Source organism: Balaenoptera musculus, chromosome 10 (genome assembly GCF_009873245.2).
Source record: "Balaenoptera musculus isolate JJ_BM4_2016_0621 chromosome 10, mBalMus1.pri.v3, whole genome shotgun sequence".
NCBI classification, from domain to species: domain Eukaryota; kingdom Metazoa; phylum Chordata; class Mammalia; order Artiodactyla; family Balaenopteridae; genus Balaenoptera; species Balaenoptera musculus.
The window spans coordinates 4,290,557-4,362,499 of record NC_045794.1 but is presented as its reverse complement, the minus strand read 5'-3'; the positions used below and the strand labels follow the sequence as shown (position 1 = coordinate 4,362,499).

The window sequence follows — 71,943 nt, the reverse complement described above, 5'->3', positions numbered from 1 at the left end:
ATGAAAGTTATTATGCAAATAGATTGGTGCAAGAAGAGGAGAAAATGAAGCAAAGCCAAACATCATTGCTTATCAGGCAAGCGGGGGAGGGGAGAAGCCTGTGGCTGACCTACGGCAGGCACTGTTGGTTGCCTTGCTATGGAGCCCAGTTTGGCTTGGGCCAGCAATGTGCCCAGCTCCAGGCAAAACACTCACTTGCTCAGCCTCTCTGTAGCCAGAAGTGGCCATGTGATGTGCTTCTGGCCAGTGAGACATGAGCAGAATTCTACCCAGGACTGTGGGAAGCAGCTCCTTCTCTGTTTCCCTTTTATCCCTGCCTTGAAAATGTATATGATGCCTGGAGCTGGAGTAGCCATCTTTCAACTCCAGGGTAAAGGCTGAAGAATCACAATGATGTCAGCCCTGATGTTGAGCCACTGAACCATCACCAGCAAGCACCTACCAATGCTTTCTTATTACGTGAGGAAAATACCCCTCTCTGTGTTTGAGCGCTTGTGAGTTGCGTTTTCTGTTAATTGTAATGGAATATTTAATAATTTGGAAGAAATGACCAAGATTTATCATTAAGTGGTTTAAAAAAAAAAACAGAACACACAACTATTTGTAGAGCTGTTTTGGTTATCTATTTCTACATAGCAAACCACTCTTAAACAGCAATCACTGGCTATTCCTCACAATTCTGTAAATCGAGAATGTGAGTAGGGATTAGCTGGGGGGCTCTTCTGCTCCGCATCACCAGAAGGGGTCAGGTACTTGGTTGCATTTAGCTGGTGGCTATGCTGGACCAGAAGGTCCAAGAAGGTTTCACTCACATGCCTGGCGCTGTGGCTTCTCTCTCTCTTGCTGGGTGGCTTAGACTTCTTCACAGCATGACAGTGTCATGGCATTCAGACTCTTTATAAGACAGCTGGCTTTCAAGAGGGAGCATTCCAAGCATGCCAAAGCAGAAGCCACACACTTCTTGAGGCTAAGCCTTGGAAGTTATACAATATCACTTCAGCCATAATCTACTGATCAAAATAAGTCATAGGGCCAACTCAGGTTCAAGGGGAGAGGATATAAGCTTTGCCTCTCAATACAAGGAATGGTGAAGAATTTGAGCCATATTTAATCCACCACAACAGTGTTATCACAATTTTTAAAATATGGTTATATGTATTGAAAAAAAAAAGACAGAAGGTAGAATAGCCCTGGTACAAGACATTTAACCAAATGTCAGAAGAGGAAGGATAGCTAATCTAACAAAGACCCATATAGACTTTTCAGTGCTATCCTCAGCCTCATCCCCAAACCCAGAGCAAACAGAGTGGCTCAGATGTGAATAAATAAAAAGAAATGACATGGATATTATGCAGACATTCTACAGAAGTTGAGTGAAAGAAAGAGAAAAGAAGGAGGGAAAGAAAAAGAAAGGAAAGAAAAGAAAAAACAAAGTCAAAGGAAAGAAAGAATCATGCAAAAGACAGACAACTAAGCCAGTTTGGAAGAAAACAAAACCCAAGGAAAAGAAGGAAATCCTTCATAAGTGTTACACACTAAGAAACAACCTAAAAAGAACATGTGTTCAATAAAAACAAGAACTCAAAGATGAGATGACAAAACAATAGAAGAAGAAGAAGAAGAAGAAGAAGAAGAAGAAGAAGAAGAAGAAGAAGAAGAAGAAGAAGAAGAAGAAGAAGAAGAAGAAGAAGAAGAAGAAGAAGAAGAAGAAGAAGAAGAAGAAGAAGAAGAAGAAGAAGAAGAAGAAGAGGAAGAAGAAGAAGAAGAAGAAGAAGAGGAAGAAGAAGAAGAAGAAGAAGAAGAAGAAGAAGAAGAGGAAGAAGAAGAAGAAGAAGAAGAAGAAAGAAGAGGAGAAGGAGAAGAAGGAGAAGCAGCAACATCAGTGGGGGGAGGGAGATTGTAGAGCAAGGAAACAAATAGAGAAGCAAAGCAAGATCATTACAGAATTAATAGATAAGAAACAGAATAGATATGCTGCATATGAGAATATTTGTTAATGGAAAGGCTGAGCCAGGGCCAGTGAATACAGAAGATAAAGACAAGAACTAAAAGCAATTAGAGAGAAACGAACAGATTTGAAGGACGGTGAAGACAACTCAACATAAGATATTTGGTATCCCTGAGGTAGAGAAGCCAAGAAATGAAATAGAATACTAAAGATATAATACAAGAATTTCCCCTGAAACACAAGAAGAATCAAATCTGCAGATTGAAATAAACACTCTGGTTCCATGAGAAACTGAAGCTTCGACAGCAAGAAATATCCTGTGAACTTATTAAACCTTAAGAATTCTTCATACATCCTGAAGATGATATAAAATGTTAAATCAATTAATATAACTCAGGTATTTAAAATGGTTAAACATGTAACATATGATATTGTACATCAACTATAATTTTTTGAAAAACTGAAAACAAATGGTTAAACAGTGCCTGACACTTAGTTCTTTCAAGTGTAAAATCTAGGCATAAAAAGCAATTCATCTGCAAGGAAGAAAAGTCAAACTGACCTCAGACTTCCAAGAGCATTATTTAATTGACAAATAATGGAGCAATATTTACAAAGTTTTGAGGAAAAGAAAATGGTACCCAAAATTATAATCATCAAGAAGTCATTTAGTATAAAAGCCAAAAAAACCCCCAGAAGTTATCAAACCTGAAAGAACTTAGGAAGACAGCACCCAGCAACTCTACCTGGGATGGGGGGGAAGCTACTTTAATAACATTTTATATATTAAAATATGAATCCAAATAAAAATTCAGAAAAGGAGAAACAGCTGAAAGAGTACGGGTGGTAAAACCTAATACCATTAGATACTGACTGAAGACTAAACAATTGTAGAACAATTTTTGACAATGTAAAATTAATAATATAATTAACAAAATTAGGGAGTTGTGAGGAGAGCACAGACACATGAGAGATACTGATTACCTTATTTTTCATAGCATTTACCCAATCGAAACCGCCAAATTTAAATCAGTATACAAAAAATAGATAGGTGATGATTCTAACCTCTTAATTTTTTTCATAATATTTTCATCATCTATTTTCTTAAATGTGGAAGGATTTTATCAAAACAATATCTCTTGTGCAAATAACACATTTAACTGAAGTTCACCAATTCCCTCACCACTTTCACTTCCATTAAATCCAAGTAATAACGAATTAAAACATTTTTATGTGAAAAGTAGAACACGTAGTATGATCCCATTTTTGTAAATATACTTCTGTTAACATTTCTACCTATCCTTCTGTCTATAAAGATACACATGGAGATAACTACTATAATGTTCATTCAAGGGTGGATATCCATGGGCGGCAGGGTTTTTTTTTAACTTTGTTCTTTTAGCTTTATTCTTTGTTCGTTTTTTACTTTATTTTCTTAAATTATTTATGACTAACTTATTTTCACAAAACAAAAAAAAATGTTCAAGAAAGGAAGATCAGAAGAAAATACACTGAATTGTTATCAAATAATTATTCACGTTCAGAGAGAGTATGGGTATTTTTTTTACCTCTCTACTTTTCTATAGTTTCCAAAGCTGCTCACCTTTCAGATCTCGGTTTAGCCTTCATCATTTCCTCCTGGTTATTCACTGACCCCTATGCCTGGATGGGACCCATTGCCGTACCTTCTCCTGGGTCTATGTTCCACCCTTACTGCAACATTTATCACACTTTAATGTGACTTATAAAATTGTCTTTCTTCACTGCTAGACAGTAACCACTTTGAGAGCAGAGGTCTTGTCTATCATTTTTTTCTGATAAAGTATCACATAGCAAAGCTACTCAATAAATATTTATTTGATAAATGTACATGCTGAAGTTATATCACACAGCAAATATTATAGCAGCACACAGCAATTGCTTTCTATTATATAAATTGAATCCTCTGGTTTTGCCAAACTTATCAAGCTGTAAGGACAATGGAAGGAGAAAAAAAATTTTTTTTTTAAGAATTAATTTGTTTAGAGCAGCTTTAGGTGCACAGCAAAATTGAGAGGAAGGTACAGAGATTTCCCGTACACTCTTTGACCCCAGCATGCACAGGCTTTCTCATGATCAATATCCCCCACCAGAGTGATACATTTGTTACAAATGATGAATCTACATTGACACATCATCATCACCCACGGTCCACAGATTACATTAGAGTTCACTCTTGGTGTTGTTATAGAGTCTCTGGATTTGTACAAATGTATCAAATGACATATATTCATCATTATAGTATCATACAGAGTATTTTCACTGCGTTGCCCTAAAAATCCTCTGTGCTTTGCCTATTCATCCCTCCCGCCCCTAATCCCTGGAAACCACTAATCCTTTTACTGTCTCCATAGCTTTGCCTTTTCCAGAATGTCATATAGTTGGAATCACACAGTATGTAGCCTTTTCAGACTGGCTTCTTTCACTTAGTAATATACATAGAAAGTTCCTCCATTTCTTTTCATGGCTTGATAGCTTATTTATTTTTAGCGCTAAATAATATCCCACTATCTGGATATACCATAGTTTATTTGTCCATTCATCTACTGAAGGACATCTTGGTTGCTTCCCAGTTTGGGCAATTATAAAGTTGCTATAAACATCCATTTTCAGGTTTTTGTGTAGACATTTGTTTTCAACTTCTTTGGATAAATACCAAGGAGTGAGATTGCTGTATATCATATGGTAAGACTATGTCAGTCCTGTAAGAAACTGCCAAACTGTCTTCCAAAGTGGCTCTACATTCCCATCAGCAATGAATGAGAATTCCTGTCGCTCCACATCCTGACCAGCATTTGGCACTGTCAGTGTTCTGAATTTTGGCCAATATAGTAGGTGTGTAGTGACATCTTATTATTGTTTTAATTTGCATTTCCCTGATGACGTATGATGTGGAGCATCTTTCTGAATGCTATTTGCCATCTGTATAGCATCTTTGGGTGAGGTTCAGGTCTTACGCCCAATTTTTAATCAAGTTGTTTGTTTTCTTACTGATGAGTCTTAAGAGTTATTTGTATATTTTGGATAACAGTCCTTTATCAGATGTGTCGATGGCAAATATTTTCTCCCAGTCTGTGGCTGGTTTTCTCATTCTCTTGACTTTGTCTTTCTCAGAGCAGAAGTTTTAACTTTAATGAAGTCCAGCTCACCAATTATTTCTTTCATGAATGATGCCTCTGGTCATGTATCTAAAAAGTTATCACCAAACCCAAGGTCATCTAGGTTTTCTCCTCTATTATATTTTAGGAGTTTTATAGTTTTAAAGAGAAAATCATTTTTAAATTCAAAATGTAGCCCTTGATTTCCCATTTCCCTGATTGGAGAAGACAGTCAGTCACACATTAGCCCTGTAAGTCCTCCCAAAGTGAAAGCCTTATGATTGGAACAAATGCCAAAACCGGCAGTGATGTCCTTTTAAATTTTTTCTTTTTGTGGTCCGATAAACACATCATTTTGCTCTTGAGTTTCTTAATTAATCAGCTTAAAATGGCCCTTCTTATTAATGTCTCTCCAAACTTTAAAGGAGTGTCCACACTCTCTACTTTCATCCCCTCATTTCTTGTTTTGCCCTCAGTCCACACAATCTGGTCTCCAATCCTACCCTGTTGAAGCAATTCTTTGCAAAATCATGAATGAAAAATCGCAAAGTCTGGTCCCTGAACTTGTGTGTCCCCTCTGCAGCATTTGGCATGGTTCTTCATGCCCTCTTTCTGGAAATCTTGCTTCCTCGGACCTTTCGCAAGACCCCACTCTCCTTTTTTTTCCTCTCCTCATTCCTGATAATTAAGAACACACACTGATCTTGACAGGGAGCTGAAGACTTCCTCTTTATTCCAGCCCTGGGAATGGAATCTCAGATGTGAGTCAATAACAAAATGGGCTTCTTCCTCTGAGGGGTATACCCTGGGGTCCTGACGCTAGCAGCTGGAGCTCTTTAGCAGAAGGAATAAACTGTAGCTGGAAGCGGCATGGGGTACATCACATCATGCTCTTCTCTGCCACTAAGATCTCTTTTGTTCCTTCCCTTCCCTCTCTGCCTCCTTAGACACCTGGTGGGCATCAGGACAGGGCTGGAGGGAGGAGAGACCAGATCAGCTCTGCTCCAGCCTCTCAGAGAGGGGTCTTCAGTTCTTCCCTTTATTTAAATGTTTTCATTCATTTCCTTCTTTGGGGATTGGAGAGGTAAGACCCCAGGGATCAAGGGCAGAATGGAAGCTTAGAGGAAAGAGGCCAAGAAGAAGCTGCCTTTGTGTCAGTCAAGATCTCAAGCTAAAGTTAGTGATGCCCTTGAAGCTCACACACCGCCTAGGCCCACTCACCGGTGTACAAGTTCTGGCTCCTAATAAAGACGGTGCATTTGCCTGTGGTGTTTTCTGCACATCTTCAATCGGGAATCCACTGCAATCAAAGGTAGTTAATCCAGGAATCAGGAACACAAGCTTCTCAGCCAAAACTCTCTGAGTAACATTTCTTGATCTCTGTGGTCAGCTTGCTAAATGTCGTCATCCCCCAGATACCCAGGGCCCCCCTTTGCCAGTCCACGTGTTCTCCCTTGGTGGCCCAACCTTAAGATTGCTTCCACTACCACCTGCATAAAAACAACTCCCATGTCTCTACCACCAGGCCTGATCTCTCTTCCCCAGAGCCACACACCTCCCAAGGCCCCCCAAACCCACCACCACCGAACTCATCATCTCTCCTACCAAACCTACTCCTTTCTGGTGTTCTCTAAACTGGGGATGATTTTTTTTTTTTCAGATAAATCTGATTCTTGTATGCACAGCGTACAGGTGTGAAAGCCCTCCAATCCTGGGCCCAGGCTAACAAATGCATGAGGAGCAAAATCCTGTGTGACCCCCTCAGTGCTGTCCTCCACTCCCATCTCCCTCTTGAATCGGCTCCATCCCACCCCCAGGCCAGGGACATAGCTGAACCTGCCCCCCGGCCTCCAGCGGTCCCAGTTCACCTTAATCCTCCCAGCCCCCGCAGGATTGCAGTTTCCTGTTGACAGAATCACCCACCAGGCTCTGCCTGCCTGCATGACTAAGTCCCCCTTCCGGGTCTTCCTCACCTGCATCTTCTGATGCTGTCCATGGGGCTCTGGGCCTAGCGTAATGTGGGCAACACCCGCGTTACCCATCTTCTCCTTCAGAGAGGGCGGAGGGGGCATCAACACCTTGGCATCTCATCACAGCAAGCTTGCCAGCACTGCCCTGCACAGTTCCAGGGACAGACAGATGCCACCGCATCTCCAGCCAACCCCCAGGGGCCCTGACGCAGCTCAGCTGAAGACACCCGACTCAGAAACACAAGGGTCACCCTTGACTTGACCCCCGTGTACAATCAATCATTTCTTCTTGTGAGTCTTCTTTCTAAAGATTTCTCATAACCCTATTTTTTTTCTAGCCCCAAATGACCCCTGTTTTAGTCCAGTCTATTAACATTTCTCATCTAGAATATAGTTGACGCTTGAACAATGTGGAAGTTAGGGGCACCGACCCCTTGCACAGTCGAAAATCTACGTATAATTTTTGACTCCCCCAAACTTAACTGCTGATAGCCCCCTGATGCCCAGAAGTCTTACTGACAACATAAACAGTCAATTAACACATACTCTGTATACATATTATGTGCTGTATTCTTGCAATAAAGTAAGCTAGAGAAAAAGAAAATGTTATTAAGAAAGTCATAAGGAAGAGAAAAGACATTTACAGTCCTGTAATGTATTTATCGGCACCATAAGTTTACAAGATGAATTGTCCGTCTGTACCTACCTCAATATTGTCTTATATGATACAAAACACTGTAGATGTTATACGTGTTACTAACATTACTAACACTGGATATCAAAAATGAAAAGATAATGTGAAAAAGAAAGTCACATTTTACAGGTATAACAATGCACGCACTGATAACGAAGAAGCAGCAATAGGATTGCTTTATAGTCTCCTAGTGTAATCAATACTGTTACAAAGTTATAAAACGGTAAGAAAACTAAGACATTAATTTCATATTAAATATCACTCAACTTATGCCTCTGTAGGAATAGACTAGTATCTACAAATATGAAAAGATATTTTATGCATTCATGGCAAGACTTTTTCTGAATTTTTTCAATATTTCTAGACTATGCAGTTCATCTGCAAGTTTTATCAAATTGTCACAAATCTCCAAAAACTTTTCCAATATATTTATTGAAAAAAATCCACGTATAAGTGGACCCACGCAGTTCAAACCCATATTGTGCAAGGGTCAACTGTATTGTGAAGTTTTTCTAACTGACCTCCCTACATACAGTCTTACCCCTCCTCAGATTTATTCACCACGCCGCTACTAGTGATCATCTTAAAACCCACGTTTATTTATTTATTTTTTTGGCCAGACCACGTGGCTTGTGGGATCTTAGTTCCCTGACGAGGGATGGAACCCGGGCCCTCGGCAGTGAAGGCAGAGTCCTAACCACTGGACCGCCAGGGAAGTCCCCTTAAAACACAACTGTAATCCTGTTGATTCCCTGCTCAAAATTTCCAGGGTGTCCCCCTAGGCTGAGGCTATAATCTAAATTCCTTAATATGTCATCCAGGTGCATGTGTAATCCGTCTCTGCCCACCTTCTCTCCTCATTTCTCACTGCTTCTCACCTCCTTTTATACTGTGGTTAGATTGAAATTCTCACAACTCTACAAAGATGCTATGTTCCTCCACAGCCCTGCATTTCCACATGTGATGTCCCCTTTTACAATAATCTCTCCTACAGCATGCCTTGCCCACGTGGCTAACGCTTCCTCCTTCAAAACTCCACTCCGCTGTTGAGTCTTCTGGAAGGCCAGCCTGATGTCCCCTGGTCAGTTTCGAGGCTCTTCCTGCTGCTTCCCAGAGCTCTCCAAACACACCTCCCTTGTGGCCCAAGTCACACTCAGGGTAGTTTTCTCTTTAGCAGGCACAGGAAGGCAAGAATAGTGTCTTCACCCACTTACCTCTGAACCTACCACAACAGCTGGTGTATATTAGGCACTCAGTATATATTCACCGAATAACTGGATAAAGATTCAGTCCACCTCACCTTGAAAGCCCTTCATGGGGGTGGGAATGGAAATATAATACAATATGCACACACTTACTAGAAACCGTTGGAGACCAGAGGAGCTATAAGGAATGGGAGGGAAGGTTGAGGACCTACTATGAATCAAGCACTTTGCATATGAGGTAGACAGTATATCCCCATTTTACAGACCTCTTCACTAAGCTCTGAGACCATGTAACTTGTCCAAGATGGCAGGCAGTAAGAGGGCAGAGGCTGGAAACCCCGGATGTATTAATCAGGGAGTCGGAACACCCACGCTCTATAGCCCATCCAAAGAACCCTGGTATGTACCACCTCACCTCAGGATTCCCCAGTTGAGGAAATGGGTACAACTCATTGGCTGTGAGACATTGGGTCAGTCACCAATTTTAGGTCTCAATTTTCTTCTCACCTATAAAATGAGGGTAATAACCCGTGTCACCTCCAACGCAGAGCTGAGAGCTGAGGTGAAGCTCTTTTTTTTTTGGAATTTTATTTTATTTATTTTTTTATACAGCAGGTTCTTATTAGTTATCTATTTTATACATGTTAGTGTATATATGTCAATCCCAATCTCCCAACTCATCCCACCCCACCCTACCACTTTCCCCCCTTGGTGTCCATATGTTTGTTCTCTACATCTGTGTCTCAATTTCTGCCCTGCAAACCAGTTCATCTGTACTATTTTTTTAGGTTCCACATATATTCATTAATATATGATATTTGTTTTTCTATTTCTGACTTACTTCACTCTGTATGACAGTCTCTAGATTCATCCACATCTCGACAAATGACCCAATTTCATTCCTTTTTATGGCTGAGTAATATTCCATTGTATATATGTACCACAACTTCTTTATCCATTCATCTGTCAATGGGCATTTAGGTTGCTTCCATGACCTGTCTATTGTAAATAGTGCTGCAATGAACATTGGGGTGCATGTATCTTTTTGAATTATGGTTTTCTCTGGGTATATGCCCAGTAGTGGGATTGCTGGATCATATGGTAATTCTATTTTTAGTTTTTTAAGGAACCTCCATACTGTTCTCCATAGTGGCTGTATCAATTTACATTCCCACCAACAGTGCAAGAGGGTTCCCTTTTCTCCACACCCTCTCCAGCATTTGTTGTTTGTAGATTTTCTGATGATACCCATTCTAGCGGGTGTGAGGTGATACCTCATTGTAGTTTTGATTTGCATTTCTCTAATAATTAGTGATGTTGAGCAGCTTTTCATGTGCTTCTTGGCCATTTGTATATCTTCTTTGGAGAAATGTCTATTTAGGTCTTCTGCCCATTTCTGGATTGGGTTGTTTGTTTCTTTAATGTTGAGCTGCATGGGCTGTTTATATATTTTGGAGATTAGTCGTTTGTCCGTTGATTCGTTTGCAAATATTTTCTCCCATTCTGAGGGTTGTGTTTTCGTCTTGTTTGTAGTTTCCTTTGCTTTGCAAACGCTTTTAAGTTTCAGTAGGTCCCATTTGTTTATTTTTGTTTTTATTTCCATTACTCTAGGAGGTGGATCAAAAAACATCTTGCTGTGATTTATGTCAAAGAGTGTTCTTCCTATGTTTCCCTCTAAGAGTTGTATAGTGTCCGGTCTTACATTTAGGTCTCTAATCCATTTTGAGTTTATTTTTGTGTATGGTGTCAGGGAGTGTTCTAATTTCATTCTTTTACATGTAGCTGTCCAGTTTTCCCAGCACCACGTATTGAAGGGGCTGTCTTTTCTCCATTGTATATCCTTGCCTCCTTTGTCATAGATTAGTTGACCATAGGTATGTGGGTTTATCTCTGGGCTTTCTATCCTGTTCCATTGATCTATATCTCTGTTTTTGTGCCAGTACCATATTGTCTTGATTACTGTAGCTTTGTAGTATAGTCTGAAGTCTGGGAGTCTGATTCCTCCAGTTCCGTTTTTTTCCCTCAAGACTGCTTTGGCTATTCGGGGTCTTTTGTGTCTCCATACAAATTTTAAGATTTTTTGTTCTAGTTCCATAAAAAATGCCATTGGTAATTTGATAGGAATTGCATTGAATTTGTAGACTGCTTTGGGTAGTATAGTCATTTTCACAATGTTGATTCTTCCAATCCAAGAACATGGTATATATCTCCATCTGTTGGTATCATCTTTAATTTCTTTCATCAGTGTCTTATAGTTTTCTGCATACAGGTCTTTTGTCTCCCTGGGTAGGTTTATTCCTAGGTGTTTTATTCTTTTTGTTGCAGTGGTAAATGGGAGTGTTTCCTTAATTTCTCTTTCAGATTTTTCATCATTAGTGTATAGGAATGCAAGAGATTTCTGTGCATTAATTTTGTATCCTGCAACTTTACCAAATTCATTGATTAGCTCTAGTAGTTTTCTGGTGGCATCTTGAGGATTCTCTATGTATAGTATCATGTCATCTGCCAAGAGTGACAGTTTTACTTCTTCTTTTCCAATTTGTATTCCTTTTATTTCTTTTTCTTCTCTGATTGCCATGGCTAGGACTTCCAAAACTATGTTGAATAATAGTGGTGAGAGTGGACATCCTTGTCTTGTTCCTGATCTTAGAGGAAATGCTTTCAGTTTTTCACCATTGAGAATGATGTTTGCTGTGGGTTTGTCATATACGGCCTTTATTATGCTGAGGTAGGTTCCCTCTATGCCCACTTCCGGAGAGTTTTTATCATAAATGGGTGCTGAATTTTGTCAAAAGTTTTTTCTGCATCTATTGAGATGATCACATGGTTTTTATTCTTCAACTTGTTAATATGGTGTATTATGAGATCAAGTGGTCTCGCCTTGAAAGGCACCATGGGCGTGACAGGTGCCTGACGGCTGCCATAAAGTCATGGTGAATGCATGAATTCCTCAAAAATATGAGAGCATGCCAAAGGAAAAGACCACGTGCTACTCAACACGTCTGCGCAGGGAGGGCTGGAGTGATGACTGGTTGACGCCCTCGGGTCTGGGGGAGGCTGGTGGGGACGGCTTCCTTTAGGAGGTGAGTGGGCTCCATTGTGAAGGGAGGGAGCCCTGTGTTTTGAGGAAGAGAAGGAAGAGGAAACAGCTCAGGCAAACCTCAGCGCTGGTTGAGAGCATGGGAATATGAAACTGGGTTCGACAGAACAGATGTGGCTTCCTGGAGTGGGAATCAGAAATCACTGGAGGTAAAGAATAATCTGCCTGGAGTTGCTTCCAAAGCAGAGCCACACCCTTCGCCCATGTGTCCCCACACCCTCAGGAGAAGACTGGGCAGGAGCCATGGTCCCACCGACAGGTAGCCAAGTGGGGGGCGCCGAGATGGGGTGCTCTCGCTGACATGGTCGGTGATGCCACTAGCCGTGGGGTAGGCTGGGACTTGAACCCAGGTTTTTGTTTTGTGTTTGTTTTCATTCCAAGTTCAGTGTCCTGCCATCACATCAAGCTCAGGGAAGAACTCATCGCTTCATTCAGTAAATACTTAATAATCTCCTAACATGTGCCAGGTATTGGAAATAACTCTGAAATGACGATGGCTCTGAAGGTCACCTGTGAGGAATTCTGAGAGCAGATGAGAGCCACGTGGGAATCATCTGAAGCTGCAATAGGAGGTTGGGGTTTGGAAAAGGAACCCTAACAACAAGAAACATTTACCATCTACCAAGCGGGGCTATGTGACCCCTTCCCATGAAATTAAGTACCACATATATCATAGTATTAAATCGGGTTGACTATCTAATGAGGCAGGTACAATTATGACCTTTTTTTAAACTTTTTATTTTATATTGGAGTAGAGTTGATGAACAATGTTGTGTTAGTTTCAGGTGTACAGCAAAGTGATTCAGTTATACATATACGTGTATCTATTCTTTTTCAAATTCTTTTCCCATTTAGGTTGTTACGTAATATTGAGCAGAGTTCCCTGTGCTATACAGTAGGTATGACCTCCTTTCTGACAGGTGAGGAAACCGAGGCTCAGAGCGGGGAAGTGGCTTGACGGGGTAGAGAGCTCGGTTTCTGGCCCGAACTGTCCAACCCCAGGACTCTGCTTACTGCAAGCCACACTGAAGACAAGTGACTCACACAGGGAGAGGGAGCAGGGGGTCTGAGCATGGAGCACGGCGGGAGGTGCGAGAAGGCTAGGTTCTCGCCTCTCCCTGTGGACTCCCACCCCCTCCCCATCATGCGGGCCGGAGCATCCTGTCTGCCCCAGCCCCACGCCTCAGCAACCGTGACGTCCAGCAGCCTGAGGGGATGCCTGCCTCCGGAAGACCCGGCTTCCTGCTTTCTGCTGAACCCACAACGTGTCAGGCCGGCTGTCCCAGCTGCAGCACGCAGACGACCTGACCTTACAGGCTGGGGCTGAATCACCGGCCCCTCAGCTAGAAATAGCCCTCGCAGAAGTGTGCGGAGGCCACGTGTACACCGGGAGGGGAGGGGGCAGGGCAGTGTGTCCAAGGAGTCCCAGGACCCCGAGATAACACGGGTCCGGATGTGCTGCGTCCCAAACACGGTAGGCTGGCCTTGGTCACAGGCTCCAAGGAGGTGAGTGGGCACCAGGATGTCTGCTCTCCGACGTGGGCTGCGTGACGAGCCCCAGGCATCCTGCGAGGGCGGGCTGGGTTCCGATGGGCAGCCCTCGAGCGCCAATCAGATCAGGCAGGCTGTGCACGCACACACACACACACACACACACACACACAGCGACTCTGCAGTCCACAGCTCCCACTGTTCTGCCCTGAGCACAATCCCAGCTTGACAAGCATCCCTGTCTTCTCTCTGGTTTTGGTCAAAGGAGCAGAGTGGGGTATTAGGAGAAGGCGGTAGCCCGGCAAAGCCCGGCAGGCAGAGCAATGGAGGGTTCTACACTTTGCTCCTTCTTCCCCACCTAGAAGAGAACAAACATCCAAAGTTCACCCTGTAGAGCTTGTTCCCAGCGTACCAAGTCCCCCCAGCTCTCCCCTGGTGTTGTTCTCTGCCTACCATGTTCCCATCCCAGCAATTCAGTCCCTGAAAACAGGAATGTTCACAGGACGGGGTGGGGGGGGGTGTCGTTGGCGGAACTCTGAATTCAAAGCAAGACGGCCGGGGTCTGACTCCCTGTTCTGCCACAGTCGAGGCGTAGAACCTCGCACAAATCCCAGATTGATCCTCAGTTTCTTCATACGTAAAATGGGATTCTTATTCTCCTACGGGGTGGTCGGGAAGATCTGATACGAGAATGCACGTGAGGTTGTTCTGTAAGAGTACTCCGTTAGGAAAGTTCTTTGTAAATGTCAGGGGGGTTTCTGTTATTACACAAGACTTGGGGCGTGGGGACCAGTCCTGGCTTCAGTTCAGATCACCATGGGAACGCCGCTGAAACGTCTCCTGCTGTGACACTGCCCTGGCCTCCTCCCTGAGGTTACACGTGGGCCCAAGTAGGTGTGAGAAAGCACTTTGGCACTGGGGTTGTTTTATACCTGGAGCAAGGTCATACCTGATGACCTTGAAATGGGGCTTCCCAATTGTCTTCACATGGTGGCCGACATAGAAGGTGACATCTGTCGGCACACTGGACGCCCATCCCCCTAGGTCCCGGCCACTGCAGCCAAGAGTCAACGGCCCTGCACACCTGCTACCCCTGGGGACTTACAGGATGCACAGCTCAGGAAAGCTCCACTTCGAATTATAAACTTCTTTAAAAAAAAGTGAGATTGGTTGGTGGAGGTGTGGGAGGTACAGATTGATAAACTTCACACTGAGAATCCTTATTCAAAAGCTGTGTCCCCTGTTCCTCCATCCCCACTCCCATGCTTCCCCAGCAAGTCTGACCTAAGTCTCTGGCTTTACTCTGAATGGAACCAGCACAGCCCTGTTCTTTTCACCCAAAGTGAACCCTCTGTGAAATCACTCCCGCAGCCTGGGACACACAGTGTCGTCTTATCTCCCCCGAGCTGTAGTGGTGGCGGCCAGGAGAGGGTTTCCAGTAAGAGGGGTGTTAGCGGAAAAGAGGCGGGGGAAGACGTAGGGAAGGAAAGGGGACTTGAGGCTGCAGCCACTGGCCATTCTATGTCCTCTGCTGTCAAGCTCTTCTGTGACCTTCCCTTACCCGGGGTCCCCAGCGAAGGCATCTGCAGGGCTTTAGCCCCTCTTTGTCCTGCAACATAAGCTTTGTTCTGGCACCAAAGGAGAGACAGCAGAGGCATGGATTCTGTGATATTACAGAAGCCCCTGTATTTTATTGGGGAATGTGTAATGAGGGTTTTATTTATATATTTGGATTTCCTTTTGAGTACATCTATTATAATAGTGACCTATAATATTAAATTATAAAAAACCACAGTCCTATGTATGATATTAAATATTAGATTAGAGGCATCTGTAGAATCTGTAATTTAAAAACTAAGTAATAAAGATCAGAGAGGAAATAAATAAAATAGAGATTTTAAAAACAATAGAAAAAATCAACAAAACCAAGAGCTGGTTCTTTGAAAGGATAAACAAGATTGACAAACCTCTGGCCAGGCTCACCGAGAAAAGAGAGAGAACCCAAATAAACAATATAAGATATGAAAAAGGAGACATAACAACTGATACCACAGATATACAAAAAACCATAAGGGAATACTATGAACAATTATATGTCAACGAATTCGACAACCTAGAAGAAATGGACAAGTTTCTAGAAACATACAGCCCACCAAATTGAATCACAAAGAGATAGATAATTTGAACAGACCAATTACTGGAAGTGAAATAGAATCTGTAATGTAAAAAACTAAATACTACAGATCAGAGAGGAAATAAATAAAATAGAGATTAAAGGCGTCTGCCTTGCTTGAGCTGATCCCTCATCCACTGTGGACATTATAAGCAAGGCAGTGGGAGAGAAACAAGGCCAGCAGCAGAGAATGTAAACATTTCCAATCACTGTCTACAGGTGGGCAACTCCCAGGCGACCAGGTCAAGTGTAGCAGGTGATAAAGCAGACAATGCAGGAGGGGGTTGGAGGACAAGACAGTGTGCAACCCTCAGAGAAACTCTCAGACTAAGACATCCGGGAGGGACTTCAGAGACTATTTCATTCACCATCCACCACCTCCCCAGTTTACAGGTGGGGAAACAGGTCAGAGGGAGGACGTGGTCCCTCAGTTTGCACGCACAGATTTCAAAAGAAACAGGTTCCCTCTGACGGGGAAGCTGATACACGTGACGGGGGGCGGGTAAGGGATCTGCTCGTGTCTTATCTAAAGGAACGAAAGGTAACTAGTGTACGCAGGGAGATAGAAGCTGTTCTGGCACATTTCATTTCTCTGACCCTGGAATGAATTGTTCCAGGTAGTGATTACATTTTGACACTGATTCAGGCAAACACCATGGCTGAGTTTTGTTCTCACTCTTTTGAATATACTTTCTTTTTTAGAGCAGTTATAAGTTAACAAAAAACTTGAGCAGACAGCAGAGAGTTCCCATATACCCCCTTTCCCACTCTACACACAGTTTCCTCTGCTACCAGCAACTTGCATTAAGCGGTACGTTTGTCACAGTCGATGAAGCAATAGTGACGTGTGATGATTAACGAAGGTCCAGAGTTTACGTGAGGGTCCACAGTGTGTCGTGAGTTCTGTGGATTTTGACAAACGCACCATATTGCGTTTCCATCATCACGGTCTCCTACAGAACAGTTTCACTGCCCTAAAATTCCCCTGCACTCCAGCTCTTGGCTCTGGGTGCCCTCCCAGTGCGCAGCTCCCCTCACTGTCTCAGACGGTGGCCAAGGACCACCAGCCACAGACAACAGGGTGCAGTGCGTGCACGGTACACTGGCAGGGCTGGTCCTGCCACTAAAGCATTTACTCCCGAGAGATGCGCTTGTCCTAGGAAGACCTCCATCTCCTGCTTCTCCTCACCTCCAGCCACTCCCCCTTCCACGTTCTCACGACAGCTTCCTCTCGGTCACCATCTAGCAGAGCCCCTCCCGCCAAGTTCATTTCTGTTATATTTGAGATTCCACGTATAAATGATATCATACGATATTTGTCTTTCTCTGTCTGACTTACTTCACTTAGTATGAGAATCTCTAGGTCCATCCACGTTGCTGCAAATGGCATTATTTCATTCTTTTCTATGGCTGAGTCGTATTCCATTGTATATATGTACCGCATCTTCTTTATCCATTCATTCAAATGTAGATGGACATTTGGGTTGCTTCCATGGCCTGGCTATTGTGAATAGTGCTGCTGTGAACATTGGGTTGCACGTATCTTTTTGAATTGTAGTTTTCTCTGGATATATGCCCAGGAGTGGGATTGCAGGATCATATGGTAGCTCTATTTTTAGTTTCTTGAGGAATCTCCATACTGTTCTCCATAGTGGCTGTATCAATTTACATTCCCACCAACAGTGCAAGAGGGTTCCCTTTTCTCCACACCCTCTCCAGCATTTACTGTTTGTAGACTTTTTAATGATGGCCATTCTGACCGGTGTGAGGTGGTACCTCATTGTAGTTTTGAGTGGTGAAGTTCTTGAAGTGACCTGCTAGCACTCCTCACAGGACTGTCAGAGCATCAGATGGGATGCTGGGGGTGTGTGTGCATCGTAGGTTGGGAAGAGCCAGACAGAAGCAAACGGTCTTCTGCCCAGAGCATCGTCAGCTCCTTGAAGAGCAGGATTGTGCTTTTTCAGTCTTAGGCTTCCCTAAAGACTTTCTGCAAATCACTAGCCATAAAACAGGCTTTCCATAAACAGTTATGTGTGGGTTGATTGGATGCATTAGAGGAAGAGAGAATAGGATTGGATATTAGGAATGGAGCTTTAATCGTCAGGAGAACACGACACAGGGTGGCATTTTCAGGAAGGCTGTAGCTCTTCCCCTATGACCATTCATCCTGGAGGCTTAGACATCCATCTGCCTGACCCCAGGGATTGGATGGGAAAGATGCCAGGGAAACCACTGCTGAAATGATGGAGCCAGAAACGTGAAGAGGTGGGAATGGGGAGCAGAGACTTCCATCTGCAGATGGAGACTTTAGACAGAGTCCAACAAAGCAAAGAAAACTGTGGCCCATCCTGAGACCACCGCCCCATCCCCTGGTCTTTCTTTTACCAAGATTCCTCGAAATTTTTTTCATCATAGTTGAACAGCAGTCAAGACAACATTTTTTTTTGGAAAATTGTTGAAAACCTTCACATGGAGAGAATAGGACCTTGGGAGAGAATTCTCTGCACCTTCTCAGAGAGGATTCTGAGAAAAAGTCAGGAGATGAGGGGAAGGAACGACCTTGTGGGAAGACAGATTCGTCTAGTCCCCAGGCCATATTCAGAGCCTCGATTCTATGACCGTACAGGCAGGCGCTGGACCGGAAGTCCTCCACAGAGCTCCCGGGGCAAATTCTCCCAACGCCAGGGCAGGTGTCCCCGCCTGCTGCATCCCAGGCAACATGGGATCCACGGACAGGGATACCCAAAAACCACAAGCCACCGGCCTCGTCCTGAGCTTCCGGTCCCCATCTGGTGCCAGGGTTTCACACCTGGCTCCCAAGGTCACACGCTCCCAGATCCTCCGACCTGTGCAGTGACAGCTGATGCCCTCCAGGGGCCAAGAAAAGGAGCACACTTACCCTGGGCTCTGTCATCCTCACCCTCGGAAGCTTCTGAGGAGAGGCCACAACTACAAGGCTCAGAGCTCTGTACGGACTTAGCATTCAGTGCTAGGACTCCCCAGAAAAGCCCATGTACATCCTAGGCTGGAATCCTGGAAGGGGATGGGCAGTGAGATGCGGCTCGGTCCCTGTGTATTGGCTCCAGGGCACAGGAGGGGTGCAAAATCTGTTCCTTGATAAGGACTGTAGAGTCAGGCTTAGGGGTTACAATCTCTCAGGGAGCTTTGGAAACAAGTGCAAAGAGTCCCACCTTCACTCAGCAGGGCGAAGGATGGTCCTGGGGGAGTTACAGTTGTTCTCCCGGGCAGCCAGGTTGGGACCCCCCGGCAGGGAGTCTAGACAGGAGCTGGAAGGTCTGCCATCCCTGCTATTGGGCAAATCCCTACCTCCAAGCTCAATGTTTCTTTATCTCAGGTGGGAAGAATTACTCTGAGATGCTTGTACCTTCCTTCACTCTCACCAAGCGGGGGATCCTTCCTCTCCCCGAAATCAGCCTACTCCTCTGGGAGGTCCTCTGCCTTCAGAGCCACCTGCCAGGCATTCAGGGTTGGTGGGGAGTCTTCGGAAGTGACGTAGGCCGGTACACCAGTTCTCTCTCCTAACAGGACATGCAGAAGTGGCCAGGGAGGTTCCAACTCCAACCAGTCTGGGACCAGAGCACGTGACCACATCCTTCTCTCAAGACACCTGCCCTGCCCCCTGCAGCACCTTGGCAGCTGCTGGGAAACCCCTCTCTGACCACCCTGCAAGTCTCCCTCAAGCCCCTTTGCCCCCGAGTCCTCCTTGACCACGGCGTCCACCCACCAAGCTCTGTCCGTCCTCTGGAGGCTCTGGCACATCGCACCCGTCCTGGTCATCCAGCGCCTCTCACATGGTGCCTTGTATGGAATAACATCTTCTCCGCTCACTTGCATCGTGGGCCCCTTAAGGATAAGTTTGCTCTGCTTTGTATTCTGTGGTGAATACAGGTACGAACCATTCTGTGACTGTTACTAAAGAAAGCTGTCTCACACATAGCATTGAAGTGTCCTAAATCTTCTCTCTAACTTGGAGGGCCAGCACCCTGTGTCTTAGAGACACATCCTGGGTCCAGGCGAGGAGCACTGTGCCCCTGGACCTGTCTCTCCTGCTCTTGTGGCTTCAGCCCCAACACGTGGGGGGCTCAGGACACCCAGATTCAAATCCAGCCTCTCCCGGCATGAGCTGCACATCTTTGGGTGTGTTATTTAAACTGTCTGCGTCAGCCTCGTCATCTATACAGAGGAAGTAACTGTACCTCTCCAAAGGGTTCTTAGGAAAAGTAAATGAGTTACTACAAGTAAAGCACATCATAAACCCAATAAGTGCCATGTGTCTCCGAGATCATTATCGGAGCAGCCGCCTAGGGATGCGGAAGACCCTGTCCCGGCTCTCCTGTTTATTTGCTTTGAGACTCTGGACGTGTAAACCCCAAGAGTTCCATTTCTTCGTGTCTAAACTTAAAATATGGATAACACCTGGTGAGTCTACCTCACAGAGTGGCAGTGAGGTTCAGATGAGCGAATACACGTGAAAATGCTTTGTAAACTATAAAAACATGTGTATGGGCAGGATAACAAATGCCACTTCTTTGTGCCTGCGTCTGTGTGACCACCCTTCCCATGGTGCCTTCTGCGATGGTTCCTGACTTTCCCCTGCCTCTGCGTTAGCTGGGAGCTCCTGGGGCAGGGATCACGTCACCCTCCTCTTCCAGCAGCCCTGATCTCTAGCCTGCCGCCCGCATGAGGTCTGCACTCAGTAGAGGGGACGTGGGAAGAGCAACAGTCCCTCGCATGTATGTTCTTCCAGAAGGCGTGCAGTGGCTTGTCCCCCAGGGGTGGCACGTGATAGGACTGTCGCCCCACATCAGAGGGCACGTCTAGTCCCAGGAGCCAGGCCCCCCACAGGGGACACCTGGCCTGTGGCTCTGCTCCTGGGACCCTCCCGGGCTCCGCTCCCTGTGCTTAGCCAGCAGACTTGCCATCTTCATGAGGTTTCCGAATTCACCTCCACGCTATTGGAGAGACCACAATACCAGTGGAGTTGCCCTTGGCAGTTCAAATCAGGGAAACCGAGCAATCGAACCTCAGCATTCCGTAAAGGAGCTGGGACTCTGGGGCCTTTCTTCTTTCTCCCCATCTCGAAACCCTCCCAAGGTTGCAACTTTGCTTTTGTGCCTCTGTCTCGGTCTCCCATATCTTCACGAGGAGGGGGTCTCAGAGGACGCCACTGCCTGGTACTGACCTGGATTCCTTCTGTATCCCTCAAAACACCCACTTAGGGCTGTGCACAGACAAAGCTCTGGGTGCTTAGTTCCTGATTGGAATTAAAAAGACTGAGAAAAACAACATGAGTGGACTTGATGGGAGATTAATTGCACAGGCATCTGTTGACTGCATGACTGAAGCTGGATTTTTTCGGAACCACTGGCTGCCTTCGCATTTCCTGGTGGAAGTGGGGCAGGTCAGCAGACAACCCAGTGTCGTAGATAACTTTTGCCCACACATCATTCACTTTTGGGAGCGTTGGCTTGAAATTGAGGGGTGTGTGTGTGTGTGTGTGTGTGTGTGTGTGTGTGTGTCTGGAACCGACGTGCCTTCCGTGAGCCTCAGAGATCCCTGTATTCTCTTCAAATGGGCTGATTACAACACAGAGGATGTGGACGGTGGAGTTTTTCCTGTTTGATGTCACACTGCTACCCTTTAAAAGTCTGAGGGAAAAAAAGGAGGGAATGCAGCCTAGGAGCCTCAGGCCAGAAACCAGCAAGGAAGAGGAGAAACAGGCCAGGGAGGCCAGGCGCAGAGCCAGGGTCGGGTTTCAGACTCCACACCAGCCATTCAGAGAGCCGCGATGCTGGGGGCCTGCCTGGGCCTCTGGGTCTGCACCCTGGGCTGTGCGGTCCACGCCTATCCCAACACCTCCCCGCTGCTGGGCTCCAGCTGGGGCGGCCTGACCCACCTGTACACGGCCACGGCCAGGAACAGCTACCACCTGCAGATCCACAGGGACGGCCACGTGGATGGCTCACCCCAGCAGACCATCTACAGTAAGTTGGGGCTCCGTCCAGGCTGGGAAGAAGGGGGACTGATCTGTGCCTCCACCTGCAGGGACTTGGGGAGGCCTTGGCTGGACCAGAGGGCTAATCCAGCCTCCTAGCTTCTCGCCCAGGAGCCGTGAGTGTATGTGGGTGTGTGCGCGCGTTTAAACCTTGGGAGAAGATTCTGCCACCTCCCCAATTAGTGTGTATTGGTTTCTCCCAACAAGAATAATTTCCGTCTTAACTAAAATCCATCTTCCCACAACAGCAGCCACTTTCTCTGTGCCCTGTCCAAAGAGTCAAAAAACGTACAAAAGACAGGCAAGGAGGCTGGGAAGAAAAGAAGTCAGATCGGTCAGTAGACACTGAGTTTTGGCTCATGAACTTTGGACTGGGTTAACGGTAGAGGTTGTGAAGACTTCTGTACCAGACCAGGGCTTGGAATAGGTAAACCCAGAGGCTCTTTCCAACTCAGAGCTTCTAGTATGCTGGCCTTACGAAAGTTCTCAGGGAAATTGTATTAAAGACTAGACTGTCCAGGAATCCTGTCTTGATGAGTCTGACCCAGTGCATCTATCCATCCATCCAACAATCATCATCCAACAAGCTTACTAGGGGCTTCAGTGGAACCCAGCATGCTATGAGCTGGGGAGTCTTCTCTGTGGAGCTGAAAGGTCCACTTTTTAGCAAATCAATCTGGCTGGGAACTCACTGAAAACATGAGACAACCAGAATGTTTTTAAAGATTAGGTTTGTGGAAAGTTGGACCACAGTCTGCAATAGTCAATCAATTAGCTGTGCTTCCGATGTCCCCAGAAGGAATAATGGGGTGGGAGGAGGACGGATATTGAAAAAGACAAGGTCTTCTATTTTAGGAGAACCTGTAAAAATTAAGGATACAGAAAAATGCCAACTGATTCAAAATAGATCCAATCAGAGGAAGGAAAGAGTAAGCACAGTCTCTGTTTAGTTAAAGACAATTTCTTATAGGAATAATGACTTGCCCTTTATTGTTGCACTAAATTATTCTGTAATTTCGCTGTGGCCTTGCTATATGCAAGACATTCATTCTGCTAAGAGTCAAAGGACCTTAAACCTGGTAGTGAGAGAGATGCATGTGCAAAGCCAAGAGTTCGGATCTCTTCAGGTGCTCAGTGGATGGTGACAGGAGGTGAAAGAAAGGAGGAAGTTCTCCCCAAATACCAAACAGGTTCCAGAACTCAGGGGAACACAGTAGGATTCAGGAGTCAACAGCTGGGAAGCCAAGTTTGAGTCCTATGGCAAAAAATCTGAAATAAATCTGGATACAGTTGATGCATCCAAAGTATCGCTCGTTTTATTCAATGGATATTTAGCAGAACCTACAACGTGTCTGACATCATGCAAAGCTCTGTGGCTTCAAAAGAAGACCAGCCCTTCAAGCACCTCCAGGTTTTCAACCCTTCGTGTCTCCCAGCTCATGATCAGCTTTGAGAAAACACAGTTTTGCCCTCTCGTGGAAGGCCGCCCTCACTTCAAGATGAGAGGTGATTTAAAATGCAGGACAGTAGATTATGGTAAATTATTTTGATTCCCCTACATGGAAAGGGCTGCAGATAATTAGAGAATGCTTATAAAATTTCTCTATAATCACAGAATCCTTTTGATGAAAGGAAGCCCCCAAAGACATGGCCTGGTGGTGGGAGGGGGAGGGCTGTGAGTGGTGCCCGGAGCGGGTAGGGCTCAGCCCACTGAGTTTGCAGCATGGATCATAGAATTTTCCCTCTTATATCCAGCGACCTCAGGCCCCGAGAAGGCACAGAGCGCTAGTTGGAATGAATTAAAATGACTGAGAGGAAGCAAAGTGAATTGAACTGATTTTAGATTTTTTTTTTTTTTAGAGAAATGTGATTTTGTTTTGTCATATAAAGAACCTACTAAGCCTTGTGTCTCTGGCAATTAAGAAACCTGGGAAGGGACTGAGTCAGGGGCGGGAGAGAGACACTTTTGCTAGTTTATATAACACTTATACTATTCAGATCAGTTATCATGAGCATTATATATATATATATATATAGATAGACAGACAGATACACACACTAAGATAAAAAGTTACCCAAAAAGGAAAGAAGAAACATTGATGCCTGTAGCTATGTAGGACAACTAAGTAACAGGCTGGAGAAGGATTTGTAATGACCTCCCCAATGAACGCAGAGCAACGGTTTTACATTGATGGAAAGGTGTGGAGTGTTTCTTCCCCTCCTAATTAATTACAGATTTCCAGTGAAATGCGGTTCACTTGATTATTGTGCTTTACTAAATTCTTGATTAATAGTTGAGTGCTCAACCCATCTTCGGTTTGTTGATCGTTGTGAAATCATCTGCCTACAAGATTCTATATCCACGTGACTTGCAGCTGGTGTCAGGGAGTGTGTCCCCAGTGTCTGTCTCCTTCCTACTACGAACAAGGCTACCCTCCCACTCTCCATGAGCCCCACTTTGTGGCAACAGCAGCAAAGAGATGCTTATTACCCCTGGTTAATATTACTCCCTGGCTCCTGGTCTTTTTACTTCCTCTGCCTTCCCCAATGTCACTTTCTTTACTTGAAGCTGAACTATCCTTGGGCTCTTTAACCCTTCAAAATGTTATCTTTCTTTTGGGGAGCTCAAAGTCCTTTACATCCATCATCTTATTTATCATTTATTGACCATGAGATTAGAATAGGGCAGATAATTTTCTACTTTTATAGCAGAGATTGAGGCAAAGTGGTAATAGTAACAATCACCAGCATTTAGGAAGTGGGTTTAGAGCAGATAAAAATATTATCTCCTTAGACGACCAAAGACGACCAAATGAAGACGACCAAATGAAGTAAATGATTCTACACCATATGAGAAAACAGAGGTTCAAGAACTCAGATAACTGGCTTGTGGTCACATAGGCGGTAAATGACCTAGGGGAGACCTGGACCCGGGTCCCATGCTTCTTCTGTATCACGTGCACAGACACGGCATCACGAAAGGAAATGTCCTTTACACCTGCCGGGCTCCAACAGGTGTGGTCACAGCAGCCAGCAGTTTGTGCCTTCTTTCTGCCAAATGCTGCCCTTGGGTCGGTGCAGACCTGCCTCAGTCACCTGCCCAGGGAGGGCAATCGGCTCTTCCGTTTGCTGGACTTTTGCATCGGCTCCTGTGGGTTTGATTCAAGCCTGTGTGTCCTCACGGCAGCAGCTCCCGGTCCCCCCGCAGGCTGTCTTCTGTCCTCACTGGCCCTGGAGACCACGCACACCGCCCACAGGGACCCAGGCATCGGCTGGCAGCTGGCAGAGTGCAGGCTTAGCGTCAGGGGCAGGCCAGCCATCCTCCACAGGGCCTTCCATCTGCTAAACGTTTTCAAGGCACTTTTCTACAGCCTCATCCCATTTGATCCTAGTTGCAACCCTGGGAAGCAGGCAGGACAGCTGTGATTCTTCTCTCTTCCCAGCTGAGGACACTGAGACGAGAGCGATGACTTGCCCAAGGCTACAGAGTTAGTACAGGGCATAACAGGGACCAGAAACCTAGCGCCCCAGTTCCAGGCTCCTGGCTCAGCACCTCTCCCCTGACCGCCTCGGGGGTACCGTGACCTGGCGGCCTCATGGCCGTGGCCTGGATTTCGGCCCTTGATTTTATCTTCTGAGGCTTGTCGTGATGTCAGCTGGAGACGAGCTCCAGGGTTGTGGGCAGAAGATGTTAGGGTCACTGACCTGAGTTTCCTGAGTTTGAATCTTGCCTTGGTTTCCTCATGATTTAAATTGGGAGGCTGCTACTTCCAATATTAATACTGGTGACATTAACAACATAGCTGGTTTTGTGGGGTTTTGGGGGGGGGGATTCTTTTCTTATTTATTTATTTATTTATTTATTTTTGGCCGCGACCCATGGCATGTGCGATCTTAGTTCCCCGACCAGGGATTGAACCTTCACCCCCTGCAGTGGAAGCGCAGAGTCTTAACCACTGGACCACCAGGGAAGTCCCCTAGCAGCTGTTTTGAGAGTTTAAAATGTGCCAAATACTCAGAGTGCAACATCTCAAAAACAGTTACGAAGTGTAATTTTTTTTCTCCCCAAGTAGACTGAAAATTCATCAGGCTAGAAACAGTTTCTTACACGTTCCTTACGTCTCTCTCAGGCCTTCTCTCAACATTAACCATAGATCTGAGACTCACAGGCAGACCCCGTTATGGAGCATTTAATATCCTCCGCACCTCCCATTCCCCACCCCACTTCCAGAAGCTTCCCTCAAGCCTAATCCTTAGCCAAACTTGGAAATCAATGACCTCTCCTCTTTGGCCCTCTGCCTGGGCTTGCTCCCAGCCTCATGGCCTCTGCCCCACATCATTCTGACTTCTCTGTGCTCAGCTAGTGTCTAGTATTGCCTGCCGCTCTCCTTGGAGGGCTTTGTTCTGAGCCTACATGGGGTAGATCTGGGCTATAAGTCACCCCATGAGGCGCCATCACTTACTGGGCACAGATGCCTGGCGTTTCCACCCTCTCCAGGCTACATTTCTAGAAGACTCGACCCCCTGCCTGGGCTACCTCCCTGGGAACTGTGAGGCCAGATGAGATGTGTGGGGAAATTCTGTGGTCGGCAAAGGGAAGAGGCCCCGAGACTTAAAGAGATGATTCTAGTAGAAAATGTCAGGTAATTAAACAGCATCTGGGGAGGAAGTCTTGCTGAATTAGCACTCATATCACACCTTTTATGGTCTCATTGTACCCTTGCTACAAAACAGAAACTTTATTTAACTCTTCACTGGTACTTGTTAGAATTGCACATCCCCACGGGGGCGGCGGAGGGGCGGTCACACTTAAAGCTGTTGTCAGTTACTCAGGACGTAGGTAGTGTGAATGGGTTTCAGGCCTTTGTCCAGGGCTAGTTTTTGAGAGGGGCTGCACCTGGGGGGCACCACCAAGTGAGAAAAGGACCAAGAATAGCGATGAAGAAGCAAGAAGTAATTCCCTGCATCCCAGGATCTGCTCGACATGGAAAGATAAACCATCTGCTTCTAAGTGGCTCACTCTAGGGTGGCACTAGACACGTGAACTTATTAAAGCAGGTGAGGAGATACACGCTCTGATAGAGGCGAGTCGGAGCGGCTGAGAAGAAAGAACAGGTCATTCTGATTAGAGAGATTAGGAAAGTCTCCATACAGTAGTGACATCTGAGCCTGGCCTTGAAGCATGAGTGACCTCGATAAGCAGAGGGGGGAGGAGAAGATCCATCCGAATACACTTCTTGACATATAAAGGGTGCTGACTGCTGTATCGCTGAGTCCTGCACGGCTACCTGGGTGGAGGATCAAGCTGGATGCTTAAAAGACATCTGGGCATAGATTTAAAAATCACAAAAGCAGAAGGCTTGGGAGGATGTGGCCACCGCCACAAACATTAAGAAGTATGAGCCAGGCAAAGGGGAAAATAAAGAGAGTCCAAGCAGAGAGAGAAACATGTCGGTACAGGTGGAAGAAAGCTGGGAGTTCAGGGTGCTCCCTATAGGCAGGAGGAGAAGCAGGAGGCAAGGCGGGGGGTGGGGGGTGGGGGCGGTGGGGGGGAGGGGGGAGGGTGTGGGGGAGGGGATGTCAGAAGAAAGAGGCTGAACAAGGACAAGAGGAGGCTTCTGTGAAATCATCACCACCCTTAAGATCAATCAAGGGAGGATCCTTGGAGGTAGGGGCTGGATGTGAAGCCAGGTTTTGACCTGAATGACTTTCTCCATAGGCGCCCTGATGATCAGATCTGAGGATGCGGGCTTCGTGGTGATAACAGGGGTGATGAGCAGGAGATATCTCTGCATGGACCTCAGAGGCAACATTTTTGGATCTGTGAGTTTCTTTTTGTGCTGGATCATTATTTGCAAATAACTATCTCATTGCTCTGGCAAAATGTAGAATTTTATAGCTTAAAGATTCCACTTGCAGATTACCTTGGTGATGTTTTCACTGAGTACTTTTTTCCATCTAAGTATCAGATGCTCAGGTTTATACAGCTGAGGTCTGAACCCAGGCCATCTGGCTTTGGAGCACCTGGGCTCTCAGTCTCTAGTCTGACCTGCCCTTTGGTCCCCATTTTTTAACTAGCACAGCACCTTGTCTGCAGCCCAGGTCCTCAAGTCACATACGTTCATGTTTGAAAGTCCATTAGAAAGAAAGGGTGAGAAGCCACTGGGGTCTCGTGATCTTGTTACTAGACATCCTTGACCTTGGGCAAGTCCCCTATTTCTCTCAACTTCAGTTTCCTCACCTGGAAAAAGTCAAGTGGGATGGACCATGTGCCCTGTGGGCCCCCCCTCTCCCAAATCAAGACCTGTAACGAACTCCCTCGGCCCCGGCTGTGATGGCTGGTCTTTTGGATTGGTGAGCAAGGGCTTTCCCAAACTACAGGGCGCAGCATATTCCAAAGCACGGGGGCATTGGACACAAGCAGGATTGTGGATCTCAGAAGCTCCTCCCACCAGAAATTCCAAGAGAGCAATTACTTTCTGTTTTACTTACTGCTGTGTCCCAGCACCTACCATAGTATCTGGCCCAAAGTAGATAAATATCCGTTGAACAAATATAGATAAATAAGTACATAAATACCTGCTGACCGTATATAGGCATATACAGAGTCCTCGTCTGTCAAATACGTACTTCGTGGACTTTTGAGGATTAAAGGACATCCTATGTAACGGTCCTAGCAGGCACTCAGCAAAACGCAGCACCAGTTAGTGGCAGAGCGAGGGCTCACGTAGGTCACCTGGTGATGAAGCTCACGTCCCTAATTCCCAAACTCTGTTCTGCCTCCGAGGGGCAGTCTCCTTACTTATACGTGGCCCTACAAACCCCAGCCCACCTTCGTCCAGGTGAGGAGACAGACCGAAGCCACCTCTGAGCCAAAAACAAAAGGCAGAGAGAGGGCAGGCCTCCATCCAGAAAGCAGACACAGAGGCGCCGGCTCCGTCCAGCCCGGCCCCAGGCAGCCAAGTGCCGGCGGCGGGTCCCCAGGCGGGGCCGCGAGGTCCCCAAGGCTGTCCCCACCTGCCAGTCGTAACCGCAGTTTGGAAATGAGTGGAAATCACTTTTGCCCAGCAGGGCACGACGGGGTTAAAGGCAAGGCCCGAGCAGAGTGGGTGGGAGGACTGGGGTCCCGGGGTGGAGCTGGTCCCATCCAGCCCCCCCCCCCCGAGGGCTTCGGCCTCACCCGGTCGCCCCGCCCCGCTTTCAGCATCACTTCAGCCCCGAGAGCTGCAGGTTCCGGCAGCGGACGCTGGAGAACGGCTACGACGTGTACCACTCTCCGCAGCACCGCTTCCTCGTCAGCCTGGGCCGGGCCAAGCGGGCCTTCCTGCCGGGCACCAACCCGCCCCCGTACGCGCAGTTCCTGTCGCGCAGGAACGAGATCCCGCTGCTGCACTTCGCCACCGCGCGGCCCCGGCGCCACACGCGCAGCGCGCACGACGGCGGGGACCCGCTGAGCGTGCTCAAGCCGCGCGCCCGCGCCACGCCCGCGCCCGCCTCCTGCTCCCAAGAGCGGCCCAGCGCCGAGGACAGCGGCCCTGCGGCCAGCGACCCGCTCGGCGTGCTCCGCGGCCTCCGGCTGGACGCGCGCGCCGGGCCGGGGGGCGCCGAGCGCTGCCGGCCCTTCCCCAGCTTCGCTTAGGGCGGCCCAACTCGGAAAGCCAAACCGTCTGGGGCGCGGGCTGGAGGTGGGGCGAACCAGCTCCCCTTCCTCCCTTGGCGGGAGGTCCCCGGGGGATTGCCCTTGGAGGCCGGAGGGATGGAGCCCCTGGCCTTCCTCCTCCCACCTGGACGCGCTGCCTTGGGAGAGAAGGGGTTCCCTCCCCCCCAGCCCTTCCTCTTCCCTCTCCTCTCCTCTCCATCAGTCTAGCATTAAGAACAGGGGCTTAGCGAGTTGACCAGCCGGGAGGTGAAGCGGGGAGCCCAAGCCACCGCCCCCTGCTTTGTGCCATCTGCCCGGACCCTATTGGCAGGCTTTGAGTTTGCAACCGTGACCTGGGGGATTAACAGCTCGACTGAGCAAAACCCATGAAAATCCTAACCTCAAGCCTTCGTTCTTCCTTAAGCATCTCTGGAGAAGGGCCGTCAACAAGACTGGGGGTAGGCTGGTCAAAACTTGGCCAGAATGACCGCCCGGAGGACGGAGGCAGGGATCAAGCTAGAGACACGAGCTCCTTACAGGATGGCCCCTTGCTCTGCTCTGTCCCTCTGTGCAGCCGAAGTCCGGCCCAGAGTGACCCTGCTCTTCCCACGTGGCCCCTGCCTCTTGGCCCTACCTTTGGCTCGAGTGAATTGGGCCTGAGGAGGAGTTTTGGTCTTGGCTCCCGAAAATCTACCCTGCTAGGATTTGTTTTTCAAAATGGAAATAAATTCAAACTCTCCCAAGAGGCCCTTCGTTAAGCCTCTGCTTCCAGGTTGGGTGGTGATCCATTCTGGATGAATTAGCCAAATGTTGCAAGCAGGGGCCTTGTCACAACGGGACTGCTCTGGGTTGGGTTTTTGTGCCAACTGTGTCCTTTTGTGAAGTGGCATTGGGGATTCCGGGGAAAGAAGTCCAACCACCAGGGATCACAGTGTAGGAGTCAGGAAAAGCCAGCACTGCCAGCTCTCTACCATGACCGCAACCCGCCCTGTAGCCGTGGCTAGAGGCTTAGCTAAACACTCCTAGGTGGGCGTGTCTGGGTCTCACTCCACTTGGACGTTCTGGGGGCACCAAATGAAGACAGCTTTCAGTCCCAGAAGCCCCAGCACTACGCTGAGGAAAACCAACCCTCACTTACAGAACAGCTGAGCGCCAGGCAGGGGGAGACTGACGACTTAGTCATCCTCAGGGGCCCCATCTCCTACCTCTATTTAAATGGCCACCTGAAGAGCAGAATACGAACAAGCAGAGTAGATGCGAACAGCAGCTCCCTCCCAGTCACCTTCTCCCCCTACTGCCATCACGCACCCAACCTGAGAAACTGATCCGTTCTTTTACTTATGAGAGAAACATTGGCCAACTGCTCTCACCTATGGTTTTAGGCTGATCTTGAAGGATGAGTTCCTATTTCAAAACACTCAGACTATGTATAATAACTATATAGCAGTGCATGGCAACTATTTTCTCTATAGTTTTCATTTTCCGTTCGAGATATTATAGTGTATAAAAGCTACTGGAAACCTAAATGGAAAGGACTTCGGCGGAAAACTGGTTCATTGGGGTTTTCTCTTTGGCAGAGCTAAGAGAGCCTCACAATGTCTTATGTCACTTAGCACGTGGCAATATTTATTTATTTATTTGGAAGATTTTTGCCTATCGCTCTATATTTATGGATATTTATAAAAATGTAACCCCACCTTTTTCCTTTCTTCTTTTAGAAAAATAAAATTTATCTCAGCTTCTCTTCGCTTTTCCTTTTTGTATGACTACACAAAAGTACATCGAAATATGAGAATAAAAGGAATTATGGGAGGAATTATGGGAGGGGAGCACTGGGAAAATCTAGAGAGAGCAAAGTTGAAAAAAATCAGAATTTTAAAATATTCAAGGTTTTTTCCATACACAGATGAACTCAGCAATTTTGACTAATTCAGACAGAATTATTGAAAACAAGGAAAAAATTTTAATCAATACTGGATTTCTGATCACTCTAGCTTATGTTTCCTTTAAAGAGAGAAATTTTTTTTTTATTTGAAAAATACCCACAGACACAGCCACATCAAGATCCCAGTAAACTTCTAAAGAAAGATGACACATTTCAGGCTCTGGAAGAAATAAGGGGAAATGGCCCACAGTCAAGAGGAAATTCAATCACTAGAAACCAACCATTAGATGACCCAGATCTTGGAATTAGCAGCAGGAACTTTAAAGCAGCTATTATAAATATATTTAAGGGTTTTAAAGGAAGGAATGGTAATAAGGAACAAATAGATCAGGAATCTCAAAAGAGAAAAAGAGATAATGAAAAGAACCAAGTAGAAATCAAAAATTGAAAGATACAATATCAGAAATAATAAACTTATTAAATGAGCTTAATAGTAGATTGAAGATGACAGCACAGTCATTGAAGATAATAAAGTTAACATGTAATCTAATCTGAAGAAAGAAAAAATATGTTAAAAAAATAATGGCCAGAGTCTCAGTGATCTGTGTGACAATATCAAACTGTCCAAAATATGTGTAAGTGGCGTCCCAAGAAAGGAGCAAAAAGAGTTGAGGAAGAATATTTGACGATACAATGGCTGAAATTTTCCCCAAATTGATGAAAAACTAATGTACTGATAAAAGAAGCTCAGCAAACCTCAAGAAAAAGAAAAACAAAGAAAATCACAGTCAAACTGTGATTTGAGTATATCACAGACTTCTGAAAGCAAGGATAAAATCTTGAAAGCTGCTGCAGAAAAATGAAACTTTAGGTATATGGGAACAACTGTGCACAACTGATTTCTCATCATAAACAAGGGAAGCCATAAGGTGTTGAAAAGGCTGAAAGAAAATAAAGCTACATACCCAGAATTACATATCCTGCAAGAACATCCTTCAAAAGTGGGGAGGGGGACATGAAGGTGAAGTAAAAACTGAGATAACTTGCTGCCAGGCTGAAAAGAAATAACACCATATGGAAAAACTATAGAAAACAAAGAAGGGCATCAGAAATAGTAAAAATGTGGGTAAATTCAAACAACTACAAATACATGATATACTTTCTTCTCTTGGTTTCTTTAAAATACCACTTAAAGCAAGAATTACAACACTGTACTGTGTGGCAGAATTTCCACACAGGATGGGAAGGGTAAATGAAGGAGACGGTTGCAAGATTGTAATCCTGTAGGTGAAAGTCATACAACAGGAATTCTAAGTAGACTGTGGTAAGAATATATGCATATTATGATTCCTAAAGTACCTCCAATAATAAAAACAATCAAAGGGGTGTTGACAAAAGCCACTAAAAGTATTAAAAGAGAATACTAAGGGGCTTCCCTGGTGGCGCAGTGGTTGAGAGTCTGCCTGCCAATGCAGGGGACACGGGTTCGAGCCCTGGTCTGGGAAGACCCCACATGCCGCGGAGCAACTGGGCCCGTGAGCCACAACTACTGAGCCTGCGCGTCTGGAGCCTGTGCTCCACAACAAGAGAGGCCGCGATAGTGAGAGGCCCACACACCGCAATGAAGAGTGGCCCCCGCTCGCCACAACTAGAGAAAGCCCTCGCACAGAAACGAAGACCCAACACAGCTAAAAATAAATTAATTAATTAAAAAAAAAAAGAGAGAATACTAAAAAAGTACTCAATTATCCCAAAAGGAGGCAGAAAAGGAAGAACAGTAGAAGAAAAATCAGAGGGGACCAATAGAAAAATGACAGACTAAATCCAACCATATCAAAAATTAGATCATATATAAATAAAACACTACAACTAAAGGCAGCAATGGTCAGACTGCATGAAATAAAAACACCCATTTACATGTTGTCTATAAAAGATGGACTTGAAAGAAAAGAAGGGAAGGATATTATATTAGTTCCCTAGGGCTGCCATAACAAAATGCCACAGACTGGGTGGCTTAAACAACAGAAATTTATCTTCACAGAGCTCTGGAGGCCGGAAGTCCAAGGTCAAGGTGCCAGCAGGTTTCATTCCTTCCGAGGCCTCTCACCTTGGCTTAGAGGCACCACCTTCTCACTGCGTCCTCACCTGGTCTTTCCTCCGTACTCAGGCATCCCTGGTGTCTCTCAGTGTGAACAAATTTACTCTCTTTTTTTAGAACCCAAGCCAGACTGGATTAGTACTTTTCTTATTGGCCCCATTTAACTTAATTGCCTTTTTAAAGGCCCTCTCCCCAAACACATTCACACATTCTGAGTTACCTGGGGCTAGGACTTCAACACATGAATTTGGGGGGACATAATCCAGTCCATAACAAATATATACAGTGAAAACAGTAAGCATAAGAAGTATGGGCTTACTATATAAATAGCAAACAAAGTAGGCTTCAAGTTAAGGAATACTGCCATAGGTAAAGAGGAACTTTTTTTAATGACAAAAGGGCCAATTCATAAGGAAGACATAAAAATCACAAATGTTTATGTCTCTAAAAACAGAGTAACAAAACACATGAAGCAAAACTGACAAAACTGAAGGGAGGAATAGACAAGTACTAATCTGAGTTGGAAATGTGAACCCTCCTCTCTCAGTAACTGAGTAAGCAAACAGGCAAAAAAATCAGAAAGGATTAGTGGTATCTAAGCAACACTATTAAGGAACTTCATATAACTTACATTTATAGGGCATCAAACCCGACAACTACAGAAGATAGTCTTTCTGAACAGATGGAAAGTCCATCAACATAGATCACATACAGGCCAACAAACAAGTCTCAATTAACTCAAAAGTTCAAAATCTTACAGAGCAAAATAAATGACTGAATAAATAAACAGGGAGAAGAGTACAATCTCTCAGGCAGAGGAATTCCGAGTAATGTATGTGGATACTGTGTCCTTAAGAAGGGGGCATAAACCCCACCGTGCAGAGACTTCCTTCCAAAAGGTACAGTCAGAAAAGGGGGAAAGAAGAGCCTCTCTGCCGTGGAGAAACCTCACGAACACCGCCTCAGCCAGGTGATCAAGGTCAATATCAAAATCAACACCAACAATCAAATGAAATAAGTCATGCTGACAGTGTGTATTCCCGATATGGTGTGATAAAAAATGGTACTTGGCTTCTGTGGTCTTCTCCCAGAAAACCATAACCCCACTCTCATCATGAGAAGAACACCAAATTCCAACAGATACACATCCTATAAAACATGATACTAGTCCTTCTCAAAACTGCCAAGGTCGCCAAAACACAAGGAAAGTCTGAGAACCTGTCACAGCCAATAGGAGCCTAAGGAGACGGAACCCCATGTAACACCATGTGGGACGGGGTTGGGAATCCTGGAACAGGAGGAGGACATCAGGTAAAAACCAAGGAAATTTGAATGAACTGCGGACCTTAGTTAATAATACTGATTCATTAGTTAACAAGGGTACCATACTAATGTAAGATATCAATAATAGAGAAAACTGAGCACAGGGTATATGGAACTCCTGCTACCACATTCTCAACGTTTCTGTAAACCTAAAACTATTCTAAAAAATAAAGTCTATTTTAAAATGTACATGGAGATAAAAAGGTCCTGTAACAGCAAAAGAAAATCAAGATAAGGAATTCAGAAACAGACCCACACTTACGTGATCAATTGATTTTTGACAAAGGAACCAAAGCAAGTCAAGGGAAAAGGAAAGTCTCTTCAACAAATGCTGTTGGAACAACCGAACATCTATGTGACAAACCATGAACCTCAATCCCTCATCTCACACCATACACAAAAACTAATTCCAGAGGGATAAATTGGGAGATTGGGATTGACATATACACACCACTATATATAAAATAGATAACTAATAAGGACCTACTCGATAGCACAGGGAGCTCTACTCAATACTCTGTAATGACCTATGTGGGAAAAAGAATCCAAAAAAGAGTGGATACATGTATATGTATAACTGAATCACTTTGCTGTACACCTGAAACTAACACAACATTGTAAATCAACTATACTCCAATAAAATTTTTTAAAAAATAAAAATAATAAAAATTTGTATCATGAAAAAAATAAAGTTGACAGTAAAAACAAAAACAAAACAAAACAAACTAATTCCAGATAGATTAAGACCTAAACAAAAAAGGTAAAATTATAAAACTTCTAGAAGAAAACAGAGTATCTCTATAGTTAGGGGGTGGGCAAAGATTTCTTAGAACACAGAAAGCAATAACCACAAAACAAACACAATGGTAAATCAGTCTTATGAAAATGAACAACTTCTCATAAAAAACACTATTAAGAAAATAAAGTTATATTTTATAACAAATATATAGGCTAGAATATTATAAATATATAAAAGCCTATGTGTGTATACATACACACAGACCTGGAGTAAAGGTCTGACAACTTTCTTGTATATTAAGCGTACACCCACACCTACTCTACGACCAGCCCAAGAGAAATGAAAACACATCCAGAAAAAGACTTGTAAAAAAGAAGAATTTGTAGCAGCATTTTCAAAATACTCCCAAACTGGAAATGGTCCACATGTCACCAATAGAACAGATAAACTGTGGTATATTCATTCACACAATGGAATTCAATGCAATAATAACAAGGAAGACCTAGATTAGCAGTGAGCACATCCGACACCCAGACCTTGGTTTCTAAATACCATTTCTGCTGAAAGCAAATGGCTCCAGGGCTCTTTGGAGAAAAAGCTGATTCCTAGGACTGAGGCTGGGAAAGAATAAGATGATTCTGGAGCATCTTGTTAGTCAGAAAAGAAAGAAGTGCTTGAAGAATGATGGGAATATCCCAACAGAACACAAGAAGCAGCTGCGAAGTGTTCCCACAGGACAAATTTGGGACAATCTGAGCATCAAATAATGATAGTACTGGAATTTAAGTCATTGAATAAGAATCCCTGAGTTCACAGTGATATATATAAATAAGTAGGGGAGAAGGGAAAGTTCTTCCTTACTGTATAATACCAACTAATACATACAGAAACAAAAATAGAGATAGAAAATTATCAACGGAGGCTAAAAGTGTGGGTGACAGTTTAATGAGGAACCAGATAAACAGTCATTTTACGGCAGATGGACTTGGTGATACCACTCATGCATCTCCTGACAAGACTCTCCAAGGACACATCCTTCCTCGGGTGCTTCTGACAAAGCAGCATAACCTGAATCTAATAATGAGAAGCATCAGAAAAACCTAATAACTAGCCTGTAGCCTGTAATTTTTAACAACTGGGTCAAGAAAGACAAAGAAAGGCTAAGGAACAGTTCCAGATCAAAGAAGAATGAAGAGGCATGACAATGAAATGCAGCACGTCCTGGACTGGATGCTGGGTGGGGGGGTAAGGAAAAATTAGCCAGAAGGCACACGGATGGAATAACTGACAAAATTTAAATATGGTCTGTTGCCCCGATAATAAATTCTATCAATATCAACCTTCCTGATTTTGATATTTATTCTGTGGCTGTATATAAGAACATCTTTGATCTTAAGATTAACACACATTGAAATTTTGCAGGGGAAAAAGGGCATGATGTCCCCAACTTACTCTCAAATGTTTCTGGGGGAAAAGACACACACGAGCGTGAACGACAAAGCAAATGGGGCAAAATGTAAGCAAGTGGTGAATCCGGGTAAAGAGATTAACGCAAGGAGTTTCTTGGATCACTCTTGCCACTTTTCTGTAGGTCTGACATATCAAAACCAAAAGGTTACCAAAACACACATACATAATTATAATTATTCTCCATTTAACATGAGGAAACAGCAGCTCAGGGGTATTAAGAGACTTGCTTGGCCACAATACTAGAACTTGAATGCAGGTTTTCTGACCACAAACCTTCCCTGTGTCACTGCCCAGTCCCACCAGACATTAATCCATCAGTAGACGACCCCTTGGCACAGGCCACAGAGCCATGCCTCCCTGCCCCATCCCCTCTGCTCTCTGCCCCCGTCTCCTGTTGCCTGCCCAGCGCCCCCCAAGCTCGGGTCCCACACGCAGAGCTCAACCCCTCCTCGGGCCCCTGTGCCCCCCATTCCATCTGGGTTGCTCTCCTCCCACAGATGAGCAGAGTCGCCTTGGGTCCTCCAAGCCCACCCAAGGAAGCCCTTCTGCACGTCCCCCAAAGAAAGCAGCACGCCTCCCTCCGCGCCCGATTCATTTCCTTCCATTGCATTGACCACAATGACAGGTTATGTATTGATCCTCCCTGACGGAGTACCGGCTCCACAAGGACGGGGACTTGGTCTATTTTTTGTTCACTGCTATATATTCGCAGTTCTTGTAATAGTCTAATAGTTCTTATAATAGCCTGGCATGTGTGTGCCATGCTCGAAATATATTTACCAAGTGACTAAATAAATGAATAGAGGCATGTAATTCCAATGAAATGTGCAACAGAATTTTTCTGGAAATTGACCAGTTGGTTCTAACATGTGTATAGAATAGAGGTGCTCACCCTACAAGGTACTCAGCTGCAAAGCGACAGTAACTGAGGGTGCCAGTGTGACGGGAACCCAGAGCTTGCACTAAACCAGAACAGAGCCCACACACTCCGGCAAATGTGGGGGAGTGGGGGTCTGACCGAGAACCACCAGCCACCTGGGAAAAGAAAGACTCCTAATAACGATGCTGGGGTAACTGTTTCACCATACGGAAAAATAAAAACTTGAATTCTGACCTTATACCGTACAAAAATAAATTCCAAATAATTTAAAGATTTAACATTTTAAAAAATCCTGTAACACTGTAAGGAAAAGGAGATTAAGATACGACCTCATGGGCTTCCCTGGTGGCGCAGTGGTTGAGAATCTGCCTGCCAGTGCAGGGAACACGGGTTCGAGCCCTGGTCTGGGAAGATCCCACATGCCGCGGAGCAGCTGGGCCCATGAGCCACAACTACTGAGCCTGCGCGTCTGGAGCCTGTGCTCTGCAACAAGAGAGGCCGCAACAGTGAGAGGCCCGCGCACCACGATGAAGAGTGGCCCCCGGCTCGCCGCAGCTAGAGAAAGCCCTCGCACAGAAACGAAGACCCAACACAGCCATAAATAAATAAATAAATTAATTAATTCAAATAACCTTTAAAAAAAAAAATCACCTTTCTAAAAAAAAAAAAAAAAAAAAGATATGACCTCATGGTAGAGAAGGCTTTTTTAAAGACACCCTCAACTCCCCCCAAACCATAAAGGACAAGGTATATCGGTTTGACTTCAAAATAAAAAACACGTGAAAAAAAATGTATGGTAACGTATGCAAGAGACCAGTGAACTGGAGGATGTTTGCAAGGTCTCCTGTAACTCACTAAGAAAACGCCCCACAGCCCAACAGAAAACCAGACCAAGAATGGACGGTGGTGACTCCCCAGGGAGGGGAGCCTCATTGTCAACACGCATGTGAAAACGCTGCCCAGACTCCAGCAGTCACAGAAAAGCTCGTTGTAACGGTGGCATATATTTCACTCACCAGATCAACAAAAGTTCACCAGACAAAATTTCCAAAGATGTGGAAACCAGGAACTTTCGAATACTTCTACTGAGACTGAAAAATAGTACAGCCCGCTTTAGAGAACCACTGGCTCTTGTCAGACTGGAGGTGCACGTTTTTTATGACACAGCACAAGGCTATTCCATGTAAGCATTGTTTCTATAAGTAAAGAGTGAATATACTGAAACGTCCATTGATATGAGAATAAAGAAATAAAAGGTACTACATTTATTTTGTACAATACAGTGGTTACAAGTAACCAGATCTATCTATACATACCAATATAGAGCCCCAAGAGATATGTAATAAGTGAAAATACAGAATACAGACAGCTTGATATTTTGTACATTTTAAAAACACCCGAACGATACCGTTGTTCCCTTATGACACTAGGTGGCCCCGTGAAGGGTGGATGGGTGTACAGACTCGCGGTGCTGGCTGCCTCTGTAGAGAACAGGAGGAAACAGGACAGCGACAGCGGCTTAAAGGAACTTGGCTTACAGCGCAATGTGTTATTTCTTTTTAAGAAAAAGGGGGAGCGGTATTACTTCTGGATGGCGGGGATGTGGACGTTTATGATCTGTCCTTTTTGGTTACTTTCCAGCTTTTCGTCTGCAGTGAACTTCCTCTGTGCTCGACCACGTGCTCTGCTCCAGTACTGGCACGAACACGGGCAGCGCTGGACACACTAAGAACGGCATGGTCCTGAACTTGAAATATGACCACACGTGATTTTAGCCTTAACTGACAGCCTCAGTCGTACCCTCTTGTGAGCTGAGACTCACAGCATTCATCAACGTGATAATTTAAAGGCAAACTGCATGGAAAACATTTTCTCCATTTAGATGAGAGCATCAGAGCGACCCATCTTTTGTACAGAATTAAGGTAACCAAACTCCCTTTTCTCCAGTGCCATCTGGTGGAAAGGAGAGGAAACCTCATCTGTACCTTCCACAAAAAAACCACGGTTCTTTTCAGTGAAGCCTCTCTTTTATTCTGGGGCTACTGTGAAGCAGCCGTTTACTTTCTTTAGCGCCGTCTTCAAACTAGATTCTTCAGCCTACAGGTTAGATAAGAAAGATCTGCTCTCTTCTCTTCCTCTGCTCAGATTCCTGCTTTAAAAATTCTGTAATCAGATGATGCTTCTTCCTCACGAGACTATTCTGCAACCACAATCCACATTCATCTGCATCTCAAACCCTCCAGAGTAAACAATTCCAACAGTTGATTTCTGTATTAAACATCTAGTGTCGTTTGCTTTTACATAAACTGTGACGGCAAGCATTTCTCCTTCAAAGGACTTTTTGAATATAACATATTTTCACATAAGTATGGAGTGGCAATTACAAATAGTTCCCTCTTCCAAGAACTGGATGAGACAGTAAAAAAGAAAACATACAGTATCTTACCAAGAGCCAATAAAATAGGCTAGATTTTTCAGACATTAAAGAAAAATACCCAAAACACCAGGATATTAAAAAAGCAAAAAAACCCATAGTAACAGGATTATTGATCCCCCAATTTGCAATACTGAGTTCCTTCATCCATTTACAATCCAGAGATGTCACTGAGCAGGGCGGTAAAATTACCCTGGAAAATTCCAACTGTACTCACAAAAAAGAAGTCAATCCTCGATGGTTTTCCATTAGTGTTTCATGTGGCCCTGATTCCATTCGAGCTTTATAACCTGCTATAACGGACAGCTTTTTAACCGTTTCCAAGTCTGCATTAGCAGAGAGTGGAAATAAAGTCAAAGGCACTCCCTCAGAGGCTCACATTTTTTAGATTTCGATGCAGATTTAAATTTAGTGAGTTTTGGTCACCCCGGTCAGGTGGCCCTGTAGGTTCACACACACACACTGGGTGGTTGGTTTCACTTCTCCTTTCTCAAAGTTTATGATAAAGACACTCATCCCTGTATTGGGGCTGACTGATGTGAGTTCGGACCTGCTCAGGGTCACTGGGAAGGAACACTTAAGGTCGGTCAGGAAATAATCCAACAGGCTTCTCATGTAGGCGCCGTGACTCACAACTAAGACACTGGCCACTAACCCTGGAGCGCCGCTGTCCGAATTAAACTTGGAGGCACAGTTTTTCCCTAAAGGAAATATCTCTGCCAAAGAACTTTCCAGACAGTCGCTCGGGGCTTCTTGGGAAAACTGTTCATTCTGACCTGCTTCTTTCAGGATCAGCTGACAAAGAAATTCAAAGAAGTCTTTTCCACGCATTTTCACCTACAAGGAAAGAAAAAAAAAAAGGTGAAATAAAGTGACATTAATGACTGTTTTAAGACATAAACAGAACTGAGTTTTTCTACACGTCAGCGTCAGTGACTACAGAAGCAGATGAAACGCTGTGTTTCTATTCATTCAATCAGTGCTTCCACAGACACTGGTAAGTAAGCGCCCACCTTATTTCTGGACCCATGAAAGCATTTTGGGAACAAAGGTGAGTAAGATACAATGACTAATTCCTGACTTCAAAGCACTCGGAGTCTAGCTGGGGGAATCTACAAGCAAACAGAAGCCCATAAAACAGCAGGAAACTAGGAATACCTAGGGAAACTGCATCGGACACTTCCGTTCAATTAGAACAACAAGGATAAAAAGCCTTCCCTCACTAAACTAATACAAAGTCTTTACAAGAAAATCATGAAAATTAAAAATGGGGGGGCGGGAATCACCAATAACACAACTCAAAAGCAGAACACTCCAGAGCAATGCAAGCAGGGCTATGACGTCACCTAGAGCGGCAGGCGCAGGAGAGGCCTGATGGTCTTGCCACGCAAGTTGCCGGGTTTTGCCCACCATCCCGCTGGCCAGCACCATGCCTGCTTCACCGACTCCACTGCCACTGCAAAGGTTACTGCTCCCTTTTCAAGGAGTTTTCTTAACAGACCCATCTAATAACCCATTTCCTCAAATCCATTATCGGTAATGACTTAAGAGAAAGACAGGACAGCTTAAAAGGGGAAAAAATGGTATGATGCAGAGTTGTTTTGTGAACCAAACAACTTCCAAACTGCTTAGCTACAATTCAGAAACATCTTCGAGTCAAGATTGCAGCTACTTTGACACTGGCACGCTCATGGACGCGGTGACTTTCCCCAGGGCTACGTACCTGGTCCAAGGTCTCTCCTCCGGGCGGTGTGAACACAGGGCACTCCTGCCCAGCTGCTTTGGCCATGGCCCTTAGCTCACTCAGCGGCCAGCCTTCTGCAACCCCGTATTTCTGCAATGATCCAACAGACAAAAAGGCCTCAAAGGAATTTGCAATACAACAACTAAGTACATGTTTATGGCAAATTCAGAACAATCATTCTGGGGATAAGCTTAGATTTCCTTGGCTTACTTTATCCTGTCTCCTCGGAGAAAATGCAAACCCAGGTCCATGTGACTTCAAAGCTCATTAGCTTTTTAGATTCATAAAAACTGAGTCTTAGCAAAGGACACGCAAGTCACAAAGGAAATGCAAATGGCCAATAAACATAGGAAATCTACCTCACTAGGAATCCAGAGTGTGAAAACTAAAATGACACCTTTCATAAGTTATTAAATCAGAAGACCACAGAGATCACTAATAGCCAGTGTTGATGTGGGAAAAACTCTCTCCTAGATCATTCATGGGAGTATAAATTGGCACAGATTTTCTGGAAGGAAATGTAGCAATACATACAAAAGTCCTTTTAAAAAGTACACACTCAGCAATTCCATTTCTAGGAAATGTATGAGATATGTGTGTGAAGGATCAACTACAAAGATGTTTATATTTTAACATTATTTACATCAGTGGAAAATCTAGTCACAACCTAGATGTCCTAAACTAGGTCAGTAGTAGCTTGGTTAAACACATGATGCAATAGCAATATCTTAAGAATACAAGAGACATTAATTATGTGATCATATTGATGTGCATTTATGGGCACTGAAAAACACAGTACGTGAGACAAGCCAGTTAAAAAACAATGCATAGAGTAGGATTTCATTTCGAAAAACATATACACAAACAGATAGACAGACAGATAAAAACAGACAAGAAGGAAAAAGTCAGGAGCACACATACCAAAATATTCAGTGTTTGTGTGTGGTAGAAATTTTAATTGTATTTTTTTCCAAAGTGTTCTTAGTTTTAATTCCCTACAATGACAATGGATTACTTCTATAAGAAAATATTGAAAGAGACAAATGGTCACTTATGGTTTGCACTGATGATGCCAAAAGATTCTAACACCACCATCAGATAAGAAATCCAATAGTGGAATATTACTTTTTTATAAGAATACATGCATACTTTACCAGCTGCTCTTCCAATCTTCAAGCCCAATTTCTTACACTCTTAATTATATCTGGAGCAACCTATTACAAAGAGGGCCATTAAAAGCCATCAGTTGCTTTGTTTTCACAGGAGTGGAAACAGCCATTTGCTGAATACTCCGAACGCTTTGCTGGGCAGTTAGGAGGAGAGGACGGGCGGCTGCACAGCTCCCACCCCTGCTGAGACCGCGGGGTGGTGGGGATACCAAGCAACTGCAAGTGGAAAAGTGCCGACATGGAGAGAGACTGAAAGATACGGCAGGGATGTCTAATCTGGACTTGGGAAACCACCGAGGGCCAAAGCCTCTGGCGAGTGGAAGCTGGCCAGGCCTGGGAGCAAGCATTCCAGGCAGAGTGGAGGACAGATGCGGAGGTTCAGTGAGCACAGAGCACGGGGTGTTCGGGAGACTCCGGGAAGAGGCTGAGAGGCGTGTGACCAGTGGTCCAGAGCACGGACTCCAGGCCCAGAGGCCTCAGTGTGAATCTGGACTCTGCCATGAATGAGCTCTGGGACCCTGGGCCTGGACTTGACCTCCATGTGCCTCGGTTTCTGCTTCTGTAAAACGGGGATTAAGAAATGAGGTTTTTACATCTTCCCGGCACCGGGGTTCTTGTGAAGATGAACAAACCCACGGCTCTTGGTACAGCGGCGGGATGCGGTGAGCACGGCGCCAATGCCCACTCATGTGACCGCTAAACCCAGGCACTGGGCACCCGGCAAGAGGCAGGAGGCAACAGATCAGACCCCGCAGCTCCCAAGAGCCGGGTCAGAGTCATGACAACTCCTGAGGGTAGAAGAGAAGCAGTGAACCCGTTTATACAGGGGTGCGGCAACCAAATTTGCAAAGATTGCTCTGGTTGCAGCGTGCAGATCAGACTGGAAAAGCGGGGAGCAAGTCAGAAAGCAGGAGAATCACTGTCCCAGTGACCCAGGTGACAGAGGGTGCCGAGTGGCAGGAGGAGGGCAGTGTTGGGCGCGCGGAGGAATGAAGCGTCGGGAACTACTCAGAGGCGGCGCGGACAAGACGAGGACAGGACGTGCAGAGCGAGAGACAGGGAAGGGCCGGCAGGAGGGTTTCAGCCACCGCGGGGAGCAGGGCCGCGTGGAGAGGGGAGCGCGTTCCGCTGGGCGGATGCGGCCGCGGGGCAGCTGAGCCACAGGCGGCTCGGTGTGTGTGTGCAGCTCAGGGAAGGGCCATGGACCGAAATCACCGGAGAGGGTGAAGTTACTCAGGAGAGAGCACGGATGGAGAAGGGATGGCCCAGCCGATGACAGTGCTTTCTCCTTCACGTGATGACGGGCCCCGCGCAGCGTTCCACTGAACTCAGGACATTTTCTTCTTTTAATCTATCCAGCGTTAGTTTTGGGGATAGGTGTCGTTTTCGTTTTGTTTTGGCCGCGCTTTATTTTATTTTATTTTATTTGGCCACAAACACGGCTTGCGGGATCTTAGTTTCCCAACCAGGGATTGCACCCGCGCCCTCAGTGGTGAACGCGTGGAGTCCTAACCACTGGACCGCCAGGGAGCTCCCAGGACATTTTTCTTGAACAACGTTCGAGCACTGGTTCCTGGGCACAGAGTGAGCCTTTCCAGGGAGCGCTCGTGCTGCAGCTCTAGTCTACATGCTGAACTATTACAGTGAACACACGCAGGTTATGAAAAGCAGCTCTGTGAAGATGTCCTGGCCACGCTGCTACGCTTCTCTCCAGGGGTAGAGGAAACCACAGGGCTGGCAGGAGAGCAAGCAGCTTACAGGCCAGTGTTATAGAGTGCACCAAAAACACTGCTCGAGGAGGAGACTTGGGGCCAAATCTCAGATCCGAAATTGCCGTCTTTTAGCTAAATCACAGTTTCAGGAAGATTCATTCCTGGTAAAGTATATAAAGTTGGCATAAAGAAGTCTATTCATGCTTATAATTATGGGGTAGGATTAGGAGACTGGGAAGAGAACTTTTCACCTTTAACTTTAAACTCTTCTGTACTAAGTTCTCACAAGTATGCCTTGCTTTTATAATTTAAGATACCTCTTTCCTATGATTTTAATAATCAAATAAGACACTATTTATGAGAGTAAGTAACAGTAACTGCCACACACTAGGTTCTTCATGTAACAGCTGATATCACATCCCTAGCAGGTAGGCATTTAATTTCTAGCCATGGGATAAACTGAGTTGGTTTATTGATAATTTATGGTAAAAGAACAATATGTAAGTTACTTACCCTTTCTCGAAGTCTTGAATCATACTTTACTGTCATATCTTTGCAAAATTTGCTCTTCTCCAAAATTCCATGCACGGTCTGCAAATCAAAAGACAACTATCTCTTTTCTCATAAAAATAATCATTCTTGGGGAATTCCCTGGTGGTCCAGTGGTTAGGACTCTGCACTTCCACTGCAGGGGGCCTGGGTTCGAAACCTGGTCAGGGAACTGAGATCCCACAAGCTGCACACGCAGCCAAAAAAAATATCATCCTGGGAGTGTTCAGGATGGTAACATAGGAAGCCACTGAGCTCACCTCCTCCCAAGGACAAGGAAAACCCCGTAAGGCTAACAGCAGATTTTCCAGTAGAAACCTTACAGGCCAGAAGGAAGTGGCATAACATATTCAAAGTGCTGAGAATTCCAACTAAGAATCTTTTCTCTATCCAGCAAGGTTATTCAGAATTGCAGAAGAGATCAAGAGTTTCCCAGAAACAAAGCTAAAGGAGTTCGTCACCACTAAACCAACCCTAGAAAGAAAGAAATATTAAGGGGGGAATGCCCTGGTGGCGCAGTGGTTAAGAATACACCTGCCAATGCAGGGGACATGGGTTCGAGCCCTGGTCCAGGAAGATCCCACATGACCTGGAGCAACTGAGCCTGTGCACCACAACTACTGAGCCTACACTCTAGAGCCTGCGAACCATGACTACTGAGTCCACACACCTAGAGCCCGTGCTCTGCAACAAGAGAAGCCACTGCAATAAGAAGCCTGTGCACCACAACGAAGAGCAGCCCCTGCTCACCTCAACTAGAGGAAGCCCACACACAGCAATTAAGACCCAATGCAGCCAAAAATAAATAAATAATTAAATTTATTTTTTTAAAAAAGAAATATTAAGGGGACTTCTTTAAGCTGAAAAGAAATGGCACTAATTAATAATAAGAAAACATATGAAAGCAAAAATCTCACTGGAAAAGGTAAATAATATAATAAAGGTAGTAGATCAATCACTTATAAAACAAAGATGAAGGCTGAAAGACAAAAGCAGTAAAATTACAATAATTAGTTAAGGGATGCATAAAACAGAAAGATGTAAAATGTGTCATAAAAAGTATAAAGCATGGCAGGGAGGAGTGAAAAGCTAGTTTGGGAATGTGTTCAAATTTAAGTTGCTACCAACTTAAAACAGGCTACTACTTATATAGGATGTCATATGTGAACCTCATAGTAACCACAAAGAAAAAATTTACACTAAATACACAAAAGAAAATGAAAAAGGAATCTAAACATAACGCTAAAGAAAACCACCAAACCACAAGGGAAGAGAGAAAGAGAAGAAAGGAGCAGAGAGGAACTACAGAAATAGCCAGAAAACAATTAACAAAATGGCAATAAGTACATACCTCGCAATAATTACTTTAAAGGTAACTCAACTAAATATGCCAATCAAAGATACAGAGTGGCTGAATAGATTAAAAAAAAAAAAAAAGAGCCATTTATGGGCTGCCTACAAGTGACTCACTTGAGAACAAAGGACACACATAGACTATAAAAAGATGGGAAAAGATATTCCATGCAACCAGGAATGAAAAGAAAGCTGGAGTGGCTACACTCATATCAGACAAAGTAGACTTTAAAACAAAGACTGTAATAAAAGACAAAGGGAGCATTACATGATAAAGGGGTCAATCTAACAAGAAGATATAATTTTATAAATGTATATGCACCCAACAGAGGAGCACCAAGATATTTAAAGCAAATATTAACAGACTTAAAGAGAGAAACTGAGAGCAATACAATAATAGTAGGGGACTTTAGCACCCCACTTACACAAATAGGTAGGTCATCCAGACAGAAAATCAGTAACATCAGTCTTAAATAATGGATTAATAGATATAAACAGAACACTCCATCCAAAAGGAGCAAAATATCATTCTTAAATGCACATGGAACATTCTCCAGGATAGATCACATATTAGGTCACAAAACAAGTCTCAATAAATTCAATACTGAAATCATAACAAGCACCTTCTCTGACCACAACTGTATGAAACTAGAAATCAAGTACAAGGAAAAAAAAAAAACAGGAAAAACCACAAAAATGTGGAGGTGAAACAACATGCTACTGAACAACCAATGGATCATCGAAGAAATCAAAGGAGAAATCAAAAAATACCTAGAGACAAATGAAAACAGAAATACGACATACCAAAATCTATGGGATGCAGCAAAAAGCAGTTCTGAGAGAAGTTCATAGCAATACAGGTCTACCTTATGAAATAAGAAAAACCCCAAATGATCTAACTTTACACCTAAAGGAACTAGGAAAAAAAAAGAACAAAGTCCAAAATTAATAGACAAAAGGAAATAATAAAGATCAGAGTGGAAATAAATAAAATAGAGACTAAAAATAATAGGAAAAATATCAACGAAAATAAGGGCTGGTTCTTTGAAAAGAGAAACAAAATTGACAAACCTATAGCTAGACTAACCAAGAAAAAAGAGAGAGGACCCAAATAAATAAAATCAGAGATGAAAGAGGAGAGGTTCCAACTGAAAACACAGAAATACAAAGGATTGTAAGAGACTACTACAAACAATTATATGCCAACAGATTGAACAACCTAGAAGAAATGGATAAATTCCTAGAAATTTCAATGATTTTAAGACTAAATCATTAAGAAATAAAATATATAAATAGACTGATTACTAGTAAGGAGACTGAATCAGTAATCTAAAATCTTCCAACAAACAAAAGCCCAGGACCAGATGGCTTCACTAACCACCTGGAACGCTACAAAACATTCAAAGATTCAATACCTAACCTTCTTGAAATCTTCCCAAAAACTGAAGAGGAGGGAAATCTTCCAAACACATTTTACAAACCTAGAATTACCCCTGATACCAAAACCAGAGAAGGACATCACAGAAAGAATTATGGCCAGTATCCCTGAAGAACATAAGATGCAAAAATCCTCAACAAGATATTAGCAAACCAAATCCAACAATACATTAAAAGGACCATAAACCATGATCAAGTGGGATTTATTCCAGGGATGCAAGGATGGTTCAACATATGCAATCAACTAACATGGTACACCATATTAACAAACTGAAGGATAAAAATCACATGATCATTTCAATAGATGCAGAAAAAGCATTTGACAAAATTCAACACCCATTTATGATAAAAAAAAAAAAAACTCTCAACCAAGTGGGTATAGAGGGAACATACCTCAACATAATAAAGGCCATATATGACAAGGCCACAGCTAGCATCATACTCAATGGTGAAAAGCTGAAAGCTTTTCCTCTAAGATCAGGAACAAGACAAGGATGCCCACCATCACACTTTTATTCAATATAGTTTTGGAAGTCCTAGTCACAGCAATTAGGAAAGAAAGAGAAATTAAAGGCATCCAAATTGGAAAGGAAGAGGTAAAAATGTCACTGTTTGCAGACGACATGATACTATATGCAGAAAATCCTAAATACTCCATCAAAATACTATTAGAACTAATAAATGAATTCAGTAAAGTCACAGGATACAAAATTAATATACAGAAATCCATGGTGTTTCTGCACACTAATTAGTGAACTATCAGAAAGAGAAATTAAGAAAATAGTCCCATTTACAACTGCATCAACAAGAATAAAATACCTAGGAATAAATTTAACCAAGGAGGTGAAACCTGTATACTGAACACTATGACCCTGATGAAAAAAACTGAAGACACAAATAAATGGAAAGATATTCTGTGTTCATGGACTGGAAGAACTAATATTGTTAAAATGTCCACACTACCCAAAGCAATCTAGATTTGATGCAATCCCTATCAAAATTCCAGTGGCGATATTTCACAGAACTAGAACAAATGATTCTAAAATTTGTACAGAATCTCAAAAGATTCCGAATAGCCAAAGCAATCTTAAGAAAGAACAAAGCTGGAGGAATCATGCTCCCTGATTTCAAACTATACTATAAAGCTACAGCAATCAAAACGGTATGGTACTGTCACAAAAACAGACACATAGATAAATGGAATAGAATAGACAGCCCAAAAATAAACCCTCGTATATATGGACAATTAATTTACAACAAAGGAGCAAAGAACACACAATGGAGGAAGGACAGTCTCTTCAGCAAATGGTGTTGGGAAAACCAAGCGGCTACATGCAAAAGAAGAGACTACACTACTATCTTATACCCGACACAAAAGTTAACCCAAAATGGATTAAAAGACTTGAATGTAAGGTCTGAAACCATAAAGGTCCTAGAAGAAAACACAGGCAGTAACTTCACTGGCATTAGTATTTGCGATGTTTTTGTAGATCTGACTCTAAAGACAAGGGAGAAAAATAAACAAGTGGGACTACATTAAGCTAAAAAGCTTCTGCATAGCAAAGGAAACCATCATCAAAATGAGAGAGCAACCTAATGAATGACAGAAGATAACTGCAAATCATATATCTAAGGGATTAATATCCAAAATATACAGATGATCCTTGACTATGGGTTTGAACTGCACAGGTCCACGTATCCATGGATTTTTAAAAATACATATTACAGTACAGTATTACACGATTCTCAGATGTGGAACCGTGGATACACAGGGCTGACTGCAAAGTTATATGCAGATTTTTGACTGCAAGGAGGGTGGGGGCCCCGAAGCCACACACTGTTCAAGGGTCAACTGTATAAAGCTGCGTGCCACAACTACTGAAGCCTGAGCGCCTAGAGCCCGTGGTCCGCAACAAGAGTAGCCCCTGCTCACCACAACTAGAGAAAGCCAGGGTGCAGCAACAAAGACCCAACGCAGCCAATAAATAAATAAGTAAATAAATGGCTTGTTTTCGTAAATAACATTTTATTAGAACTCAGCCGTCTATGTATCATTCATGGCTGCTTTCACAGTACAACGGCAGAGTTCACAATTGTGACACAGACCACACAGCCCACAAAACTTAAAATTTAACTAACCAGCCCTTTACAGAAAAAGGTTCTAGTTCATTAGTTCTCCGTTCAGGTGTGTCTAAATTGGTTTTAAACCCATCCGTTGAATATTAATTTCAGTTATCTTTTCAGTTCTAGAATTTGCATTTGGTTCTTGTTTGTAATTTCCAGTTCTCTGCTGAAATTCTCCATGTCATTTTTATCTGTGCATTCAATGATTATTTTAAAGGCTACATCTGATAACTCCAGATACCGGATAACTCCTGCGGCTCTTTCTGCTGCCTTTTGTTTTTGTTAATTTTTGTTCATGTTTCCTTCTCTCATTGTGTACCTGGTTACTCTGACAAGAGACACTGTATTTGCCAAATGGTAGAAATAATTAAAGTCCATAGTCTGCCTTGTTTTTTAACTCCCTTCCAAAAATCAGACACTGTTTTACATCGTCAATATTTGTTTATATTTACCTATACCTGTACCAATTTCTTTTGCTCACTATTCTTTTCTGAATCTCAGACATCTCTTCTGGAATTACTTTCCTTCTTCAATTATCCTTTGAAAGTTTCTTTCTAGCTTGTTTGTCTGAAATGTCTTCACTTCACCTATTCTCTAGAAAATGTTTTGCTGTATAAAACTCTAGATTAATCTTTATTATCTCTCAGCACATCAAATTATTGTTGATATTGACACATTTGTTGATAGTCTGATATTGGTCTTTAATGGATAATGTTTTTTCCTTCATAGTCTTTGGAGTTTTGCAATACTGCTGTAAGTGTAGATGTGTAGGTTTCTTTTTTTAATTCTGACCGGGATATTTTTACACTTTCTGGATCTGATATTTTGCTATCTTTCAATAATTCTGTAGTTTATTAACTGTGACCTCTTCGAATATTGCCTCTTTCCCATTCTCTCTGATACTTCCTCTCGAAAGACGACAGACCTTCTCATCACATCCTTCTGTCTTAGTCTTATTTTTAATCTATTTATCACACTGTGCTACACTTCAGTTGCTATCTTACATTTATCTATAAGCAAATGACCATTTCAGCTATATCTAGTCTATAATTTAGTACAGCCACTGAGGTTTTCATTTTTGGATCAACTTTTTCCATATTTTAAGTAAATTTTATTGAAGTATATTTCAAGCGTACAGGTCACTGAGTTGTGACAGATCTAAGTACCGCGAAAATCAAGACAGAGAGAAGAAGTCTATCAGCCGAAATGATTCCTTCGTGCCCTTGCCAGCCAATGCCTCCCACTCCTGGCCCCCGGCCCGCACTACCTGCTTTATGTGTTCTAGAGTCTCATGGTAAATGGAATCACACAGTCTGCACTCTTCCACATCTGCCTTCTTTTGCTCAGACACTCTTCTGGGGACTCCTCTGTGCTGCTGATGAGTTGTATTCCACTGTATGAATACACCGTGTTCATTTATCCGTTCACCTACTGATCAACACATGGGTTGTTTCCACTCTCTGCCTATTACAAATAAAGTTGTCATAAAACATTTGTGTACAAGTCTTTGTGTGGACATATATTCTTACTTCTCTTGGATAAATTTCTGGGATTGAAACTGTTGGATCATACAGTTAGTGTATGTTCAACTTTCAAACTGTTTTCCAAAGTAGCTGTTCCACTTTACATTCTCACCAGCAACGTCTTGAGTTCTAGTTGTTCCACATCCTTTATCTTTCTAATTTTAGCCATGCACACGTTGTGTAATGGTATCTTACTGTGGTTTTAATATGCGTTTCTGTCACGATCAATTATGCTGAGCACCTTCTCATTTGTTTACTGGCTTTCCCCATATCTCACTTTGTAAAGCACCTGGTCAAATTCAAATCTTTTGCCAGTTTTAAAGTGGGCTATTTGTCTAATTACTGAGTTGGAAGAATCTTATATATTTATACAGCTAAGAGATATATATTGATAATACATACATATGTGTCAGATATATACACATGTATTACATACATGTAACACACGTTTACAATTTTCTCCCAATCTGTGTCTTGTTTATGCTTTGTTCCAAGATGCCTTTATAAAGATTTTTCCCCTGTTTCCTTATAGAATTTTCATAGATTTAGCTTTTAGATTTGTTCTATGAACACCTGCAAGTTAGTTTTTGTGGACTGTGTGAGGTAAGAGTCACATGTCATGCTTTTCTGCATGGATGGTCCATTGTTTCAACACCCTTTATTGAAAAGACCACCGTTTCGACCACGGAATTACCTTGGCATCTGTGTCAAAAGCCAATTGACCAAAAAGACTAAACGAAAACAACTGACCATATAAGTGTGGGTCCCTCAACTTGTGCTTGAAAGAAAAAGTCTTTACTTTGCCTTAATTTTTGAAAATATTTTCACTGGGTATGTATTTGGAGATTTCTGAGTCATTATTTCTTCAAAATCTATCTTTTTACGTTCATACTCACCCTCACCCTTCTCCCCACTTCCCTTCTGAGACTTCAACTACATGTATATTGCACTGCTTGATACTGTCCTCCACGTCACTGAGACTCTTCACTTTCCCTTCTTAGTCTTTTTTCTTTCCACAGTTAATTTTGGAATGTTCAGTTTCCACGTCTTCATGCTCACTGACGTCTTCTTCTACAGTGTCTAACCTACTGTTAATCCCACCCTATGAAATTTTCATTGCAGAATACTGCATTTTTCACCTCTAGAGGATGAAATTTGGTTCTGCTGTCTCCTACTTCTCACCTCATGCTCCTCTGAGGACAGTTTATCCTCACTATTAAGGTGTAATATGCTCTCTGTATCCAGCAAAGACTCCACTTGTGCTGGTGGGAATTCTGACTCCCCACCCTGTGTGAGCCCCAGGAATCGAGTGGACGACCGCCCGCCAGTGACCTTTTCCCTCCCGCCCGAAGCCGTGTTTCCTGCTCTCATGCAGTTTCAGCCACACGTGTGCAGATTAACCAACCGTCCAACAAAGAATCACGGGGATCCCTACACATATGTCTGTAGAGTTTTCTCTGTGCAACTCTCTCTCCAGCACTCTTCCCCACAAATTTTAGTTACTTAAACTCCCCAAATTCCAAGCTTTGTCCCCTCAATCACTGAGACCACCGTCCTCTATTTGGCTTCTTCTGCCAGAGTCTGGGAATTGCTTCAGCTGGAAAACCAGGACGATCGAGGGCTCACCTGTTTTGTTTCACTTCATTCGGGGATCGCAGCCCACGCTGCCTGAAGTCCAATGTCTGAAAACAGTTGCTTCACAGATTTTGTCCTGTTTGCTAGTTGTTTATGGGGGGAGGCTACATTCCAACCCTGTTATTCCCCCACGGTTGCCACAAAAGCCTCCTTCCACCGAGCTTTTAGAAGCTGATTTGGTTCTTTCTTAAATCTCTGGGATCATTTTTATAGCAATCTGTTCCTTAAAGGTATTTCACACGTCTTTTATTTCTTTAGAGTAACATAGTTGTTTTTCAAACTGTATCTGGATTCTAAAATCTGACATCTCTGTGGTGTTTCCACTGGCTCTCTCTCACGACACCTTCTTTGCCTTTTTATAGGCCTTTTGTTAGACATTTTCCCCAAGCTACTCTAACTTAAAAACTACCACAATAAAACAAAGCACACAAGTAAAATGAAGGGAAAAGAAGTAAGTTCTGTCAGGGAGAGGAGGGCTGGGGGTGATGTCTTGTGCAAGTTAATTCCCTGCGGACTCTGGCAGCAAATGTTTCAAGGTTACAACTGCTGAGACTTTTGACTCATCAGCCTCAGCCTTGACTCTAAGCTCACCTGCTTTGTCCTCACGAGGTCACTGGAGAAAACGTGAGTAAACTTCACATTATTAAGAAATATACCAGCAGCAGCTGCTTGTTTAAATCCAGTTTCTGAAAGAGGCTCATCTATTCCTTGTCCTGTGGTATTAAGAGAAAGAACAGTAACATTCAAATATATGTATATATATATGGGATGCAATAAAAATCACACCTAAGAGAATATAAAGAGCATTTATCTATATTTTATTAAAAGATTTCCTTGGGTACTTTTCCACATAACTTTTCAGAGAACTGAAAGCAAGCAAAATTAAGCTAGGATCCTGTAAAGGCTCTTCTGTATCTCCCAGAAGAATGTTTGCCTGGCGAGAACTGGGTAATGGGGAGGTTGTCCCAAGCTCTCCCCCCTCACATCGCCCGTCACTTCACCACGTGTTGTATTAATGCTGCCCCCAACCTTACGTTTTCACCTCAGCTGCGGCATTTGGGTAGTCGGATCATCACCTAGAAAAGTTTTCCTTCTATATCTCCATTGTTTGAATTCAGTAACGTTCAGTATTGCAAGTCATTCTCAATAAAAGCTGACAAGTCTTCTACTGATTTAGAGCGAATAACAGGTCAGCCAATGACTCAACACACAGGAAAATAATCTGCCATGAATGAGAGTCGGCAGAAACAACAAGTAACAGATTTGGAACCACTAATACGTCAGACGTGTGAATCAGCAGAGACTGTAAACTGAGTCACAAAAATAAGCGACAAAAAGCGATCAAAAACCAGATAGCTTTCTAAAAGAACCAGACAGATCTTTTAACGATGAAAAATGGAATTGCTGAGGAGGGAAAAAAAAAAAATCTCTCAGTGGATAAAAGGAGATTCATTAAGCTGAGAAACTTCACGAACCCGAAGGCAGGGCTGAAGCTGTCCCCTGGCACAGACACGAGGAGATGGAGCACATCACAGATGTGTTAGAGACACGGAGAAAGGACGAGGATTCCTAAGTACCTCAGTGGGAACTCCAGAAAGACAAGAGAGAAAATGGAGAACAGAAATGAGGGAAGACATAAAACTACAGATGAAGGAAACACGACATACACCAAGAAGGATAAATTACTAAAAAAAAAAAACAAAAACAAAAAAGTACCTTCCTAGATTTAGTAAGAGAAACTGTAGAATACCAAAATAAAACACAAAGACTTTAAAAGCAGTTACAGAGAAAAACAGATACCCACCGTGGGACACCATTTGGATGAGAGAAGACTTCTGAAGCCAAAAAGCAGCAGATAAATAGCTCCCAAGAGCTAAGAGAATGTGAGTCTAGAACTGACTGGACTAAAAAAGACTGAGGAGAATAAAAACAGAATCGTCTGCAATAGAATCGACTGAAACTATCTTTACCACAAGCTGATTTACACAAGAGGACTTTTCAAAAAAGACGTTTCAGGAATGAAGGTCTGAGACGCAAAAGAAACGGTCAGGAGAGAAACTGGCAAATACAGATGTCAACCTAAACAAACACTAAGGAACAAATTAAATAATAATGCCTACATTGCATGGTTAAAAAAGGACAGGACTGAGATACTAAATGGCAGCACATACTTTGTATTTTTCAGGAGAGATGATATTTCTCTTACACTTGGTTAGGCACAAATGGTAAAGATATAAAGGCAACCATCAAAAGGATAGAGATGGCTCATTTCGAGGCCAGTAGGGAAAGTAAGAGTGGGTTGGATAAAGAAAAGGAAAAGAAAAGCAGGCACCTGAGATGTAAAGGTGAGTGAGAAGGAAAGGACTAGATAAAGAAGGGAGGAAAAGTCCAAACACACCAGAAACCAGAGTCAATGTGGACAGACCACTCTCACCAGTTAACAGAAAGACTGTATTTTTTTTTTTTTTTAAAGAATCAAAATCAGCTGCCTATCATTTACAAGGTAACACTTAGGACATCAGTACACAGTAGGGATGAACGGAAAGGGATAGGAAAATATATACCAGGCAAATCCCAACCCCAAACAGCCGGAGTTGCCATATCACTCTCAGAAATGCAGACTTTATGACAAAAGTCTTAGTAAGGATTGTGAAGATCACTATAAACAATCAGTGTTCCCATTCACCAGGAAGATAGAGCAATTTTAAAACTTGTATGTGCCTAACAAATTAGCCTCTAGCTGTATAAAAGCAGAACACATAAAGCACAAGTTGACAGAACTTCAGGTGTTAAAGGATAAGCTGGCCATCACAGTGGGAAATCCAACATATCTCACTCATAAACTGACCCTTAGGTCATACAGGCAAATGAGTAAATTTACAAAATTAGTAAAGTATGGAAGATTTGAACAACAAAACCAAGGTTAAGTATCTGATATAGAACTCCACACCCAACAATTAGAAAACAGATTTTTTCTCAAACATACAGTAGTAGGTTTATAAAAACTGACCACGCTAACCAATTTCAAAGACGTATTATCAAATAAACCATATTGTCAGAACACAAAGCAATGACACTGGAAGTCAATCACAAAAGATGAAGAACAAAACCCAAAAGCCCACTCATTTGGAAATTTAAAAAACAGTTCTAAATAACTCATGGGTCAATGAAGAAATAATAACAGAAATTTAAGATACTTGGTGCTGAATACTTATCAGATTACAACAAATCAAAACTGCAGGTATGTGACAAAAAAATGGTACTTAGAAACATATAAGGCTTGAGGGTTTTAAAAAAAAATAAAGAGGCTATAACTTAAAGAACTAAGCATCTAACTTCCAAAGTTAGGAAAACACAAAACAGACCTACAAAACAGGTGTGAACATGAAAATTTTATTCATGTTTTACCGTCAGCTTCGAATGAAATGAGACAAAGGAGCAGGGCCCACGGACAAGGCGGACAAGGCGGTAGGGGATGTGAGCCCAGAGGATGCTCTGGGTGGGGTCCAGGTCAATGGGAAATAGAGGTGCGTTTAATTATCAGACTGGTTTCCAGAAGAGGGAGGTAAGCACACGGGGTATGAAAATCAGCTTCTGCAAACCCCAGATGTCCCTAACCCCAAAATATAAAACTAAATGCTTGTATAATCCAAGCAGAGAAATAGCATGTCTAGCTGAAAGATATTCTTTAAAAGCCAGACCAGCTGGATCACAGGGAGATTAAAAGATCTGAACCCAAATGAACAGAACAAGGCAGGGGGCAGGGGAGAGTCTATTCAGAATAAAGTAACAACCCCATGTGAGAACAGGAATTCTCTTTTTAAACCATTTCTTTGTTACTACTAAAAATAATATAAGTATCTTAGCAGAAAAATACCATTAACAGCAGCCAGTAAATTTCTGTTTCCAAATATGAAATCATTTAAAACCCTGGCAGATGTATTTTAAGACAACTAGACTCAATATAACTCCTTAATCAGCTTTTGAAGCTGCCCACGAACAACTTGGAGCACTGTTCTTTACATCTAATTCACTCAAGAGACTTACTTCTCTTGCTTACCATCTGCTCTGATCATATTTCTGTGACCATGATGATTTAATTCCGTAATCCCAGTTCACAGCCCAGAGTGGCCCCCGTCCACCCTACCCCACAGGATCTGATTAACCCATATTTCACATTAACACTAACAGAGAGAGCTAAAATAAGAGTCAGAGCATACCAACCTTGAAGGATTTTCTCCTTGTTAAGTCTTGTTTCTCCACTAAAACAGGGAGGGAAAAAAGCCTTTATTACCAAATTAGGTTATTTTTGAAATGAGAAAAAAAAAAATCAGCAACAAAAGGTAATGATACTTGTAAAGACAGCATATTGTACATACGTTCAGAATCTAACCTGTAAAGATAAAATTTATTCTAAACTACTATCTGCAATCATCTATGTACCTAATCGATAAGCTAAAATTTCAAATTGCCCCAAATTAAAATGTATAGATCAACAATCTTAAGTGAACTGAAGGTAGAAAATACTATTTTAAAAGCAGTATATGTACGTATAAAAAATTTTTGTTAAATAATCTTCTTAAATATGTTGACCAAAACTACTCCCACAGGCATCGGGACCAAACACGACAGCTGGTCCATCTGTCCGTCCGCTGGGCTGAGCGGACAGGCGCGAGGGACCGAGAGCGGAGCGCAGAGCTGCAGACCCCGGCCCTGCTTCCTCAGTCCTGGAGCCGCTCAAGCTGCTCCACTTTGCAACATGCAGCAATTACAAAAGCAAACCCAACCCATTCTGAAGCAACCGGGAGAGCGAAGGGGGGAAGTGGTGTCGCAAAGCAACTGGATTGAGGCTGGAGGGGGAAGGTGCGGGTGAGGGCACCCGGACCAGACCAGACGACAGAGCGCACCCACAATGAAAGCAGTCGTCAAATACACAGAAAGCTCTCCGGGAGGACCCCGCAGACACTTCTCCGAGCTCTTTTTATGTGATGAGACTGAACCCAGGGATGCTCGAGACCGGCATCTCCTGGAGGTGGGAGCTGGCGTGTGCTGTGCGGACACTGGACAGAGAACTGGAAACGGTGGGGGGAAACACCCCACAGGCCTCTTCAGATGCAGTTATCGCCTCATCTGGAATCAACTGTCTCCACAGCCCACGTCCACACCCTTCCACGTCGGTGAGAGGTGAAAATCCGTGCGGGGAAACCTCGCTGCCGTCGATCGGGCCCAGGAACAAGACTGCTCCCGGCGCTACACTCACCAGCTGGGTTAAGCTCAATGCCTCAGCCTCCTCGTCTGTAAAATGGGGATAATAAATGGTCCCAACCTCACAAGATTCTCGGGATGATTGGGTGAACACAGGTAAAGCATCCAGAACACTGCTTAGCTTTAGGAAGCACTCAGTAGTTGTATTTATAAGTCATTTTTGGACAGACTATATAGATATCAAAGACTTAATGCATTTTTAATCTTTTAAAAATTATGAAATAAATAGTAAATAATATAATGATAAACCCAGCAGCCACGTTACACCACCCAAGTTAACAGATCACTGCCAGCCTCCAGGACCCCGTCCCTGTCCATCACGATGTACCTCCTCCCCAGTGGGTCCAGGACCCTATCCCTGTCCATCACAATGTCCTCCCTCCCCAGTGGATCCCCTGCCAGGACCTTTGCCTGCGCAAGTGCTCACCTTTCCTCTTCGCTTTCCTGCCCATGTGCAGCATAGATTAGTTCGCCTGTTGTTGAACTTTACAATGACTTGCTTCTTACTCTATGTGGTTTTGTGTGTTGCCTCTTTTGTTCAACATTTTGGGAGATACACCAATGCTGCTGAGTGTGGCCGCACTTGATTCTCGTTTTTACTGTGTAAACTCCACTGTAAGCATGTACTACAGTGTAGCACGTGGTCCCCTGGGACAGACACTTAGGCTGCTTCCAGCTCCGGGCTGCACTGCCACGAACAGGTTTGTTCGGAGCGCAGCAGGCTCTCTAGGGCAGTGGTTCTCAACAGCATGGTCCCTGGACCGTCATCACTGGCACTGCCTGGAAACTCACTGGAAATGCAGCGTCCCAGGCCCCACGTGCCCCCAGACACACTGCATCAGGAACTCCGAGGTGGCGGCCCCGCAGTCTGTCTTCATAAAACCGCCAAGTGATGCTGGTGCATGCTCACGTTTGAGATCCACTCAAGGACGGCTAAGTCTTTCTGCGAAGCAAGTTCTGTTGCAATACAGTCATACCCATACGCCTATTTATCGTTTATGACTGTTTTCACACTCTAATGGTGGAAATGATCAGTTCAGACAGACCATGTGGCCTGCAAAGCCTAAACTATTCACTCTCAGGGGTTTGTTGAGCCCTGCCTAGTGACCTACACCCAGCACTGGAACTGCGGGGCCATGGCGCATCCAGCTTTATTCGCTAACGCCAAAGCGGTTACACCAATCGCTACCACTCTGCGGCGTTCCACACCCTCACCATCATGTGACAGCTTTCAATTTGTGCCAAAATGGCACCTGAACACTTTACCTCACCTTGACTTTAATTGGTATTTCCCTGATTACCATGAAGGCTCATCACTCCTGCTTTTTTACGTGAAGCACTAGTTTAAAAAGAAAAATATCTCACGTGGGATTGATTCACTCAGATCCACAAAGGAATGCCATCAGACCTTAGTCAGAATCACAGACTCGGGTCTCTGCCTGGAACCTTGCCCCTCGTTTATAAAAACAGTTGTTTTTCAACCTCACCTAGAGCACAGGTTCTCAAACTTGAGTGTGTCTCAGAATCCCCTAGGGGTCTTATGAAAACAGAGACCACTGGACCTGGCCAAAGTGTTCTCATTCTTCAAGACCCAACACAGCCAGATGGCTCCTTGAAGTAGCCTTCCCTCTCCAGCACCATTCCCTACAGCCCCATCCCATTTAACTACCCCAACTCTGCGCTCCCATTTTTCCCGGCACTACTGTAGTTAGTTACCTTCTGTACTACGCTAGTTAACTTTTGTAGTCGTGCATCTATCCTGGCCCCAGTTCCTTAAAAGGCACGGCCAGAGGCTGCATCACCCTAACATGCCTGGTACCTGGAGAGAATCCTGGGAAATAACAGAACCTCAGTGTACATGCTCTTTGGATGGAGGGTCATCTGGAAATATCCACCAAAATGACAAGTCTGTTTACCCTTTGATCCAGCAGCCCTATTACTGGAAATGCTTGCATTCATCTAGATTTAAAAGAATATCTGCTACAGTATATTTCTAACAGCAAAAGATGGTAAATAACCTAAATTCCCTTTAGCAGGGAACCCGTTACTTTAACAAATAAACAGTGGGATATCTACCTGATGGAATTCAATGCGGCTGTGTCTGCTGGAGAGTGATTTATGTAAAGAGATGGAAAAATCACCAAGACATATTCAGCAGAAAAAGCAAGGTACAGAATGATATACAAAGATTGCTAGCTTTTTATTTTTTTTTTATTTTTATTTTTTTAAATTTATTTATTTATTTATTTATTTTTGGCTGTGTTGGGTCTTCGTTTCTGTGCGAGGGCTTTCTCCAGTTGTGGCGAGCGGGGGCCACTCTTCATCACAGTGCGCGGGCCTCTCACTATCGCGGCCTCCCTTATTGCGGAGCACAGGCTCCAGACGCGCAGGCTCAGTAGTTGTGGCTCACGGGCCCAGTTGCTCCGCGGCATGTGGGATCTTCCCAGATCAGGGCTCGAACCCATGTCCCCTGCATTGGCAGGCAGACTCTCAACCACTGCGCCACCAGGGAAGCCCCTTGCTAGCTTTTTAGAAAGGCAGGACAGGGACTTCCCTGGTGGCGCAGTGGTTAAGAATCCGCCTGCCAATGCAGGGAACACAGGTTCGAGCCCTGGTCCGGGAAGATCCCACATGCCGCAGAGCAAGTAAGCCCGTGCGCCACAACTACTGAGCCTGCGCTCTAGAGCCCGCAAGCCACAACTACTGAGCCCTTGTGCCACAACTACTGAAGCCTGCACGCCTAGAGCCGGCGCTCCGCAACAAGAGAAGCCACCGCAAGGAGAAGCCCGAGCACTGCAACAAAGACCCAACGCAGCCAAAAATAATTTTAAAAAATAGAAAGAAAAAGAAAGGCGGGACACAAGAGTAAACGTTTGCATCTGCACGAGAGATGCCGGGAGGACGCAGAGGCTGTGGTCACCTGCAGGGTGAGAGGACAGAAGACTCAGGAGAACTGTTCTGATTTCTAAACACGTGGACGTAGTGGCTTAAAAAATATACGACAAGTGAGTGAAATTACACAGCACTACTAGCCACTCACTTGCCAGTATTATCATTCTTGAGGTGAGTATTAATAAAAGATGTCTTGTAGCATTCCAAAACCCATTCAGAACCATATGAAATGGATATGAAAGAGATTAAGCTCTGCGGTTCAGATGAACAAAGCATCCAGGGAAGTGATGGGGAAGGCATTGCTTCTCATACAGAAAACAGTTCCCAAACACTGGATCCACGTCCTGTCTGTCTCAGCCTCACAGTCCTGCTGAGACCAAGAATAAAAGGGCTGTGCTTCACTTCTGTACGAGTGACGTCCTCTTTAGACAATGGCTTTGTAACCAATTCAATTACCAGCAAAATTCAAAGAACGCCTCCCTGACCCCCAATCCCATATTTACTTTTATACGGGAACCTCAGAAGGTTTGGCCCACTTACTGTGGATCACAAGCTCTCTCGCTCATTGTACAGATTTAAAATCAAGGGTGAGAAGAAATTTAATAATTATGCCAGACCAGGTCTTTACAAATCACACAAATGATTTGCCAAGATGATAACTTTTTGTATGCTTACTGAAAAGGTAGCTCAAGATTTTAACTCAATCCCAATAGCTGATTTGATCAAGGATTCAGAATAAAACATTATATCATCAAAATGTCATCCTATTAAAAAACAGAATCCCAGTACTTTGATAATTTGTAACAGTACTGCCCCAGCATCTCACCAATTTCAGCGAAAGGAGAAAAAATAGCTATAACATAATAAAAGATTTCCTTTAGCTATAAGTCAGTAGAGACTGCTGCAGACATCAGTGCATTATTAATAATCACTAGTGTTCTACTGGGCATTTTTTGCTTTCAAATCACTTTATAAACATTATAGTGTAAGAATCTAGACAGAGAATTTTTTTCCAAAAACGTGCACAAATATTTAGCCTTACAGCTTTTATCAGCTTTTTCGAGAGGTCTGTACAAATCCTTGAAGCAACTGTTTAGTTTGTTTGGGGAGTGGGAAAGAAAAGTGGGTGGCTAAAATAGGTTTACTATTAAGCTACTTCCCTAACCAAAGCTTGGCTTGTAGCAGTGGCAGGGAAGGTAAGGGGAGTGGAAAGGTCAGAGGAATATATTTTAAAGGAGTCAGGAATAACAGCACTCATTTTCAAAACCTGCAGTGTGATTCAGTTCCAAGACAGACACCTGACTCTGCGAGAACGCAAACACTTAGGCCAAGAAGTCAAGTCTTATGACCGGCCATTTAAAGGCCTACAAATATGCACCATTTATTTTGTGGATTATCATGCTGTTCTTCCCTTAAAAAGACATGTTATTTTGTTAGTTCTGGTTTGTATTCTATAGCGTTTCTCTAGAAATCATATAGAAAGCTTAATTTCCCAATCACATCCTTTTAAATAATTCAAACTCCACGGACCAGTACTCGGTTTGCTGCAGCAGAGACAAATCATGGGCAGTCAGTATATATTTGGGGCAAGTTTTCAAAATAGATATGCTTTGGTGTACACAGGAATGGAGTGTACTCACCTGGTATTTAATCATGAATATACAGCTTTATCCTAATTCCTCCACACCAATTAATTCATTTGAAAATGAATTAATAATTTGAAAACACAGAAGATTTCAAGCGCTAGTAACATGGAGAGTTTCACTGGATGGTCTGGGGGCAAAAATGTAAAATACTCAATTCATGATATATGTTTGTCTATATGTAGATTAGGCCTAGTTGCATAGGCTCTCCCAGTTAATCAACCCTACTCCCAGAAAACAAATATCCCAGTAACATAACAATTACATGCATCTTGATAAAAGTTTACAGATGATCCAATATTCACTTGGCCTGCTTCATTAACACACAGAACAATGACTAGCGTTCAAGAAGACTAAGTGCTGACAGAGGCAGAGTCAGAAAAACCAATCAGTTTTGCTGTCAATACCTACACTGATTCATCATCTTTAAGTAGTTAAAAGTAAAGGAAATTTAGTTTGTAAAAATGTTTGAAGAGCTAGCTATAAAAACGGAAGTGAAATGGGGTGGTTTTGCAGGCAACCAACTGCAAACTCCTACAAAGAACCTTTCAAGGGAACTAGGGCCTTCGATGTGCCGTGTGGGTGATGGCAGTGCCGACCTGCATGTACTGGGGTTTCCAACCATGCTGCTCTAAGTCCACCAGAAGCTACCGCTCAATCAGATTAGTAGACTGGAAGTTTGAAAGGTGGGGTATTCTGTTCCAAAATTGATACAACTGGCACTCTCCCTTTCAAGTATGACGATGAAGATCAACACACAGATGGTAACAGCACAGATTCATAAAGGATTTGGTTGAACTTAATGAAACTGCATTCAAAAAGTTTTCTTGCATTATCCAAAAATTATCCAACTCTTAAACACACTGATCATGCTCTCAGTTTCAAAGCATTTGACAGAGTCAGGTAACAGAAAACTCAAGGTAAATTCCCAATATTATGCTCAATGATTCAATCTTGCTGATTCCAGTAAGAGTCATGACATTGAACTCTGGTGATTATCAATCAAGTTTGAAATTGTTTCTTTTCCTGAAAGAATCATCAATTTTTAGCTCTGAGAACTCTGAAGGAGAAAACTAACCCTATCAATTATTTCAACACTTCCTTTGCACTTTCCCATGAATAAAACAGAGCAAAGTAAACAATTCTTATCACTCTTCATGGTTATATCACAGGAAATAAAAAGTAGCCTCTGAAATGGCTGATGATATTCAAGCAACCTACAAACACTAGGTTTTAACTCTGTAAAACAGGAGGCAGAAGGGCATAGTATATAGTTAAGAGGATGGGCCGCAGTCCTGCTGCCTTGGTTTAAACACCACCGCCCCAACTTGTCATGTGATAATTAGCAAGTCACGTGCCCTCCGTGTCTGTTTCCTCACCGGCAAATTGAGAAGCCAGTCTTCACCTCACCAGATTGCTGTCAGAATTTAATTACCACAGTGCCTGGCACATACTAATTTATTAAGACTTATTTTTAAATTAATTCCTCATAGGAATTCTATGAGGAATCCATTTAAAAAATGAAGCCCTTTTTAAGAAGCAGGGAGGGGATAAAATTCGCACTCATGTAACTATTGTCTATTAAGAAACTAAATAGGGATCATCTTGTTTTTCAAGGGGTGGTTTTGCCCAGATTTTCTACGACTTCTGAGTGGCAATTATATGCCAGGCACTGGGTCAAGGCATCCAGAAACTTTAGAGGAAAGGGCAATCAAGACTCTAATTCCTGTTCTGCTACTGACTAGCTGTATGACCTTAAGAAGGTCACACGATGGTCATAAAGCCTTCTATAAAATGGAGAGGGGTGGGGTGGAGAGAGAGGAGCTCGATTTCTAGCTCAGTCATTAAAATCCTGTGAATCCTAATGGGACAACTTCAGATGGTTGCCAAGATAATCTTCCTATAAGAACAGGACAAAAAAAGATAGCGGCTAAAGACAGCTTGACAAGGTTAGACCATATTGCTGCTCTCCACAAGCTCCACGATGTCAAAAACGGCATCTTAGTTACCTGTAACCCTGTAACCCTTAGTTACCTGCTGACACACAGCACCCACTCAGAATGCTGGTCCCATTAACCATACACACAAATTGGAGGACTCACTGCATTTGTATCAGAGCTGTCCTTACAGAAACAAAAGTTATTTAATTCTCAGATATATTTCTCCCCCTCCACTGTGCTATACTCTTCACCTTTCTGACATTTCATTATCACACTAACCCAGTGAAGTGGGTGGGTCCTATCACTACCCCCATTTTATAAATCAGGAAACTGAGGTCGTAGAGATTAAGTCGGTAAAAGGAAGCCCGTGTTACAAGGCTCCTAGCTGCAGCCCAGATTCTAACCTACGTCGATCTTTCTAGAAAAATCTGTGCTCCTGACCTCCTTGAATTTCACCTCCCGTTAACACCGGGCTAAGAAGAGTCGAGAAGGAAAGAGGAAGAGAGGTAAAGACTTGTCAGCATTTAGCTCCCTGTAACGTTATATGATAAACATATTTATTCGGGGCGATGCAGGCGGCTGAGAGCAGGGCGAGGCCCCCTGTCCTCCCCCAGCGACAGAAGGTCTGCGGAGAAGCAGCGAATCTCAGACACAGGCCTGGGGGGCCGAGGGGACCGAGGGGACAGGGACGGAGCCGGCGCAGAGCCTGCAGCGGAAACGTCGGCCCCGGACCAGTCACTCTGCAGACCCTGGGGACCGGCCGGGGGCAAACGCGGGGCCCAGGAGGTGCGGCGACAGGGCTGTCTCTTCCGCTTCAGCTGCCAACCGGCGGCGGGGGCCCTTGACACTCACTCATCCCGACCTCCCTGTCCCCATCGAACGCGGGACGGCTGCCATCTGACACCTGGCTTCCCGCTCAGCGTCGCTGGGGCAGGAGGGCCGGAAGGGGGTAACTCATGGGAAACACCTAGAAATCGCCAGGCCGAGCCTCGGAGGAGCAAATGGGACGGGCAGGGCGGGGCGGGTGCAGATCTTCGGTCCCCCCGCCCAGCCCGCAACACTCCACGGAGGGGAAAGGGCAGCCCGCGCCGGCCATACTCACTGCCGGACCACGGTCAGAGCGAAGCGCGTCATCCCGCCGGCGCCGCGACAGAGCGAAGCAAAGGCCGCGCGCGCCGCCCGAACAGTCACCGCACTCCGCACAAGCCGCCCGGCACTGCGCCGGCCGCACCCCGCCGCTTCCGCGCCCCGCCACCGGCCGGCTCCGCTGCCATAGGCCGAGGCGGCCGCCACGTCACCCCCAGACGGCCAATCAGGGCAGCCGGGGGCCGGCAGGTCGCGGAGACTGATGCGCGGCGAGGCCCCGCCCACAACCGTGGCGCGTGCGCCCCTGCGCGCCGGCCCGTGATTGGTGCGCGGCAGGTGCGGCGGCCCCGCCCCGGGCCGGGAGGCGGGGCGTGCCCGGGGAAACCCGGTCCTGGAGGCTACGAACGGCTAAGGGGTCGCCGCTCCGATTGGGGTTGGTCTGATTGGAAGCTGGAGTGCAGCCAGCAGTCCTGCTTCGTGGGTGTACAGCGCCAGACACGTTCGGTCCTATGAGGTTTGCGTTGACCCCCGGCACTTTGGGGGTGTAGGGTCAGCAGGGTCTGCGCGCTTAGACTCGACCGGCTTGAGCCCCCAACTCCGCCTAGACTGACCCGCACCGGGAGCAAACTCTGGTCTGGTCCTTTGGAGCCCTCGTGTAGACTAGGCCTCGTGCTTGGCCTGCTGAGCCTGATTTTACCAGAGAATCCTGCGAAGCCACTCGATCGAGAGCCACCCCCCCCCCACCCCGACCCTTGGTATCTAATCAAGCTCCTCTTTCTCCACTCTCGATTTCTAATCACGTTCCTCATCCCACCCGCCCCCCTACCCCCCAATATCTCACCAAGTTCGTCTTGGTCATTTTTTTCCGTTCTCTCCTTCACCCTGGCCCCTGGCTGTAAATCTCCATTGGTCCCTGTTGTGTTCCGAGTTGCATGCAGTCTGTCTCCCCCATCGCAGTAGTCTGGAGTAAAGTCTTCCCCGCCGGGTTTTAAAGAGGATCTGGTGAATAATTTCTCTTTAACAGCCTTCAGGGCCTTGAGACAGTTACTTAACCTCTCTAACCCTCCATTACGTGATAGGTAAGATGGAATAACGGTACTCGGCCATGACACAGGTAGAGTGTAATGATGTAAACTTTACAATTGTTTTCCATGCGTTTTTACTTATATTTTCATATTTAATAATGCATTTGTTTCCTTAAATCCCCAATTGTATAAGAGAAGATGGGACCCTCAGAACAACTCTGAGGTCCACAGGTTATCTTCACTTAAGAGATGAGAAATCTAGCCTTGAGAGAAACTAAGCAGTTTGTCCAGGTTCACAGCTGATTGTGGTGACTCAGGACTAGTTCAGAGATTTTCAAACCTACCTGCACATTGGAATCATCTAGGATTTTCTGAATGCCAGGCTGCACCCCAGAAAAATTAAAAAGGAATCTCTTTGCGAGGGACCCAGGCATCAGTAATTTTTAAAATCTCCAGCTGTTTCCAGTGTGCAGCCGGTTTTGAGCTAGAAGTTTAAAGCAGTGCTTCTCAGACTTGAACTGTGCACACAGATCACCTGAGGATTTTGTTAAAATGTAGATTCTGATTCAGTAGATCTGGAGTGGGGGCCAAATTCAGCACCTCTAACAAGGTCCCAGGGAAAGAGTCCATCTTCAGGATGAGGATGGAGGGATCATTCAGAGGGTCCTAACAGGGGGTAGGGATTACCATGGGCGTCCACTGCCTGTCCTTAGTAGATACTCCATGTATGTGTTCTGAATGCCTGAATGAACAAATCGGTCCAACAGATTCTTCTAGAAATTTGAACTGAAAAATTAAAGGTAGTTATCTGTGAGGGCTAAAGAAGAAAGAAAGCATGGAGATAGAGCCCAAGGGAGTGTGTAGACTGAAGCTATGAAGAAACGGAAACCACCAGCAATACAAGCTTGAAAGCAAGATTACAGAGTAGAAGGTAAGAGCAAGCAAAGATAGTGGGGAAACTGAGTAGACAGACAGAAAGAAGACACAGTGAGCAATGCAGAGACCACCTGGTCCCTACTTCCTCCTTCCAGCTGCCCAAGCACCAAGTACCTTGTAGATTCTGGTTTTTCCAATAAAACCCCTTTGTGTTAAGATGGTCTGAGTGCATTTATAAATGTAACTAAAAATAGCCTTCCACTTTGTCTCATTTTATTACTGCAATACCTCTGGAGGGAATGAGTTACTATTTCCATTTTACAGATGAAGATATTAAGGCACATAGAGATTAACTAATTTCCCATCTCTCAGGATCTCAGAACTGAGTTTGGCCGTAGGTAATGCTCCAGGTGGTATCAAAACCATAACTATGAGGGTAAGTACTGGATCTTTTCCTTATTTCCCTGGCTCCTGTCAAAATGTTTAGAACAAAGTAGGGGCTCAATTAAAATTTGTGAAATGAATGAATGAGGAATCTCTTTTATCGTCAATTTGTCAAATGAATCAAACATCTAAAAAATTAGCTGATATAAGGGGAGAGAATTGTCTTTGGAGAAATTTAGAAAATTATAAAGCATCAATATTACTTTTTTAATTATCCAAGAGCTGTGTATAAAAACGATGTTTTCGTAAACCTTAACGATCAGGAGAAAACAGTTGAGAAATGAGGATCTTTGAAAGAATGGACATTATCCTGCCTTATTCACTCAACTGTTCAGAGATTACCCTTCAGCTTATAAAATGAACAAGGAGTTCATTTAAATGTTGTTTAGACTGAAGCTAGAAATAACCACTGCTATACTTTTGTTGAAAACATTATCAAATCACATATGCTATCTTTTTTAATGAAAGAGGACGCTTTGTTGTGGCAGCTCATATGATGGAATTCTGAATTAGTCAGGACAGGCCAAGTTATGCTGAGGTAACAAATTCGTCCTGAAATTTCCATGGCTTACCACATAAAAGTATATTTCTCTCTCATGCTGTGTGTGTGACATGGAGTAAATTTGTGAATTTACTCTGCAAATTCCCTCAGGGACTGGAGTTAACAATGACTTTAGTACATGGATTCATGATAACTGTGGCAGGAAATGAGGACAATTGAGGGTCTTGAACCAGTTCTTAGGTGCTTCCTCCATTCACTGTCCAGAGCTACTCACACGACCCAGCTAACTGCAAAGGTGATGGGGAGTGCGGGGGAACACATAAATGTGTAGTGTGAGGACAATGCCGTACGGACCGTGCATGTCTGAGTCTCCCAGGTGACCTTACCCAGTGTTTAGATCTTATTTGTGTCTCTGGTCTGCAACTTTCCCCTGATCTCCTCATTCATTTTTTCTTCTTCCAGTTTTACTGGCATGCAGCACTGTGTAAGTTTAAGGTGTATAACATAACGATTTGACTTACGTACATCATGAAGTGACTATCACAAGAAGTTTGGTGAACCTCCATCATCTCGTAGACACAAAATTAAAGAAATAGAAAAAATTGTTTTTCTTGTGATGAGAACTCTTAGGATTTACTCTCTTAACTTTCATATATAACAGAGCTGTGTTCATTGTCTTCATCCTGCTGTATGCTACATCACTAGTATTTAATCTTATAACTGGAAGTTTGTACCTTTGGACAGCCTTCATCCAATTCTCCCTCCCCTACCCCTCCCCCCGCCTCTAGTAATCACAAATCTGATCTCCTTTTTCTATGAGTTTGTTGTTTGTTTTTGAAGTATAATTGACCTAAAACTCTACATTAGTTCCTGTTACGCAACATAGTGATTCCATATTTCTGTACATTTCAAAGTGATCACCACGGTAAGTGGTTAAACATGTCACCTATATTCGCCACACCATACATTTTAAAAAAATATTTATTTATTTGGTAGCACCGGTCTTAGTTGCAGCAGGCAGGCTCTTTAGTTGTGGCATGCGAACTCTTAGTTGCAGCATGCATTTGGGATGTCGTTCCTTGATCAGGGATCGAACCCCAGCCCCCTGCATTGCGAACACAGAGTCTTATCCACGGGGCCACCAAGGAAGTCCCCCCTCACTGTACATTTTATACCCATGAATCATTTATTTTGCAACTGGAAGTTTATACCTCTTAATCTCCCTCACCTATGTCTTTCCTCCCAGCATCCCCTTCCCCACTGGTAACCACCAGTTTGTTCTCTGTATCTATAAATGTGTTTCTGTTTTGTTATGTTTGTTCATTGGGTTTTTTTATATTCCAGATATAAGTGAAATCATACAGTATTTGTCTTTCTCTGTCTGACTTATTTCAATTAGCATAATATCCTCTAGGTCCATCTATGTTGTTGCAAATGGCAAGATTTCATTCTTTTTTTATGGCTGAGTAGTATTCCAGTGCGTGTGTGTGTGTGTGTGTGTGTGTGTGTGTGTGTGTGTGTTTATTACATTTTTTTATCCATTCATCTATTGATGGGCACTTAGAGTTGCTTCCATATTTTGCCTATTGTAAACAGTGCTCCTATGAACATTGGGGTGCATGTATCTTTTCAAATAAGTGTTTTCATTTTCTTCGGATGTATACCCAGCAGTGGAATTGCTGGATCATATGGTGGTTTATTTGTAGTCTTTTGAGGAACCTCCATACTGTTTTCCATAGTGGCTGCACCAATTTACATGACACTAACAGTGTAGGAGGGTTCCCTTTTCTCCACATCCTCACCAACACTTGTCGTCTTTTTGATAACAGCCATTCTGACAGGTGTGAGGTGATATCTCATTGTGGTTTTGATTTGCATTTCCCTGATGATTAGTGATGTTGAGCATCTTTTCATGGGCCTGTATGTCTTCTTTGGAAAAAATGTCTATTCAGATACTCTGCATATTTTAATCAGGTTGTTTGGGGTATTTTTTTTTTTGATGTTGAGTTTTATGAGTTCTTTCTGTATTTTGGACATTAACCCACTATCGGATATATCATTGGCAAATATCTTTTCCCATTCAGTAGGTGTCCTTTTTCATTTTGTTTATAGTTTCCTTTGCTGTGCAAAAGCTTTTTAGTTTGATGTAGTCCTATTTGTTTATTTTTGCTTTTGTTTCCCTTTCCTGAGGAGACATATCTAAAAAATATGGGACTTCCCTGGTGGTCCAGTGGGTAAGACTCCACCCTCTCAATGCAGGGGGCCCAGGTTCAATCCCCGGTTGGGGAACTAGATCCCACATGCCTGCCACAACTAAGGAGTCTGCATGCCGCAACTAAGAAGTCCTCATGCTGCAACTAAAAAAAAGATCCCACGTGCTGCAATGAAGATCCCGCATGTCGCAACTAAGACCTGGCACAGGCTAAAAAAATAAATAAGTAAACTTTAAAAAAATGTGTTTCAAATAAATGCCATTAAAAAATAATAATAAAAAATAAAAAATATTACTGAGACTGATATCAAATAGCTTACTGCCTATGTTTTCTTCTAGAAGTTTTATGGCTTCAGGTCGTATAATTAAGCTGTATATTTAATCCATTTTGAATTTATTCTTGTGCATGGTGGGAGAGAACAGTCCAGTTTGCTGCTTTTGCATGTAGCAGTTCAGTTTACCCAACACCATTTATTGAAGAGGCTGTCTTTTTCCCATTGTCTATTCTTGCCTCCTTTGTCATAGATTAATTGTGTATATAAGTATGGGTTCATTTCTGAGCTCTCTGTTCTGTTCCATTGATCTCTGTGTGTGTTTTTGTGCCAGATCA

At 43.9% G+C, this 71,943-nt stretch overlaps 2 protein-coding genes and 1 non-coding gene across 6 annotated transcripts; 2 read left to right on the top strand and 1 right to left on the bottom strand.

The window, feature by feature from the left end:
• The first annotated feature begins 21,389 nt into the window (after positions 1–21,389).
• On the top strand, positions 21,390–31,115 carry FGF23 (fibroblast growth factor 23). Its single transcript, XM_036867322.1, has 3 exons — positions 21,390–21,723; positions 27,454–27,557; positions 28,939–31,115. Exons 1-3 carry the CDS (start codon positions 21,528–21,530, stop codon positions 29,371–29,373), a joined length of 735 nt encoding a protein of 244 aa, XP_036723217.1. The 5' UTR covers positions 21,390–21,527; the 3' UTR covers positions 29,374–31,115.
• Positions 31,116–39,010: 7,895 nt separating this feature from the next.
• On the bottom strand, positions 39,011–66,427 carry TIGAR (TP53 induced glycolysis regulatory phosphatase). 4 transcript variants are annotated; one of them, XM_036867101.1, is made up of 6 exons: positions 66,291–66,427; positions 57,673–57,710; positions 54,040–54,161; positions 45,341–45,436; positions 41,926–42,063; positions 39,011–41,039 (listed from the first exon to the last, which is right to left on the bottom strand). In XM_036867101.1, exons 1-6 carry the CDS (start codon positions 66,320–66,322, stop codon positions 40,611–40,613), a joined length of 855 nt encoding a protein of 284 aa, XP_036722996.1. In that variant the 5' UTR covers positions 66,323–66,427; the 3' UTR covers positions 39,011–40,610. The 4 variants fall into 4 exon arrangements, with proteins under 4 accessions (XP_036722996.1, XP_036722998.1, XP_036722997.1 ...); XM_036867103.1 differs by having other exon boundaries at positions 41,926–42,036; XM_036867102.1 differs by having other exon boundaries at positions 45,341–45,418.
• Positions 45,476–45,548, top strand: TRNAG-UCC. The gene has a single exon. It is a non-coding gene; the product is annotated as a tRNA-Gly (tRNA).
• Positions 66,428–71,943: the final 5,516 nt, after the last annotated feature.

Excerpts from the sequence above, each read along its gene's own strand:
- FGF23 (XM_036867322.1), top strand. The coding sequence starts at position 21,528 with ATGCTGGGGGCCTGCCTGGGCCTCTGGGTCTGCACCCTGGGCTGTGCG. Across the intron at positions 21,724-27,453 it reads ACCCCAGCAGACCATCTACA|GCGCCCTGATGATCAGATCT; the intron begins GTAAGTTGGGGC and ends CTTTCTCCATAG. Across the intron at positions 27,558-28,938 it reads GAGGCAACATTTTTGGATCT|CATCACTTCAGCCCCGAGAG; the intron begins GTGAGTTTCTTT and ends CCCCGCTTTCAG.
- TIGAR (XM_036867101.1), bottom strand. The coding sequence starts at position 66,322 with ATGACGCGCTTCGCTCTGACCGTGGTCCGGCA. Across the intron at positions 42,064-45,340 it reads ATTCAAGACTTCGAGAAAGG|GCCTTTTTGTCTGTTGGATC; the intron begins GTAAGTAACTTA and ends AATTCCTTTGAG. Across the intron at positions 41,040-41,925 it reads GAGGAGAGACCTTGGACCAG|GTGAAAATGCGTGGAAAAGA; the intron begins GTACGTAGCCCT and ends CTTTCCTTGTAG.